General features: G+C 42.2%; 2 protein-coding genes across 3 annotated transcripts in view; both read left to right on the top strand.

Moving 5' to 3' along the window:
* Arglu1 (arginine and glutamate rich 1) overlaps nucleotides 1–17,705 on the top strand; it is a 23,241-nt gene extending 5,536 nt beyond the window's left edge. The window contains exons 2-4 of one of the 2 annotated variants that reach the window (XM_008821576.3): nucleotides 2,359–2,584; nucleotides 4,855–4,938; nucleotides 16,874–17,705. In XM_008821576.3, coding sequence (XP_008819798.1) covers nucleotides 2,359–2,584; nucleotides 4,855–4,938; nucleotides 16,874–17,038 — 475 coding nt within the window. In that variant the 3' untranslated portion in view covers nucleotides 17,039–17,705. Of the gene's footprint in view, nucleotides 1–2,358; nucleotides 2,585–4,370; nucleotides 4,479–4,854; nucleotides 4,939–16,873 lie in introns of those variants that run through there. The other variant, XM_029557895.1, reaches the window with a different exon arrangement.
* A 6,894-nt stretch (nucleotides 17,706–24,599) lies between these two features.
* On the top strand, nucleotides 24,600–70,135 carry Efnb2 (ephrin B2). Its single transcript, XM_008821575.3, has 5 exons — nucleotides 24,600–24,769; nucleotides 47,862–48,145; nucleotides 64,416–64,508; nucleotides 65,197–65,310; nucleotides 66,670–70,135. Exons 1-5 carry the CDS (start codon nucleotides 24,639–24,641, stop codon nucleotides 67,056–67,058), a joined length of 1,011 nt encoding a protein of 336 aa, XP_008819797.1. The 5' UTR covers nucleotides 24,600–24,638; the 3' UTR covers nucleotides 67,059–70,135.
* The last annotated feature ends 1,706 nt before the right edge of the window (nucleotides 70,136–71,841 follow it).

Below are 71,841 nucleotides of genomic sequence, written 5' to 3'. Positions count from 1 at the left end.
ATAGCTAGCTATTGACCTGTTGCTTAGGAATTACTTGACTTGCTGACAAGACCCTGCATACTTATCAAATCTGTCACTTTTACAAGATTCCCTCAATTGAGAGCTTTGCTACTTCCTGATGAGCAAGGCCTTAGCTTGTTTTCCTCCCTTTCCACTTTGAAGTTGTCATTGTGACTGCATTAACCCTCTTGAAGGTAGCACTGTGCTCCACCTGACAGCTCTCAAAAGTATGTGGGGGGTGTACATTTTAAAACTAATGTGAAAAGTTTGCATGTCCAAAAGTAAATTATATTATCTTTATCTACCATCCAGAGTCTAAAGTTGTTAGCTTCACTTGTTTCATCTTTTCTTTTTCTCTTCTGTGGAATCGAAAGGCATACATGATTCCCACTGCATTGATATTGCTGTCTAATTTATGTTCCTCATTCCCATGGGTATCTGCTGTTATTTCTAAGCCTGTATTTGATTGAAAGTTGAGAAAAGGAGTACACTAAATCTTGGGCTTTTTTTTAAATATTTTTTTTATATTTTATTTTTATTTTATGTGTATGTGTGTATTGCCTGCATGTAAGTAAGTGCACCTGTGCTGCGCAATGCCCGTGAAGGACAGAAGATGCTGTCAGATTCCCTGGAACTGGAGTTACAGACAGTTGTTAGCTGCCATGTGGGTGCTGGGATTTGAACCTGGGTCTTCTGCAAGAACAGTGTTCTTAACCACTGAGCTATCTTTGGCCCCCAAATATAAGGCATGCATATATATGCATATGTATATATGTATATATCCTTTTAAAATAAATTCCTTTCTAACTAGGAAGGAGATATTAAAGAAGCAAACAAGCCCTTATAACTGCTACAAATATCTAGAACTTGAGGGGAAAATAAACTTTCCCTCCTACTTACTGTATCCTAGGTAGAAAGAGTAGAGATAAATGTAGAAACAGAACGGGAGAATATTGAAGAAACCTTAATAGTAATGTGGTTTCATTGTGAACTGGATTGAGAATGAAGGCCCTTTGGTGGGAATTGAATTGGAATGGATTAGAGTGTTTAGAGGTCACACTAAGAAAATCTTTACTAAACATATCAATTGAATGACCATCTCATACATATGTATGTCAAATGAATCCTTAGAAGATAAAAGTTGTAAGTTTTATTAATTTGGTCATTTGGGAGAAAGTTGAATTATTAATAAATTGGCCTCATTAGGATTTAGATATACCATTAAGACCCTTTAAATTCATTGATTCAGCACAAATTATTGCTCACTGTGCTGCTCAATAGAGATATAATTGAGCAAAATGTGTATCTTATACTTTTCTAGTAACTACACTAAAAAGAAACCAGTGTAATAGTAATATGGTTTTGGTTTGTCCAAAATATTATTATTTAACATTAATCAAAGAAAAGTGGAAGGTCTTTTTAGGGTTTTCTTCTAACTTCACACTAAACTCATAGGATTGATGGCTATTGTTGCTATAGTTTTCAAGAGTTCCGTGATAATAAATAATAATAATAATAGATAAATGTTTGTGTTTTAGCACAAAATTTATTTCCAGTAAATAAGTTAATCATGTTAATGGAATTAAAATAATTAGAGCAGGTCTGGAGAGATTGCTCAGGAGTTAAGAGCACTTGCTAGTCTTCCAGAGGACCTGGGTTTGATTTCTAGCACTCAAATGGCGGCTCTGTTACCCTCTTCCTGCCTCTTCCTTCAAGGGCACTACACACACACCAGTAAACATACCTGTAATAAAAACACTTCTACAAATAAAAATAAATAATTCGTTAAAGATTAGAACAGTGCATGCTTCATTTAACTTTGATAATGGAATGTATTTTTACTTTTCTGCTTTTCCATCTCTGATAGAGAAAAGACTTGGAACTCAGATTGATCTAAATTTTCAGTAAAAGTCATAGTGCTGTTACTTTACTTCAGCACTCTGGGTCTCTTAAGTTGGTTCTGTCTTTGCTTAAGGAGCAAGGGAAAGTGGATTTAGCCTATGTGAGTGGCCTACTGCTTGACAGAATGCTGACCTTTCTGTAGCTCAGCCTTGGAAAGAGATGACTAGCAAGTGAACAAGTCCATCATCAGCTTGCTAACAGACATAGATTTCCTTTGAGATTTACACTTCTTAGAGGAAACTAAGGAGTTAGGGTCTCTACGTACTAGTCTTTTTGAATGTCATTAGTAAAAAACTAGATTTTGTATTCATTTGAATTTCTGCATTAGCATTGTGATTACTATTTCCTAAATGTGATGTGAAAATGAATTAAAATTAAATGATATGAGAAGTCAGTAGGTGTAAGATTTAATTCTTGTGTTCTTTAAAATACTAATTTCTCCACTTTGTTCGCTAGACGGCAGCAGGAAATCGAAGAAAAGCTCATTGAGGAAGAAACAGCGCGAAGAGTAGAAGAATTGGTTGCAAAAAGGGTAGAAGAAGAATTGGAGAAAAGAAAAGATGAAATTGAACGAGAAGTCCTCCGAAGGGTTGAGGAAGCCAAACGCATCATGGAAAAGCAGTTGCTCGAAGAACTCGAGCGACAGAGACAAGCTGAGCTTGCAGCACAAAAAGCTAGAGAGGTAACGCTCGGTCGTTTGGAAAGTAGAGACAGTCCATGGCAAAACTTTCAGTGTCGGGTGTGCCTCCTGCTCAGTTCAGAACGAGATGGAATACAGACTATCTAATTCCTTTCTCATCTAAACTTACATTGCTGTGAAAGATAATTTTTTTATCCTATCAGAAGTGCTGACTGGTACTTTAAAGTTACTCTCGTAAAACTTATTCAAGGAGACCTTTTGATTCAATGGAACTGACTTAAGATATTTGAGAAGTTTGAAACTTTTGCCATGGCTGCAGGACTTACATTCTTTATTGGGAGGGTGGGGGAGACAGGGAGTGGTGAAGGGCAAAGGTGAAAATCCTGTGGTTGTACTCTTCTCTTCTGTTCATCACTGTTTCCTAGACTGTGAGAGGCTGTTTGCCTTCAGTCAGATTACAAAGGGCAGGGCCTAACGTTGAGCGACAGCACCTGCTTTCCATAAATAGAATTTCTCACTCTTCCTTTTTTCTTCTGTTATCCCGCATTTCCTTCCTAAATCCTCTCTCAACACGGTGGACTAATTCTAGCATTCTGATCATAAGGCCCTCCATTTTTCTAATGTGTTTCAAGGAATCTTTTTAAGGAAAAACGTCCAGATTATTCATCCATATATATATTTTTAGTACCTACTAACAACTCCTTTTTTTCTCTAGAGAGTTATGAAGGAACAGGTTGTCCTTGTCTGGAGTCAAGCTAAACACATGATTTGTTTTATCAGCAGCTGGAGCAGAAGTTGAAAATGTCTTTCTGTGAGACAGTAATTTGCTACTGAAGCTTTATGGCTTGTTTGCACTGATTACTCCAGGATCCTAAAACTTGGCGAAAGTCACTGAAACACTTAAGGCCAGTTGCTTCACAGCACTGACTGTTCATCAGCATAGTGTGTGCAACAAACATGAATCCCATTGGTGTGACATAGAAAATCTGTAGTTACATTATCTTGAACGAAAATATTTCTAAAATATATGACTTACTGTCATTCTTTATCCTGGCGTTACTGTGGACAAGTTGACAGTTGTGTTAAATCTCTGCTTTCTAGTGAGCTCTGCTTGTAAAGTGCATTTCCCTTGTCCTGTCTTTTAACTACACGTATCTGTCTGCAGTTGATTGCACAGACCAAAATTCAGTGTGTAATATTTTTATTTATACCAGTGCCTTTAATGATATTTTTGGAGTAATTGTGCTATCTTGTAGCGAGTTATTAATCATAGCAAGATTTTTTTCCTCTTCATTTGCTTTTTGTTTCATATTAACATTTTTTTTAACACGGACACAACCCCCTGACAGTCTTTCCAAATACTAAAATCATTTGAGTATGTATGCTGTGATCTGAACACTGCCCAAACCATCAAGCAGTCTTCATATAGTTTGCATTATAAAATTTCATTAAATTCTACAATAAAAAATAAATTACAGAATTTTATTTCCTGACTATGCATCCCCTGGATTTCCTGAATTTCAGTTAGACTGTAGATGACAATATAAGCTGCCTTAGTGATTGTCAACATCTGAATGTTAAGTCCATTCCCCATGGAAGAAGCCCTTAGCTCCATGAAGTATGGATTACCATTTGTATTTTTCACTAACAGTAAATGTATTTTTCTTATTAATTGTTTGCCTTAGGAATGATGAATTACATTTTTTGTTCCTTCTTACCATAAACATCTGCATTCCTCAGCTCAGCCTTCCTTGTATGTTGTTTCTTTATAAATGGTTGAGCTGCTGATGCAGGTATTGCCACGCTAACAGTACAAATCATTTTAAAGAGGAAGCTGGCGCGTATGGCAGCCGAGGAGCACACTCTGCAGGACACTGGACAAGACAGTAAATACTCAACTTTTAATGCTGATTAAAGGAGTATAGGTAAAGAATACGTAGGTATCCATAATTGGTGAGACAAATATTCACTTTATTTATATTTTATATATATATTTTTTAATTTGGTAAATACTATCCAGTTTTGTAGTTGTCCTTGTTGATTTGTGTGATATTAAAGTATTAGTAATAATTGCCAGGAAACTATTAGGGAGGGTTTAGTCGGTTGCTGTTTGGACTGGGAGGGATGATTTAAATCTAGTGTTAGAAACAAATTTTTTAGTGGCTGCACAGTTTATCATTTGTCAGACAGAAAGTAGCTATAAAGCTACCCTGTAAGTCAGATCAAAAAAGTTGAGAGGAAGATTAGTAAATATTTACTAGTAAACATAAACATTTTATTTTTCTAACATCTTAACATGTCATCCCCTTTAGGAGGAAGAACGAGCAAAACGTGAGGAGCTGGAGCGGATACTAGAAGACAATAACCGAAAAATCGCAGAAGCACAAGCCAAGCTGGTAAGCAGGGCACTCACAGAGGAGCTTTTCCCGGGGCTTCTTTTTCTCCCAGACTTTAGGGATTTGTATTTAATAGTTTGACTTACTTTGAGGAGATTCTCAGGGCTACTTTAAAGATCTTGAGTTTAAGGCAAGAGTAAGAATTGACTATATTTTGTTCTTTCTTTGAGGGGGCGGGGATTCTAAATTTTGCAGTGGTTTAAAACATTTCTTGGGGGAGGTATGCTGCCCTGTCCCCAGTTTTTCCTCTCCTAACCTTATTCACATTTCCTATGCATTCCTCCCCGATAATCAGTCACTGGATGGAATGTTAGTGTATATTTTAGCTAGAGTACTCAGTTTTAATTGTGCTTTTTTTAATTTTATTTTTATTCTTATGTGTATGAGTGGTTTGTAGGCATGTATCTTAAGTGTTATGCAATGCTCTAGGCATCAGATCCCCTGGAACTGGAGTTAGGGATGGTTAGCTGGTATGTGATTGCTAGGATCTGAACTTGGGTCCTCTGCAAGAGCAGTTGATGCTCTAACTGCTGAGCCATCTCTCCAAGCCTTTTTATTTTTTGAGTCAGGGTCTCCTATCCTTGCCCGATATGAATTACTTCCAAAAATTTTTGAAAAACTTTTCTAATTTGGAAGTGGACATTTAACAGAGGGAGATTTCCTCTCAATTGACGCTAGGTTATGTTTTCTAGAAAGTATCACAGCTTATTTTCACCAAGCTTATCTAAACTGTTGATATGTCTGTGTGTTTCTTTAAGAGTTCATTACTGTTCTTTCACAGCTGCAGTTTTACTTCCAGGGCGGAGGGGGTCGGGCAGTGCTCACCTGTGTCCCTGGCACATGTCGGAGTGGTTTTCTACCTTTCCACCACTGCTGGTTACAAATGCTACTATTGCTTTTCCACTGTCCCAGGAGATTGCATTCCCTTTGGCCCTATTTTCATCTTCCTTTTGTCCAAGGCCCAGCTTAAAAGACATCTCTTCCGAGAAGGTTTTGCACACTACCCTAGCACAATTATGTCAGTTATATCATGTCACCCATATCACTAATAAACATTCCTGTATCGTTAAACTTTTCTTGAAATTAGCCTTGTTTTCACAATTCATTAAATTATCTACAAGAACGTAATGTCTTATGTACTTCTCCATCAACATTTTCTCAATGTAGATTTCAGTGCATGGTTATTCCTCTTCCTCCACTTTCTGTATACATGCTAGGATGTTTCCTATCCTTGTTCTCTGTAGCTTAGGAATAAGTACATTCATTATGGCATCCAGCATGTTACAGTGTTGGTTCAGCCAGGCAAACAACAGCATCACTGATACCCGGATATCTGAAGTCTCATGGAATCTACAACATCTACTGATAGTGCTTCAGTAGGAGCTGCAGTGCATTATATATCAATCTCCATATTCAAACTTGAGGGGAAGGAGAGGGAAAAGGACAACAAAATGAAATTGAAAAAATGTATATTTTATTATTTTTATTTTATGTGTATGAGTGTATTACCTGCATGTAAGTGCACCCGTGTCGTGCAGTGCTGCGGAGGTCAGAAGAGGGCTTCAGATGCCCCTGGAACTGGAATTAAGGATGGTTCGTAGCCGCCATGTGAGTGCTGAGAATCAAACCCGGATCCTCTGCAAGAGCAGTCAGTGCTCTTAACCTCAGCCATCTCTCCAGACCAAAATGAAACTTTCTAACACTCGACTTCCTACCAGCTTTCACGAAGAATTGACCTTTTGTTCCTTCATAATATATTCTACTTTCCCAGCTGGCTTAAGTACAAATAAAAATTGTCTCCAATACCAACAATTTCTTAAGCTGCCAGCTAAACTGCACACTTAACTGCAAATGAGCTAAATAGATCCAGAGTTTTTACCAAAATTTCTAAAATTCAAGTCTCTTACCTAAGGTATCTATTCAGAGTTTTACTGTCATTCTTAATCCAGATGATGTCACTCCTTACAGTCTTATCAGCTCACACCTAAAACTGCAAATTGCTGTCAATCCACAAACCATATTTTAGAAGGACTTAGAGCAATCTGACCCCATTCTCCAGTCTGTCAAATGGTGTTTTGCAAAGTAGAGGCATGAAATAAACTGAGACTAAAAACCAAGAAGTGTTGGACTAGAGAGCTGGCTCAGCAGTTGAGAGTACTGACTGCTCTTGCAGAGGACCCGGGTTCAATTCCCAGCACTCACATGGCTAGGAACCATCCTTAACTGCAGTTGCCTCTTCTGACCTCAGGCATTGCATGATGGGGTGCACTCACATACATGCAGGCAATACACTCATACACATAAAATAATAAAACATTTAACAAATAAATCTAAGAAGTGACCATTTACCACCACTTGAAATTTTCCTCTAGACTCTGGTCACCTGGTCATGATCATATGGTATGGTCATATGATCTTGTCCCAAAACAGTACACAGAAAATTTTATTTCTGTTTTTCAAGGAAAGTTGTAATGGAGAAGTCAGACTGTACCGTACCATGGTCAGAAGTGACTGGTTTGGGTTGGGCATGCCGAAATGTTTTTATTTGTAATCATATTTCCCTACTAAAATGCCCATTACTTTATAAGCCACACTTTACCCTTTAAAGTTCAATCTTAGGACTCAAAATAAGATTCGCATTTTCCTTCATTCTTCTTTTAGCGTGAGGCATACTCTTAACGCATGCTCTAAGACAGTTGCCCATTATTAACTTTCTGTGTTCTTTTGGGTAGTTACAAATTGTTATGTTGAAATTAAGGATTTTACAACTAACTTGCCCCTCTTGCTGTCCCCAAAAATACATGCCTCAACTGCAAGTCTGTCTTTTGTCCTATTACTGACAATGCATTCTAATTAGACCAGCTTTCTTGGGTCTTCTGGAATGTGTTTTCACTCCTAGGTAATTTGTACTCAAAGAAGTTAGGAGAACGATGCAGATTAGGTACTGTGGATTTTCTTTAGCTAGCCTCTGCTGATAGAGGAGAAGCACAACATAGAAAATAGCCAAAGACAAAACTGTTAGTGACTGTGTAAACATTTCACAAAAAACATAGTAACACATTTTAAGACAGAAAAATGTGCCAGTGTGCTAGTGATTGTCGACTTGAAGGTTTTTTTCCAGTTTATACATTTGATGAGTATTGAATTCTACCTTTATGGCCATGTAAAGATAATTAGCATGGAAAGTAAATTAAAGCCATCCTTTAGAGCAATGGGCCCTGTGACATCAGTTAAGTATAGAGTCCAGTTATGACTAATAAAGAATGTGTTAAATTTAATCACATAGGGGTCGGTCACTCATACGAAGTTACAGTTAACTGCTCTACTGGTGGTTTATGCGCCTCTCAGTTCCAAGTTGTGTATTGAGATACTTGGTTTGTTTCCTTATAAGACCCCCCCTCCAAAAAAAAAAAACAACTAACATAAGTACTTGATTGGTAAAATCAGATAACCCAAATGTAACCTAGTTTGACTTGACCTTTTTGGCAGGTCGACTCTTGGTTCCTGAGTTTGTAGTGTCAACAAAACTATCTTCAGATACTGAAGATTTATTAAAACAGAGTTATTCAGTGCACACGCCTGCATACAAGTGTGCTCAACCACGTATGCACATGTGGAGGCCAAAGGTTGACGGCCTTCCTCAGTTGTTTTCTTTTTTTTTTTTTTTTTTTTTTGTGATTGGTCTCACTGAACTTGGAGTTCCTGCTTCAGCTAGACTTGTGGGCCAGAGAGCTCTACCTGTCTCCACCTTCTCCCTCAGCCTCTCTGTCCACCTCTTTTCCCACAAATGTTGGGGTTACTGCTATTCAAATCCTACCAGGCCTGACTTGTATGTGGGCGCAGGAAATCTCAACCTGAGTGTTGGTGCTTGTGCAGCCACTTTCCACTGAGCTATGTGCTCGGCACTTTATCCAGCACTGAGCATTTCCCAGTCCAATTTACTTAAGTATCACTTAAGTTTTTTTGTCTTACCCAGTTTTTCTCTGACATGTCTAAGAAAATACCAAATATTCTGAAATAAGTGAATCTTACTCTTGAAAGGGGAAGCAGTTTTTTGGTTTGTTAATGCTTTTTTTGAGATAGGGTCTATAGCCCAATCTAGACTTGAACTCTTGGTGATCCTCTTACCTTAGCTTCCCATGTGCTGGGATTACAGGCATGTTGCCAGCACCAGAGGTACGTGTGGGTTTTTTTTTGGGTGGGGGGCTAAAAATACATTGTTTGGAGAATTTCACATAATGTATTTTGATTGTATTCAGACCCCCCTCCCCTGACTTCATGTCTTCTATTACTATTTGTCTTTTTTTTAAAGGCCTGTTGAGTCTAATGTTTTCCAAATGATCTTGGATGTAGGTCAACCTACCAGGCTTCACACCAGCATGGAAAACAGACTCTCCCGCTCTCAATACCTATCAATTTCCAATAGATCCTCAGCTAGGGCTGGGTCTTATTGCCCAACCAACCCATCCATGCTGGGTTTTTGGCTTGTGTTTGCACATGTCTTGTGCGTGCTGTCACAAAGTGCTGTGAGTCGAAATGTGCAACTATCCCTGGTGTCCCAACAGCACAGTTTCCTTGTATTCATTAGTATCTCTGGCTCTTAACAGATCTTTCTTCTGAAGTGATCTCTGAGCTTGAGCTTAGGAGGAAGGGATATCATAAAGGTGTCTCATTCCTCTTAATCTCTGCCTTTGACCTATTGTAGGTTTCTGTGTTAATTGCCATCTGGTGCAAGAAAAACCTCTAACCATTAGAATTTTTAAATAGGCAATAGATGTGGCCGTGGAGTAAAGCATTCTTATCAGAGTTGTCAGTGGGGAGCACACCCTCTGCCTTTGCCCTTCTTCAGGTGGTGGTGCTGGGCAAAATAACTCAAGTAATCTCTGGAGTCATGTGAACTAAGAGATCAGAAGGAGGACAGACTGATTCTGAGTAGGCAAGGTGTTCGGGTAAACCCTTGAGGGTTTGAAATAAACGCAAATTATTAGATTTTTTTATTACTGAAATAGTTTGTTCTTACTAAGTTCACTGATATTGTTCATGTTATACCTCCCTGGTTTGAGAGGCAAAAAAAGTAATGCCATGCTTGAAAGTTGAAAAATATGTATGTAACTTAAACATTAAACATGAGTGTTCACTTTGCAATTAAGTGATAGCTCTGAAAAGAGTTCTAAGAAAAATGTAAGGATTTTTAAAAATGTACTTTTGTGGTGGATTGAACCATTTATGCCCCCTCACGCTACCCCACCTTGTTCCTCTCATCTGAGGATGATATGGCTGGAAAAAGTGAGGGAAGCTATGATTGGGTTACCTTGAAAAGGGAGAGTTTATCAGTTACCTGGCAGGCCTTACGTGTCATCATTTTTCCTTTGCCTGAATAATTCTTTGTAATTTCTTTGGTCTTTTTGAGACAGGGTCTCCCTGTAGCCCCAGCTGTCCTGGAACTCACTGTGTAGACCAGGCTGGCCTGCCTCTGCCTCCTAAGTGCTGGGATTAAAGGCATGTACCACCATGCCTGGCCCATCACTTTGTCTTTTTAAGAGCGAGGTAGAAGGAAATTTTTCATAACCTCAGAACGTAGCAAGAGAAGCTTTGAAGTAAGGATGGAACAGATGTTTGAAAATGTTGAATTTAAAGACTGATGTGTTCAGAAGCCTAGGAGCTGCCAACATGCTGGTGCCAGGCTTCAAGAATCCAGAAAAAAATTTTATAGGTGTTGAAACTTACTTTTATTCTTAGGTATGTGAGTGTTTTGCTTGCATATAAATGTACCCATACCACACAGTACCCAAGAGGGCCAGAAGAGGAAGTCAGATTCCTTGGAACTAGATTTAAGGAGAGTTTGCCACTATGTGGGTGCTGGGAACTGAACCCGGTTCTCTCATAGAGAGTGGTTAGTGCTCTTAACCATATCTCCAGCCCCCAGAATAAATTTTTGCTGTGAGATCCCAGTGTGGACATGGATTTGAAATTGGGCAGAAACCAAAGGGTTTTTGAGGCATATGACAAAACATACATAGTTTTTTGTTGTTGTTTTTTTTTAACCTACAGAAATAGAAATAAAGGTGTGTCTGTCTAGGGCTCAGATGCAAATTAAAAACATGCTATTTGAAACTGAAGGACAGAAGGTCCTTGGACAGCTGAATTATGCCCTGCATTTGTGTGGAAGATCTGATTTATAGGGAGAATTCTAAATAAAGTGGTGAAGGTGAAGGTGTAGCTTGACTTCTTGCTGTTCAGAATGAAATAGAAAGAAAAAATTGAAGAATCAAGTAAGTTTAAAAGAAACCACCACGCTTGATCTGGGTAAATCTGTCTACCCAGCTTGAAAAGTTAGAGAACTGCTTTGGAAAGAAGGCTCAGCATCCAGGCAGCCTTTTGATGTTGCGCTGCAGTTCCGAACTGCCAACAAAGTAGCTAGAAATAGAGAATATTTAAAGGTCTGTGGGTATCTCTCTTGTGGCTTATGGAGACTGCTATTGTTTGAATATTTGTTTCCTCTAAAACACATTGTGAAGTTTAATTGCTAGGGAGTTGAGAGATAAGACCTATAATGCTGCACTTAGTTCCTGAGGGCTTTACCTTTGTGTTCGGTGCCTAAGGCTTGAGGCTGAGTCCATTTCTTACTCATTTCTTTTGCAAATATGCTCTTGCCACATAATCCTCTTTACTGTGTTAGGATATAGTCAATCAGAGAACCTTACTATATGCCAGTACCTTGAATACTGACTCCCCAACGTCTAGAACTGAGAATCAAAATACTTTCCTACATTTCTCCAATCTGCAGTAATTTCCAATCAATGGACTTAGAAGACTTGTAACTTTCTTGGGAGTGTTAAATTACCAGAAAGTCTGCCAAGTAGAACTGAAAGGTACAGAAAGGACGTAATGGAAGGCTATCAGATGCCCATAAAACTCCATATACATAGGGAAGTGGACAGGAGGATGAACCAAGAGAGTTGAAGATACTGGCTCTAAAGATTAGAACAATGTGTCCACAAGCGAAGTAACCTTAGCGGCCTCCAGGAAGTGGAAAAGAAACAAGATACTTCTCTGCTGCCTTTGACTAGAGTATGTTTCTGCCAGTCTGGATTTTGCTCCAATGATGGTGGTTTTAGGCCTACAACCTTCATGATACCTTTCTACTCTAAGCTGTGCAGTCTATACTTTTTGTTTACAATAGACACAGCAGATTAAATTAATGGGAAGAGGTGATTGGTCACCTTGCATCCATAAACTAGAAACTTTAGAGAGAACTAACTTCCTTGAGTGGCAGGGTATAAAGAGGGGCAAGAAGAGGAAGACCCTTTCTGTATAAATCATTCCTAGTGAAGTAACACCGGGAGTCTCAAGGCACAAAAGGGAGCATATAGAAGGGATGTGCAATACAGAAAAAGAGTCAGCGTTTTTAAAATGTGAAGTTTCAGAACATGAAATAAAATGAAAATCCTGAAGGCATTACTTTGGCAGTGTTACAGTGTTCCTCATACCCCATACCTAACCTTCATGTTGTCTTCACTGTAGGTGATAGAAATCTCCTGAGGTAGTTAAGATAGAAGTTTCAAAATGATTTAAGAGTTTATAAAGGAGAATTAAAATTAAGAAAAGATGGTAAAAAGTAATGGGTGGTATTAGCTCTCTTTAGAGGGTAGTAATGATATTCTATGAGGATGAATTTGGAATGGTTTGTATCCAGAGAATGTAAGTGGCAACGTAAATCCATTGCTATAGGGCCAAGGTATCCTTATGTCTTGCCCTTGTATGATTTATTTATTTATTGGTGACAAGGACTCTGTGGTACCCCAGGCTGGCCTTGAGCCTGCAGTCCTCTTGCCCCAGCTTCCTAAGTGCGGAGATTACAAGGATGTGTCACCACACCTAGCTGTTAGCTGTTTTTTTAACCACATGAACACTTAGAAAAATAATACTAATTAAAGCTTGACCAAGTATATCTATCTACCTTTAAAAGATTTTTTTGTTCTTGTTCATTTTGAGGCAGGGTACCACATATAGCCTAGGTTAATCTTGAACTGTGTAGCTGAGGATGATGACTTTGAATTCATGGTCCTCTGGTCTCTGCCCTTACATGCCTGGTACTAATTTTGTTCTAAACATTACCTTGTTTGTTGATTATCTAAAATGAGATTCATAGATGTACATATATATATATATGAGAGAGAAAATTGAATTAAGGTCTTAAATTCTCAGATGGCAGAGTGAGTCAAGCAAGGTTTGTGTCTTGGAGGGTTTTAAGTGCCAGAACGCCACATTTCTGAGTAGTGGTGTGATGCTTCCTTGTACAGTTTTTTTATCTTTTCCCATTGTTACATAAATCACTCCTAATAAAAATACTCCTTTGGGGTTTTTTACATTTTAGGTAGTCTAAGAAGGAGAATGTTAAAAATGATTCAGTAGGCTCTGGTTAAAGCAGACCCCACTTTGCTTTCCTTTCTTCCTCCTAGGGATGGGTGGCAGAGTCCTGGTGGGTATAATGGCCTTGATGACTCCTTAATTAATGACTAGTATTGTGGATATTACCTGTCTCAGTGGCATCTGAGGTGTCTGCCTTATAATCCTTGTGCATAAGCTTAGTGTTGACCTCTTCCCCATGCAAATACTACCTTCTCCTATACTTAAAACACAGGAGTCAGGGAGGAGAAGACGATACTGTCAGTTGGAATGGAGGAACTTAATTGGGGAGGTTTGGGTCAGGTACATAGCATTATGCTGGGCTCACAGGCTTAATGAACTTGAAACTGATTTTCTGTCACTGGAGAGTCCATATATTAAAAGAGAGATGACTTGAACTTTGAGGAATCTATTTGTTAAGGAGTATAAAGCATAATGGAATAAAATACAAATATTTGAATATACAGGCAGGATATTTACCTGCTTAGTTTATTTTTAAATCATTGGATTATTACATGAATAATTCTGAAATAATTATTAAATTATTTTAATTGTTTTTCTAGCACTGGAGATTAATCCTGTTGCTAGATGGTCCCAGAGAATTTACAGCCTTCTCTTTGTACCAGTTCATAATTAACATCTGTTGGTAGAACGAAATGAAACTGAAACTTCTTTTTTTACAGCACAAAGGTAATTTTACTGCAATATAATTTGCTAAAGCAAATTGAAATTTTTGCTGATTATTTTTTTAGTTGTGTACTGTGATCATATTTATTTTTTCTTAATGAAACCAAAGTCTTTATATCTTGCCCCTTCAACCTGTTTCCCAGCCCCATCTTCCAAAAAGATAAATTAGACAAATTCACATTAGTTTTATTTTTCCAGAGTTCTTGAAATACATCTTCAAGCAGGTGTAAATATGTTGTTTTATTCTCCCCACCACACAAAAGTAGGGCCATAATGCTGCTGACTGTTTGGCTTTAATATATTTAGGGAAATTTTCTGTCCTCTTTCCCTTTCTCTCTCTCTCTCTCTCTCTCTCTCTTCCTCCTCCCTCCCTCTCTCTCCCTCCCCCTCTCTCCCCTCTTCCCTTCCTTCCTATTTCTGACCATGTAGCCCCTTTTCTCCTTTCTCTGTATTTTTTTTCCTTGCTTTCTTTTTATGACCACGTGTGGGTATTTACATGTGGATGCTAGAGGTGGTGGGTATTGGATTTTTTCCCCCTAAGACAGGCTGTCACTGAATCACCCCTTTGGCCTAGCCTGGCTGGCTAGCAAGCCTCAAGGATCTGTCCACTGCACCACCCAGCTGTGTTAGTTTTTGAGTTGCGGTCTCTGGCTGAACCTGGAGTGCACCAGTTTTGGCAGGCTAGTCTAGCTAGGTCAGCTTGCTCCGATTACAAGCAGCTGCCACACCTGCCCCAGCACTGAACATCTGAACTCCAGTCCTCATCAAGTGCTTTATCCACTCAGCCAGCTCCAGGTGCATCATTCTTTCTGTGTTATAATTATCAGTGAAAATCCAAGGAAGTAGATTTCAGTGGTAGTCCTAAGACTTGAGAAGCATGGTAATTTTTGGAAATTTGGCTTATTTTCTTTCAACACAGAAAACATTGGCAATTTGAAGGCAAAGGAGCAGTGGGTCACAAAAGGAGTCTAGCAGTATTATGTACATTGGGAACCATCGCCATTTTAGATGTGTAAGAAATGTATAGCCCAAAACTGGTGGGTGACAGCAGAAATGAGAGTAAGTGTAAAGCCAGAGCTAGCAGAAAAGAAGGCGCAATATGGTTGTGAGCAGCTGTGTGGGCATGCCAGAGGCAGAAGAGGGCAGAACAAAGCTTTAGAAATTCAGCCTTAGGAGTTCATTATGGTGGCATGCACCTGTGATCCCAGCACTTGGGAGGCTGAGACAGATTACGGAGACTCTGAGGCCAGCTTGGGCTACAATGTGAGACCCTGTCTCAAAAACTAAAAAAAAAAAAAAGGAGTTGAGGGCAGCAGATGACTCAATAGAGTTGAATAATTTAAAGCTTAAATATTTGAGTTTTGGAGGGACAGTTTGATTTCTTGGTGGTTATCACCAGGCTGTATTTGAAAAGAGGGCAGGGTGGGAGGTAGCTGTCAGCACTCTGGGTTACCACCTGGTCCTCTGCCAGAGCTTATTCAGTTCATTTCATTCTGGTTTTGTTTTTGTTGGAGGAGCAGGTTGTATTTTTTTTTGTTGGTGGGGGTGGGTTTTTTTTTTTTTTTTTTTTTGAGACCAGGTCTCCACTATGTAGTACTGGCTGGCCTTGAACTCATAGATCTGCCTGCCTCTACCTCTCAGTGCTGGGGTTAAAAGTGTGCACCATATTTAAAAGGTATGCTTTTCTTTCATTTTGATAACTCATAAAATTTTAACATCCTGTTTTATATAACAGTTGTGGTCTGTTATCTCCCATCTTTAGCCAGAAGGCATTTAACACATTGTATTTTACTAGGCAAATTGGAGACCAGAAGAGTAATGATGAATTGAGAGTGTTATTTTTCGTATCAGAATATGTAGAAAGAGAGAACAATTAAAAGATTTAGAGGAGCAGAATACTTATTCAAATAAAAGGATATGTCACAGGATTTGTTGCTTGTTACGCTCTTAAATAGTTTCAAGTAGTGTAATGGAATAGAGGCAATGACTAGGAAAGCAGCTTAAAGGACAAAGTGAGTGTTTTAGATTAAAGTCAAATAGAGGACAGTGGGATAAACCTTTCAAGGGTTACAAGTTTTCTCATTAATGGCATTAACATTGAGGGTGAACCAGCTCTTCCTTGTGGAAGCCCATCTTCTGCACTATCCGTGAACTCCACTCTCTAGATGCATCCCCAGTTGTGAAATCCAGAATCATTGCCTACCTGATGCTTAATGTCCTTTAGCTGGAGGGAAATAAAGTTAAAACACTTGAGAATTGAGGAAGAAGTCTTTGTAGGACTAAAAGGAAAGTTCTGATAAAGGAGTTCATGAATGAGAACAGCCTGACTTTTCTTGGTAAAGAAGGGAAGTTTTCTGTAGAAAGGGAGTCAGTTGAAATTGAAGGCACACAGTAATTCTTAATTACACCATTGTTGATTTGAAAGTAGGTATCATTTTACCATCAGCTAGGTCAAAAAGTTTGCAAATTATTTTCTGTCCAAAAATATTACATCTATAGCATTTCTTAATTGCATATTGACTATACAATTTAAACACTGGGGTTTTTGTAGGTCTTGTATGTGCCTATCAAATCTATGACTTGGCTCATGACTGACTAAATATTGATAGTTGAACAGCATAGATAATAAATGGAGATAATGTAGGAGTAATTGATAAAGAATATTTTTCTTGTTTCTTTCATTCTTTTTCCTTTACCACTTAACTCCAAGACCTTAGGACAGCTTTGAATGTGTGATTGATTATATGATTATGTTGATTGTAAGTTGTCATCTGATAGCCAAATATTAATAGAAACATGGGCATGATAGAGGGTTCTCATTTTTACTTTTAACTTTCAGGCTGAAGAACAATTGAGAATTGTTGAAGAACAAAGAAAGATTCATGAGGAAAGGATGAAACTAGAGCAAGAACGACAGCGTCAGCAAAAAGAAGAGCAAAAAATGATCCTGGGCAAGGGGAAGTCCAGGCCCAAACTGTCCTTCTCATTGAAAACCCAGGATTAAACTGCAAACTCTGAACTTTTTAAAGAAAAATGAAAAACTTTGTATTGTAGCTTCATGTTGAAGTGTTTCTTTGTTTTGTTTTTGTTTTTTTTTTTTTTTTTAATTTGGAAAATCTGGAAAGTTAGCTTGTTCTAATAGGGGCTATGCTCTGCAATCCCTTTTATTTTCCCCTCTTAGCAACTCCATTAAGTCAAATCCTTATCAGATCATTGCTGTCCTAAAAGTGATATATTTTTACCTGTTTGGGTTCTGTGTTAGTGGTCTGAAGAAAAGCAGATCACTAACTAGCTGGTCTGGTAAGGTTTTTACTGACCCAGTGACTTCAGAGTTATACTCTGTCTACTATGTCATAATGCTGGTTTTGTTAACTTTTTGGTTTTTTATACATTTTTTTTTTTTTTTTAAGAAAAAGTTGGTAATTGCATTGCAAAATTCCCAGGGTATTACTGGACCTCTGTGGTATGTTAAGACCAGTGTCCTTATGATACTGTGGCTCTTGATGTTCCTGATACAGGTAAGGAAACAGTTGGTCAACTCTGGTACAGAAATATCTGCAGTTCAGTATTGTCTCTGTTCCATCTTTGTTCCTTTTCTTGACAAAATCAAACCAGCGTTCCCCATTGTGTAAATAAATGATTTTGCTGAATAAAGTAAAGTCTTAAATTCATATGTTTAAGCAATTTTTTTTAAGTTCTGTTAAGTCTTAAGGGCCGTCTACTTTCAGAAGCCTTAGAACTATGCTAGGTTTCCTCTTGTTTATACTTTAAACATTCGGTTCATATGTACATTAAATATACTTGTGAATTAGTAGTTAATGACTATTTTTACAAATACCTACTTTATGCTGATAGAACAGTTAAAACATCAAGTATTACCTTGGAAAAGGGCAAAACCTAGAAAGATTGAAATCCTTAAACCTATGCCTCTGTTTTAGGAAATAAGTATCATTGCCACAAATTATCTTAATAACACTAGAGAATGCGTTTTTAAAATTGGTGGAGTGTTAGATCACTGTGACAGAGGGCTGTTTGAAAGGACTTGGTTAAAGATGTCCTCATCCTTGCATGCTTAGTTTTGGGATAAACACATTTAAATTTGGTAAGGTTTTTTGGTTTGGGGATTTTTGCATGTGGAATTTTAAGATGACTCTTGGACTTTATGCACTAGAATATCTGCCTCATTTATCTTTTTATATGTTGGAGTTTACTGGTAATAAAGCACTTAAGAAAAGGGTGTAACAGTGCTGCCTGTAATGCATAGATGTGGCACAGTAGAGAACCCATTCCCCAGTGTCTTTGAAGACAGCTCATCCTTTTAACATTGGAAACAGGGATGATTAAATAGGTGTTTTTGTGTTTGCATGCTGTGGGAAATGCTATTGCTTTATTTTCAGGCTCTTCAGGGTGGTGAGGAGCAATGAAGTCATCTTACATATCTTTATAGCTAGGCCTGAGCCTAGGTCAGTAAGCATGGTTCCTGGTACTCTAAACATCCATTTCATTCCCCTCAATAGGCTGGGTGTGAATCTTTTTAATCTCTTTAACATAGTTTAGCACAAAGTATTTTTAATTCCTATACTTATTTTTTTAATGTAACTTTTTAAATGCAGATTTATTGTTCTTAAGTTGTATATTTATTTGGGAAATGTTTCAAGTTGTTTTTGCTATCTAGTGATCCAAACATTGTATCCAAAAGAGTGGCCTGGACTTAAAATATTTGAAGCCAGCTTTTGCATGCCTTTTAAGCCTTTCTTAAGTTTCTGCCACACATGTGAAATCAGTCAGTTGCTTAATGAGCTCTCCCAGTGTCTGCTGTTGGAGACTCACATAGATACTAAATTGTTCCTGTGCTCTCCCGTAGGCTACAGGAAAGGGGATGTCATTGTTAAAAATATACACTCAACTTTTTCTGTGCTACAACAATGTAGTGATTTGTTTTCTTCATTTGTTTCTATTGCCTTTGTGTACATACTATAAGAATTAAGCTTTCCTTCAAGTCTTTTAGCAGTTTAGATGTTCCCTAACTTATTAAATATGCCTTTAACTCATTTTTTCTTAGGTTATTCTTTATGCATTATAGAATTAACTAATGGCTGTTTATTTTTATTACAGTATTTAAAATATGTAGTTACTGCCATTTACATTGTGGAATTTGAAGAATTACCAATTGTATAAACTAAATCTTTAAATTAGTTTGGTGTGAGGACTCTTCAATGCTTCCAGTAGGGGAATGGGCTTTAATGGGCTTCTTCCTAGTTGAAGACTTTCAATTTCCCTTAAGATGGAGCAGATGGGGGTGTTGTCATTCTGAATAATGATTTGATCATTTATGCTTGTAGATGTCTATAGCTGCATGTGTGTGTACATGCATGTGTGTTGCCACCCTTCGATAGAGCAGTGTCATAATTACTAGTGGTTTGTGTGTCTAATTTTCATAAGTAAAATAAACATGGAGTCCTGGCTAGTTTTATTTGACTCCTACGTCTACTGCTTCATTTTGTACTAATGGTTCCCAGTTTGTCACTTAAACTGAAGGTTTTCAAACTGCTACTTTTAGCTTAAGCTTCCAGTTTTTAGTCATTTCCACCTTTTCCTTTATACCCAGTCATCCAGGTGCTTTGCCCTGAGAAATGCTGAAGATGGGGTATCAGGTTTTGGCTCACCACCTGCTGGAGGGGAGTCTTGTGAACACTCAAAGTAATATTAATCTTACTAAAGTAGGGAAAGGGCCTTAAAGTATGTAAGTGGTGAGGGGGAAAGGCAGAGTCCAACCCACAATGTCCAAGATGGTGTTGAGGAGTCCACTCCCTACTTTTGTGGGGGGTTTTGTTGACAGAGATACCCTGTAACCCCAGCTGCCTGGAACTCACTATGTAGACCAGGTTGACCTTGATCTCACTTGAGATCCTCCTGACTCTGCCTTTTAAGTGCTGGGATCAAAGGCATGCATCACTGTGCCATGCAGGCTTTCTACTTTTGTGGTGTTGAACTGCCATTTAACAGTAGTCTTGATGCCTTTGTCATGTGACCTGTGTGTGTAGTGTAGTGTAGTGTGTAGTGTAGGTGATTAGAATTTAATTGTCCTGGTGAGGAATGGCACAATGATGGTCCACTGTAGGTTTGTATTTGCTAATAGTACCATCCATCTTGTAGCCGGTCATTTGCCTGGGACGATTAGGTTGCTTTTCTGATCTTTGATGAATTGTGTAGCCGTTACTAGAGTGAGCTGGGAAACTGGAAAGACAGAATGCTGAGAATTCTGTTTTATGCAGATTAGGATGTGTATGAGCCAACTCCCTGTCCTGTCTATTCTTTTGGAACTTAGATATTGTAATATAAATCATACTGCTTATTTTTACATGCATTAGTGTGCCCTACAAATCAGAGATACGTCCTTTATACTGAACGTTTCATATCTGAAAAGAAAAGTGCTCTTTCCCCATCCTCTGATCCTTGATTGGAGAGTGTGGGCATGATTGATTATATTTTTTAAGTACGTTAACTCAATTTTTGTCTGAAACCAGTAAATTCACTAAAGTATCTTTATGATCCAGTTTCACACAGCCAAATTGTGTATGTTAAGTAGTGTCAGTTTAATAACTTGGTTACCAGACTGCAGATTGGGGTTAGAATAAAGAAAAATTTCCTCACTGTACAATGGGATATCTTTGTAACCTTCTAGGCTTTCATGTTGGATTAATCAACAGACTCAAAGGACTATGTTATTGTGGTTGATTCTCCAAGTGCTCTTGAACCCCTTTATAACATGGAATGGGGGGGTTAAGTGTTGGTTTTAGGGACCTAGAAGATCATTTATTACCTTTCAGCCTCAGTGGTATCCACTGTAGATAAACAACAGCATTTAATTCTTTCTGTTCTTATCCAGTCAGTTCAGAACGCAGGAACTTTAGAGGTTAAAGTGAGTGTTGGATATTTTTTTTCCCAGGGTGGGGCAGAGGTCATTTTGAGACCATCTCCTTGTAGCCCCAGATGACCTGGAACTCACTATCCCTTGATCTCATAGATGTGCTTGCCTCTGCCTCCGGAGTGCTGGGTTAAGTGCACACACCACTACACCCTGCCTAGATTTCTCAGTCACACCCACACATGACATACCCAGTTTGGAGTGATGGGTAGAGGTCACTGATTGTCTAGACTCTGTTCACAAATAGGTTTTCATGCCCTGTGCATAAGCTGATTGGAGCCATTTCTGTATTCTGTTATTTTTCTGAAGTTACATTTAGGTAAGCCGTTGTTTATGGGAGTCATAGAATTGAGAGAGCATTGTACTAGGAAAATATAAGGAGCAACCTAAAGTTCTAAAGACAAAACCTGTTTAGATTCCGAAAGGACAGAAATAGGATGAGTTTCCTTTGGCTAGGTTAATCACTTTCAACTAGTTTCTCAGCTTTATTTGCTGCCTCCCTGTTCATTTTTATAATTGACGATACTTTTTAATTTCCAAGTCATGATTGACTGTTAGGAACTTCCTTAGCTCTAGGAATCAGTTAAGTAACTTCTCTGCTGAAATAAAATCTTGTCTTTGGCATGGAGTTGTGAGAATTTGTAAAGCCAAGACCAGTGCAGAGGCATTCCACCATGATAGAGATGCGGCTGTGACTTTGAATTTGTCTTTGTGCACACTCCTGGGACATTTGTGCCTAGTATTGTAGCTCTAACGTTAGATACAAGTAGCATAAGGTTATGTTTTTAATTTCCAAAATGGGAAAGCAGCAGTGTTTCTAAAGTTCACTTAGTGTCCTACTGAAGTAAGGTGATATGCAGTCACTTAAAACGTTACATAGTACTAGTTTTTTTTTGTGTGGGGGGGGTATTGTTGAATATGCACTTTAAAAATAAAAGTGGTTTTTAAATATATATTTAAATTTTTTTCCCAAGGTGAAATCCTTTGGATGTCAGAATGTCTGATTTACTGAAAATGGTATTTTGGGCAGCTGGGGTTATTTTCAGACAATGCAAATTCCCTTTCCTCTAGTTTACTGGGAGAGAGGATGTAGGGAGCGTAGAGGTCATAACTTTCATGTTTGCTAAATCGGAAACATACTGAGATAGTCTATTAAAAGACCATGCATGTTAAAAGACCGCCCAACTTTCTATTAGAAAGTTAGAAGATTGTATTAGATTTCTTACGATTCCTTAAGTGATGATGTGTTTGCGCATATTTAAAAGTTGTTTTTTACTCCTGTGAAATACAGATAGCGTCTGCTGGTTTTTCAGTCTTACTTGGGAATCTTGTCAGGAAATTCAAATCATACAGCTGTTGAACGTTTTTAAAAAATTCATTTCCAAGGCTGAGGAGCAGGTAGTTCAAACAGCCCTTGCGTAACGTGTGAGGCCCCAGGGTTCAGTCTTCAGCACCGCCCCTCCCCTCAGCAAAATTGAAAGCTTGGGAGTAGGAAAAAAGATTTTCACCTTTAAGCTTTATTTGGAAGGATATGCGTGCATTGTGCACTTTCTATGCCTTTTTGGTTTTGGCCTTGAACTAGTCTTGACAAACTTAACTCTTAGTTACAGTACACGTTAACATGTTAGGGGTTTTTAAAAAGCACCAGAAGCAAGGGCTCCCTGGAAATTCCCAGAATTTTGCTATAAAGAATGGAAAAGCTAGTAACTAAAGATGTTATATAACTTCTCACTTATCCTAATGGGAAAAAAATGTTTAAAGAAATAGAACTGGTGTGAATACTGCCTGATTGCGTTTGAAGAAATTGTGTTGATGGACAGCGTGGTAAAACAAACGTGGGCTTGCGGCGTTAGTTTTTGCAATGTTCAAGCTTTGCTCGAGACACTTGAAAGGGTTCAGTTTTGAACTCAGGATTTTGGGGTATGGGGTGGGGGAGTTGAGACAGGATCTCCCTTTAGCCTTGGCTAGCCTGGAACCCTAGACCAGATCCACCTGCCTCTGCCTCCCAAGTGCCTGGAATAAACTCAGCCCGGATTTTGATTAGGTTTCTTAGGATACTGATCAGCTTTGTTAGGCCTGGTTTGCCGAAAAACCGGGAGGAGGAATTGAGCGCTAGTGGGCGCTGTGGATCCGTGGAAGTCATCGAACTGGTGCTGCTGCTCAAAGCCAATCTTGGTCGAGCACTTAGCCAAGAATCAAAGAATTCCTGCCACATCTCCAAGAGAACAGGCTTTGGCTTTTACTCTGACAGTTGTCTTCGTCACCCCTAACTTCCTGGTCACCGTGGGAGTGCGGGGCCTTCAGGAGCTGGTGAAGGAAAAGTCCTTGCACAGCGACGTTGGCACGGACAGCTTTGGGGGCGCTGCTATTCCAGGAGCCTGGGGGCGCCGCACGCGGGACTCATGAAGGAAGGGAAGGGTGGAGGGGAGGCGCGGGGCACAGGGTGGGGGGTAAGGTTCGGGGAGCTGGAACACGAGGACCAGGATGAGGGGCACAGGGAGGGAAAAGGGAACGCAAGAAACGATGAGGGGCTCAGTGCGCGGGCGGGCTTGGTACTGGAATCAAGCGAGAGATCCCTAGCTAAGAGACGTTGTGAGGAACGGCCAAGGCAGCCCCAGCGCCGCACGCGGGTGCGGGAGCTCTGCGTTAACTGGAACCTCAGCTCGACCGGAGTTCGGGAATCGGAGGCAGAAGTTAGGTCTCTCGCCCAGTCTTGGAGGCGCGCTCCGGGAGGCATCCAGGGGCGCGAACGCTGGCTCCGCACGCAGCCCCGGCCCCGGCCCAGTCTCCGTGGAAGCCCAGCCCGCTGCTCTCGCTCCCCGCGCGCGCCGGCCCACGCGGGCTCCCTCTGCGGCGCTCCCCGGGGGCGGGACTCACCTGTCAGCCGGAGCCCCGCCTCACGGTGCCCAATGCCGGGCGGGGGCAGAGGACGGATGGGAGAGCTTACCAATCAACGCTCACTGGCTGCGCGGCGGACCAATGGGTTGCGCGCAGCGGGGCGGGGCTCCGCGTTTATAGCGCTCTGACAGCGCGCTGGCCGCGCTGACTCTTCGGCATCTCGGCGGCACCTACTAGATCGCAGAGCTGCGCGTACAGCGGGTCCCGCCGCCCTCCCCGCACACAAAGGCCCGCGCGCGTCCGGCAACCCCGGGGTCCCAGCCGCCTCCAGCTGCCCGGCGGACCGGCAGCCGCGAGGACAGAGGAGGCGCCTCTCCGCTCCGCGTTCCGGGAATGGAACCGCGCCGACGCACTCCCGGGCCGCTGCCCGCTCCCCTGGATCTATAGTCAGGCCGCCCCGCTCGGGGCACAGCGCCCGCCGCCCCGCGCCCTCTGGTCTCTCTGCCCCGGGCCTTTGTCCGGCCCGGCGCCCTCGCTCCTTCCGCGGCTGCCCCGGCACCCTGGAGCCGCACTGGAACCGGCCGTCTGAGCTGCGTCCTGCGCGGCGCTCCGGAGCCCCGAGTCCGCCGAGCCGCCGCGCCCCGCGCGTGCCACCCCACCCCGCGCGCTGAGAGCCTCTCGGGGCGAACGCACCTGGGCTGGGCGACCGCTGGAGCGAAGCGCCGCGCCCCAGAGCTGCCTCGGCGCATCCGCGCGTCGGCCCCGGAGGATCGAGGGTCCCGAGCCGCGGCCCGTGCCCTCGCGTCCAGGAGTGCGCAGAGCTGGGAGCGGCTTGGCCATGGCCATGGCCCGGTCCCGGAGGGACTCCATGTGGAAGTACTGTTGGGGACTTTTGATGGTTTTATGCAGAACTGCGATCTCCAGATCGATAGTTTTAGAGCCTATCTATTGGAATTCCTCGAACTCCAAGTAAGTAACGTCCACCATCCCTCCCCCTTTCCCGGTCCCTGCGCGCCCTGGGGTTCGCCTCACCGTCTGGGCGGGAGGAGGCGTCGGGCCTCGAAGTCGCTTTCTAGAACCCGGGACTTCTGTCCCCCACCCCCACCGCACGACATTTCTAGGTGGGGATCGACTGGGTTTCCCAGCGGGAGCGCGGGCTCCAAGGGCGCAGTCCCGGCTTCCAACCCCACGCGCACCAGGGTGCCCCAGACCCCGGGCGACTCGGGTGGCACGTCCGGGACAGCGTCTGATGGCGATGCCCGGCTCTCCCTTCTTTTCGGGGACGGAGGACGTTGCCACCCGCGGGGCCACCGATGCTCAGTGACTAGAGGGCTCCGGAGGCGGGCGGAGCCGGTGGACAGGCCATGGAACCTGTGAGTCTGGGGGCAGTGGAGCGTACTTTTGCAGAGGGGGCACGGAGCCCGTGCGCCCCGCCGCCAGCCCCAGTGTGCGCGGCGAGGGGGGAGGGGGGGAACGACTCGCTGGCTCAGCCGGCGAACTTGGGCGGCGACCCGGGTCCAAGCCTGGAGGTGGGCCTCGGGCTGCTGGCACCTCGGCCTCTCCCTTCGCCTGGAAGCCGGGTCTCAGCGGGTCCCGCGGGGAAGGCGCAGTTTTCAGGGCGCCTGATGGCAAAGCCTAGGGCCTGCTCCGTCCACGCTGCAGCCTCTGCACTGGGGGACTTGGGTTAGGCACGGGATCCTTTGATCAGACTTGCTTTGCAAACCGCACAGCCGGGAGAAAGCCAGGCCCGGGGAGACTTTCAGGTTTGTGCTTAGAAAATACTAGCCATCCCTTCGGCATCCGCCTCCCCCAGTGCTGCCTGTTAGTTCATCCTCGATCTATATTTCCAGCCACACCAAAAAGTGCCGAGCAGAATCCCAGACTGAGCCGGGAGGGAACTGGAGTAAACGTTCAAGATCAGAAGCAAAATCAATGGGCTGATTGAAGTTGAGCAAGTGATGCACGGATTTAGAGTAGAGATGAGAGGAAATCGTATCTACTCTTAAAAGTAGTCGATTTCACATTTACCAGCGTAGTCACTAAACATGCGCCCATTAGAGAGGGCAAAAATGTCAGTTATAAATGAGCTTAAGCAGAAAATTTTCACTTGCTGCCAGGAGGTTGGTATTTTAAAGTTGCTATGGCCCCCTCCGGTGTAGTCTGATCTAGTAGAGAATTTTTTTTACTGTAAGGTGTGTTCGCTCTCCTGGCCGCGGCATCTTTGCAGGGACATGGATCCTAGAGGCACCAGGTGGTGCCGGAAGGCGCCTGCCTGCGACCTGAGCGCCGCGGCCGCCCGGAGCCGGCCCAGGCGGCGGCTGCTGCTGCGGCTGTGGAGCCTACAGAGGTCACCCTTCTCTGCTGAATGCTCGCGGCGGCGCGCCCCTCCCCCGACCGGCCTCCCTGAACTTCGCACTTTCACTCAGAGCCTCTCTTTGGAGGCTCAGGCCTTTATTTTTTTCCTATCCGGATTTAATTTATATTTATATCTAGTTTAAGGAAATTCCCAGGAACCTAGCCTTAAGTCCAGCATAAGTATCTTTTGTGTTCCTAGTAATTATTATGCGTGTGTACATAGGCATACGGACTTGTAAAGGAAAAAAAAAATAGAGCAATAATTATGCCCTCTTAGAATCTGAACTGTAATATCTACGTTTTGTGATGTTTTAGAGGAGACAGGTAGTGACTTACCCTTACTCAACGGTTTAGGAGCTGATAGTATATTTTTCTGAGCTCTGGCCGAAGACGGAGCGGAGACCTGGGGGGCTGCAATTTGGAGGACCTCTTTGCACTGCTCACGGTGTGATAGCTCTCTGACCTCCACCGTAAAAATGTTTTAGAATTTTTCTGACGATGACCTTAATCGAGTACTTAATACTCTTTTTGAGTATGTGGTTGAATTCTTTCTGTGAGATCAGAAAGAATGATACAAAAAAACTCCCCCACCCCGCCTTTTTTTTTTTTTTTTTTTTGAGTTTGAGTTTGAGTTTGAGTTTCAGAATGTATCCACTTGCCCTGATTGCCTTGTTCACTTTTCCAGGGAAAAGTTTCAGTCAGTAAATAGGATGTGGTGGGAATCAGATGCGTGGAAGTTTCACGTCATTTCTGTTAACTGTGGAACGATTCACTTGCAATGAAGCAGCCATCAGTAATTAGATTTGTTTCATTTGGAGGTCAGTCTTTTTAGCAGGTGGTCCACACAGGGAGCATGCAGCAGCTGTTTGCGTACAGGGTCTAGAAAATCCTTTGTAAACTGAAGTCTCCATAACTACTTTAATCACATTGCCTGTGCCTGCATCCCTGAGACTTTATGCAATAATCAAAAGAAATCCTGTGTACTCAAAGATTAGTGGTTGCCCTTCTAGATTATCTATCTACATTGCATCTGTAGATGCTGGTACTGTTTGGGACATTTTTCAACTATTTATTTTTTAATTCTGGAAAGAACAGCAAAGCCTAGCTATCTTTTCTAGTTAACATTTCAGTAGGACCCCCCCCCAAGCATGGTATTTTTGTCAAAAGAAAGTGTTATCTGCTCTTTTAAAAAATAATAATGGCTTCACTTTAGGTTGAACAATCTGTATTGGTATGGTATGGTATGGTATGGTATTCTAGAATAAATTACACATTTGAAAATTTCATCCAGTATTTATGTCTGGTATTTTTATTCCCTAAACATCACATGCTAGGTACTTAACAAAGCATTATGCTTTTCCTATGTAATTTTTTCCCTATATAACTAAATTTCTGAAATTGATTGACTTGATACAAAAGATTGGCTGGATAATATCCAGATAACCTATAATACACAGGCCTCTCCCCAGTCAGTCTCTGAATAAATACAGGCCTGTCAGATTGATAAAATAAACTACAATGGGTAGCACTGTTCAAACAGCCCATTCAATAACATATATATGCCAGCCTGCCTTCCATTGTGTCTGAAATTCTTATTTTTGTAGGTAAACAAATGCACATTCAGTCCTGATTGAATAGCCCCTTGAACTGTGCTCCACAGTTTGCGTTTGGGTTAATCTTGTAGGTTCTAATATAGAGAGAAAAAAGCACAAAGCACCAGGGGTGGAATTGTTGGCACTTTCACGTCCACATTCCTCACATTTTGTCAGGATGATAAACTATAGGTAGTGGATTGTCCATGTTCCGCAGGACAACTGAGCCAGGCAGAGGACAAAGACTGTGCTGTCGCACACACGCTTGGTAGCCGTCTGTTCAGAGTAATTTATTTGGGAGTCGGGTATCCTGGGACTGCACTTAACCTCAGCAATTACAGCTTCCAGCCTCAGGAAGGAGAGCTGGAGGTTAAGATGACTTGGTTGGCACTTGGGTCTAAATCTTTAACAAAGCGTAGCTGTTGACACTTGTCCCTTCAATGCAAAGAAATGCAAATGACCCTAACATTCCTGACTTGGTGGCCCCAGCTTGAAGACCGGTGAATTCGCCTCTCTGGGGAACTACCTGAAAACTACATGTTGGAATGGTTTCTTGGGAAATCTACTGGAGAGCTGGTGTGTTTAATTAATTGATTATCCTCGAACCTCTCCACACTTGCTAGGATGAATCCTCTGGTTGCTGGATCCACTCGATAACTGCCTTCAGACCAGCACTGCCATCAGAGCAACTAAATCCTTGCTGTTTCTGGTCGTTCCAAGCAGCTTAATGTCACACCTAACTTAGAGCAGCTTGCAGAGTACGTTCACCTAATGGGAGACTGTTCCCGATCCCAGCATGACTGCAGGGCTGCGTCATAGGAGTGGGAGTGGCAGGGAGCAGGAAGTACAGACTACAGACCCTGAGAAAAGGGTTGTTTTTAGGAACAATATGTCTTTGATGCATTTATGAAAACTTTATTCTTAAATTATTGAATTCCAAATTGGACATTAAGAAGTCCCCTTCTCCAAAAGATGATTACAATGGCCCTTGTGCCTGCCTGGTTGCTGCCTGCCTTTGCTGCTGGCATAAAGAACCTGTTTTTCAGGTCACTTCTTGCACATCTACATAGATTTGCTTATGAGGTCACCCTTTGTATAGCAGAGTAGTGCCTTAAAGAGAAGTATTCAACTGCTTAAAATATTTTGATTAAAATATGCAGAACCTATACAACTATAAGCTTCTAGTCAGGAATTAGATCTTTCAGGAAAGAGCCCCCCTCCCTTTTAAGGGGGGTGGATTAGAAGGGGGTTGGGGGAGGGATAAGAACAGCAAAGAAGGGAGGATGGTAAATGGGACATGTTCCGAACCGCTTGGAAAAACTCCTGTGGCTTCATTGTCTCTCTAAAGCCAAAGGATACAAAGACATAAGCAGTTGAGCCCTTCTCCCATGATGGGAGATGTAAACCGTTGACATGGCTCCCCTGTTTAACTTGTTTAATTCTCATTTTAAATTCAGCACTATACTAGCCGTGTGAACTCTGAAGATTTCTTTAGTAATCCATTTTGTAGTTCCGAATCAAAAACAAAGTGAAAGGGTCTGACACAATTTGCTTTTATTTTTAGGCAAATCAACCCTGGTCATAGTTAATAAGGGGATTACAACCCAGACTAGGTCTTTACAGATGTAATGTAAATCAAGGGCAGCATAAAGAAACTGATCCCTTTTGACTGAAGTATGCTAAAAAGGCATAGAGAAGCTAGCCGCAGTAATCTGATTGTATGGCAATAAAACCACCATTTTCTGTCTTTCAGATAAAAATAATGTGGTAAATCCATGCAGTTCATAAGATGTAAAGGCAGATAAAGGGGAAGCCATGGCAACATATAGATTAGCTTGATGTTAGAAATGACACGTCCCTGAAAAGGGTGTGGGGCGAAGGCCCTTGCTCCAGGCTGCTGGTATTATGTGAGAACCACACAGACTTGGAAACTGGGATTAAGAAGCATGAAAGCTCCACTTGTGGTCTGGGATGGCTGGAGCAGCGAAGAAAAGCTGCTCAGTTCTTGCTCATTGGTGGAGGATAATATGGCCAAGGTAGGTTTCATTGACGGCCTTTTTATAGATTGAGATGGAGGCTGATTAAAACTTGAGCTCGCTGCAGTCGTTAGGGCCTGGAAGCTTTTCCTCCTTAACTCTTGGCCTGACAGCAGCATCCATTCCGTAGGATTAACTGCCCTTTGCGGCTCTCTCCTTCATCTATTTGGGCTTCAGGCAGAGACCTGCTGGGCCTCAACAGAGACCAGAGGGGATAGGTAGAGCTGCAGTTATCTGAAAAGAAAACAGAGGCCTTTTGATTTCAGCAGTCCTCCAGGGCCCTTTGCTTCTCAGCAACGACTGTAGAAGAGGCACAGGAAAGCATGACATGCTGACCCTTCCACTGGCCTACCTAGCTCTTCTGTGAGGTTTGTCTTCCCCCCAAATTTAAAAAATAATGACAGGTGGACTAATTGAAAAAGAGGACATTGAGCTTCATTCAAAGTAATCCATCCAACATGTCCTAGACACTAGACTCCCTGTATTCCAGGGGATGCTTTCTTGGTTATTGTGAGTGGTAGTCTGCAGATTCGATGGGACGGTCTCCCTGGTGATAATTACAGGATTATAAAATGATAATGCTACCCAACATGAAGGGAAAAATAGAAACTCTGGGTTCTGTTGGCTCTTACTATGCTCTGTCCCCACAGCTTGTAAAGAACTGGACTTCTGTGTTTGCCCTCCATGCTTTCCATTTTAGTCATTAAACAAAAATGAGCCACTGACTGCATGGTTGGGTTACATACAGGGTGACACCTGCACTGGGTCAAGTTACCAGAAAGGAAATGTTTGTGTTATCACCTTCCTTCGGCATTACAGGAAAGTCTCAGCATTTCTTCAGGGACTTTTAAGATGCTAGAAATTCTAAAGGCTTCACAACCCCATGGAGCTTTCATGGTAGAATGGGTCTTTGGTGTGATTTACACAGGGAATCTCCAAGCTGTTTAACAGCAGTGTGAATCTTCTAGACTTCTGTTTCTGTGTGCAGCTGCTAAAGTTTGTCATTAAACCCTCAATAGTCTATTTACATCCATTTTGTTGACTTTCTTCCAAATTCTGAGGCTTGACCATTCATTTGGTCTGTAGATATGTTTTCCTTGCCACTAGGAAAATTATGATAGACATTATTAAGTAGCTTTTCTAGGCTAAAGCCATCTTGAAATTGTTGTGTACTACTTCCATGCCAACAGCCTCCCCTTTCTGTCTTAATTCACTAATCTATATCAAAAGATCCATTTCATTTATCAAGATTCACCAAAGACGAGGGACAGCCCCTAATTTACAAGCTGGTCACATCCTGGCACCTTTCATTCTCCATTTCACAATGATTGCTAATGGCCCATTCAACTAAAGTATTTGCTTGTTAACAGGGAACAGAGCATGATAAATGTCCAGCAAGCTTGCTGCCTCCTTTAGCTTTTCAGACACAGACTGGTGCATATTTATGGCAGGCAAATGACAAAGGAAGAGGGGGAATCGTCCTGGCCTCCAGGTTCCCAATGGGAACCGGGTTAAAGTGATTAAAAATGGTGCAGGAAAGTCCTGCCATGTGTTTACTAACAGGTCCAGCAGTGAGTTCTGTGTCTTGCCTCTGTGAAGGTATTTCAGAAGAATGCTTGGTAAGAACAGTAGACCCAGAAAACTAGTGAGGAGAGACAGGTCAGTTACCAGTGTTGTCCATGCATGCTGCAGCCCCAACAAACCTGCTTCTGGAGTAGCTCTCGGAATCAGCACTGTCTTTAAACTATTCAGATATTTTCACGTTCAAATTCAAATATGTAATTGGAGTCCAGAGCATTCTGGGCCTGTGATGTATACTTGCTGAGTTTAATTAAAAAAAAAAAAAAAAAAAAAAAAAAAAAAAAAAAAAAAACAGTAGGAGAAGGCTCGCAGAGAAAAACAAGTTGTTTCTGCCCAGAGTGATCCTCTAAACTGAGTAGAAAGAGCAAATGGGCACTAGTGAAGGAAGGGAGTTTATACTGTCCGTTCTCCACAGTGTGAGTGGGTAAAGTGTTCAAACCACCAGGGGAAACACATTCCGGTGAGCTGGTGATCTGCCCTACTCAGAAGCCAACCTTTTCTTCAGTATTATAAATGGATTCTATCTAGGAGGATTAAACACTCCAGTTTATTTTCTCTATTGACATTCAGTGGTATCTAGTGTTAATTACAGTATTTATAGCACTCTTCCAATACTTGCTACTGAAGTCCTGTTACCACCAAGGCATTCATTTGTACTTTCCACAGACACCCATCTTGGATCTCCCCAGAATATGAGAGTGCTGCCCAGGTTCTCCAATTCAGCAGGGTCAAAATATTTGTGTTGGAGGGGAGGGATTATGGCTGGACCTCAGGCTCCAGCCTGGCTGGCAAGTGTGCGAGTTGTTGGGCAGCTTGCTGCTGTCTCCCTGGGCTGTTCCCTGTAGAACAGCTCACCTATGTGTATTTCATGGAGTCTCTGTCCTTCAAAAGCAGGGGGGTCTTTTAAATGACTTTTTCCAGTGGCTCCTGGGAGAGCAGATGAACCTCACACCGTGTGGTTGGTCAAGCCACCTAACAAAACCCTCTGTAGTTCAGCCCTTGCCTTTCCACCACTTGAGCTGCCTTACTGTGGCCCAGAACATCCACCTTGAGTCAGAATTGCCTAGTGAGCAAATGGAGTGGGTAAATCAAGTTCATGTCTAGTTTAAAATGTATCTAACTGTAGAAGTTAGAAAGTTGTTTTCCACTGAGTATCACAGCTATGTTCTGGGTCCTTTTAGATTCAGACAAGCTCTTGTAAGCCTTGAATCCCCTCTTTCTGTGAGAAAATAGACCATCATGAAGGACTAAGGTTCCCATAGATGTGTCCTCTCTCCTTGTGGTGTAGATCACACTTAATCTGTCCATCCTTCCTCTGTGGTTCCATGGACTTGGTAGTTAAGTACTTCAGGTTTCTAAGAACTGCATGTATGGCATGGGTTGTAGCTCTGCTGTGCTCTTGGCTACTGCTCCACCCTGTAGCTCCAGCTGGCCTAGCACTCTCTATGTGGACTAGACTGGCCTAGATCTTGCCCTAGGTCTGCCTGCCTTTTGCCTTTGTTTCCTGCCTATGTTCTTAACTCATTATCTTGTTAGAGATCTGCCCTCCAGACCCAAAGCTCCAGAACTTTGGGGTACCAGAATTACATCAGGGATTGTGAAACCAGAGGTTCCTGGGTCTACACCAGAGCTCCTGATTCCTGAGGTCTGTGGTAGGACCCAGCTGCTTTTGGTGGCGATGATAGAAGAACTTACTGGGAGAACTGTTGTCTGGGATCAGTATTTGGGAGAATAGAAATTAGCAGAGTCATCCTACTTTCAAGGACCCCCCCAAAGAAATATGTGAGCTTTACCCTGACCCCATTCTTCTTTTTGGAGGTCATAAGGGTACCCTAGAACACTGGCAGTAGTAACTTGATCAGTTTATTCAACAAGCATTTATTAACAGCCAGGTCTGTCACTCTGGGAATGCAAGGCAGAACCATTTCTTTCCTGGAGATTTAAATGCCAAGTGGAAGCCGGCACAGTCCCTGCTAGGGAGCAGTTGAGGTGAGAAGAAACAGCAGCATCTCTAAGCAAAGTCATGGAAGATTGCTGAAATAAAGTAGTAAGCCAGAGCAGCCTTGGTTCTACTCAGGGTAATATCTATGACGTGTGCAGCTCTATTATTTTGTGCCTCTGGTGGCCGTAGCACAGAAGTCAGATCCCACAATTGGAACAAATAGATAGACCCTGTGAGACAGCAGCCACATTGATTCCAGCCACCTTTTTGATGTGAGGATTATCAGTACCATTGTTTTCAAGATGAGTGTCATCATGGGCAGGTTTGGCCAAGAACACAGGCTTTGTAGTTCACCTGTATGAGCCAATCCTAGATTAACCGTTTATTGGCAGTGCAATTTGGGGAGTAATAATCCCCCATGTTGCTCATTTGTCCCAGCTCTAAAATAGACACAATCACATAGTAGTGCCAAGAGAGAAACTAATAAAACTGTGGTTAGGATTAAATGTGTTTAAAGGGCCTAGCTCAGAGCTTGGCACAACAAACCAGTAAATGTCTGCTGCTGTTAATAAAAGTCCATTGAATGCCTACTGTGTCCACATACCAAGAACAAATGAAAACACTTTGTTAATAAAGACTAACACTAGTATTTTAAGATCTCTGATGTTACTTTATTTTGCTTGCTTGACATTTCTACTGATTCTCCAAGACTTTCAGTTCCATGTAGCAACTTTTAATTTCCCATCTACCAGGCTAAACACTCTTCCTCTGCATGCCTACTGCTTTCTTAGAACACATGTTCTCCACACTGTTGTTCAACTGTTCAGATGTGCACTGGAAGTAGGGTCTTAGTCTGAACCCATTCTATATTCTGATAAAGAGATTAGTCCTTGAGAGAATATATGACTCCAACCTCTGGGGTGGGCAGTGTAGCATTTTTGCATTAATCTTGCATGACAGTCGTTTAGAAACTTCTTCCTGGTGGACCCTGTATTATATAACAGCAGTTGTGTACAGTACTTATCACACACCAACTTCTGGACACATACTTATTAAACCTTCATCGCAGCCACTTACAGGAAGAACTCTTATCGTCTTACTACCAGTAAGGAAACTGAGGCAAGATTGGCTAAGTTACCTGAGGACACAGGCAGCTAACACGTAGATTTGAACCGAGGTGCTGGCTACTTAGTTGTTTTGTCTCTTTTTGTACTGTAGCAGGGGGGAGTTTGTTATTGGGTAAGTTAAGTGCGTATTTGCTCAAAGCAGTCCACACAAGGTAGAGGATAGGGAAGTGTTGAGTGTGAGTCCCCCTCTCCTGCTGGATACCTTCTAAAGGGACCCCTTGAATCTCCAATCTGAAAAGGTCATACGTGCTGGAAGCAGTCATCAGCCAGTCTGAAGGAGGACTAGGCAGTTTCTACAGAATATAATAATGTATCTATGGTGAATGACTCCTTTGACTGTTCACATTTTCTTTTTAAAAAATTAAATGATGGGGGCTGGAGAGATGATTCAGCAGTTAAGAGCACTGACTGCTCTTGCACTGGACCTGGGTTCAATTTTCTGCACCCACATGGCAACCAGCAATCATTCATAACTCTAGTTCCAGGGGAATTCGACACCCTCTTCTGACCTCCATGGGCATTGCATGACACGGGTGCACTTACATACATGCAGGCAATACACTCATCCATTAAAAAACAAATTTAATTGATTTTCGCTGGGAGAAAGAGGTCAGATTTTCAAGAGACTTGTCGCCAATTCGATGCTGAGTATGTGTCAGGCTAAGGAGGTAGTATGACATCTTTTTTAGAGTCTAGTCACAATTAAATGCCATTTTATTTTGGATTTTGGGATCTGTGCCAGCTTCCAGCTTGTCAGAACTGAGAAGGCTCAAATCAAGTCCAGGCCTATTTCTACAGCAAACGGGGAGTCTGGCTTCTTGCCTGTGGATTCATTCATTTCAGCCCATCTGGCTTTTGATGTTCTGCAAGTTTGGAGCAGTTTGTTTAAGGAAGCCAGGCGGTGAATATTGGTGGGCCTGGGGTTCTCTGGACTCCACAGTGGTGCCTCTGGGTTTGCATTTTCTCCGCTCTGCTTACCTGCAGAACAAGCAGCCAGCCAAGGGCCAGACAACAAGATCTCACCTCTCTTAAAATGATGCTATGGTGCCCTCTCATCTCCTTCCTGCCCATTTTTCTTTCTTTGGTGGCAGCCTGCTGGAGTAACTTTTGGTACCTGTCTTCTGAGTGTTCTGTATTTTGGTTAGGGCAATTCCATTCAGACTGCCCGAGGCCGCTGAAGAGAGTGACAGAACACCATTCACACACTGTCACACACAGCTCTGGGCTATCTGTTTCAGGTCTGTACCGGATCCCACTTTCCTCCATATGGTGGTAGCAGATTTGTGACCTATATGGTTTCTCTTCCATCTCTTCTTCCCCTTCTCCACTGGCTGTGTTGGTAGGAAGCTGTGTCCTACCACACCCATAAGAACTTGGGCCTGACCCCTCCTCTGGAGCCTGGGAAAGAGGAAGTGCTGGGAAGCAGCCATTCAGGGGCTTGTAAAACAATGCACACAGCCTTATAAAGTGCTGTTGCTAGGCTTACTGTGCTTGCCTGGCCAGGAGTCTCCCTTCTCAAACTGAGAGGACTGAGAGACGTTCATGGTCTCTTCTGTCTATCACAGATTTACTGCTTCCATTGCAGAAGCCCCTGTGGAGTGCTGCTGTGCCAGGAGGGCCAGTCCCTGTAGGAGGCAGGGACCTGTTTGCTGGGTATTCCCCAAAGGGAAAAGCTTCATCTTAGTAAGACATGGCTGAACTGCTCTTCATAGGTGAAACTTTTTGAAATGAAAAAGGAAATGTGTGATGGTGGGGATGAGAGGGACGGAGGGCTGAGGGCATGGTGCATGCACCTAGTGCTGCTCCTGAGTTCCCTGCCTCTGGGTGTTTAGAATGACAAGCCACTCACTCCCTGTCAAATGTGCATGTGGCTTTCATCCCTGTGACTTTCCCACTCAGGTACAGAAACAAATGGCCCTGAAACAACAGAACCAGCTGGAGAGGCCTTTCGGACGCTTTGTGAGAGGTATCTTTCTCTCTGGGGCCTCGCCTATAAATAATGTGGGTTCCACCTTCCTTTATAGACTCTTGCTGAAAGCACGGCTGGGAACATGACCGTACAGGTGCTAGCAAATTACAGTTGGGAAACAAGCCTGCAACACCTCCTGTCTCTGAGGTTATGAAATCCCAGTTTCAGTTGTGGAGCCGGCCTGGTCGCCTTGCCAGCGAGGCAGTCTGACTCGCGGTGACTCCCCTTGCTTGTTCACTGCACACCTCCAGCATCCCAGCTTCATGCTTTAAGCCCCAGATCTTGCCTTAGGTGGTGATAGAATTTATGAATTCTTTTTTTTTTTTTTGTGATAGAATTTATGAATTTTTTTTTTTTTTTTTTTTTGAGGAAATAGCATTGTCAAAGAATGTGCTCTGATCAATTATGTAAATGAAGACCTAGTTTTGTTTTTAGCTTCATAGCAGATTTAAATAGTGTCTCTTAGTTTGTGAAACGACAACAGTGGTTATCTGTGCACTACACAGTTAGTCTGACTTGGACATAATTAAGATACAAGTAGAAAATACATTTTCAACCTCAGCTTGCTACAGGCATACCCCTTTGTGAACTGGAGGTATTTAGGTAGTAGAAATCAGCATGGATAGAAATGTAATAAAATACTTGTATTATTTTTCTGGTAAAACCCTGTAAATTGTGAGACTATTATCTTTGTACATTTCAAAAATGGAAGTTACTTTAGTTACCAGTGGTTTTGATCATTATATCACAAATAAAAAAAGCAAGATTAGCATCAAAAGGCATCAGTTTTCCGTTGTGCAGCACTCTAAGCTGTGAAATCTAATATTATTTTGACTCATAGGTAATTGTAGAAGGACAGAGGGAAATTAATAAGTATAAAGGAAAGTATCCACCTCGCCACAGACTGGCAAATGCAAGTTGAAGTCATTGAACCAAGAAGCAGGCCCTCAACTTCTGTCTCTGCAAATTAGGATTTGGTAAATAGAACTTTCTTTAGGTTATAGTTTAATTCCTTCTTCTGAGTGCACAGGTCCATGTCCCCGTCCCCTGTCCCCTAGTCCCTCACTCGGAAGAGTTGCTGAACTGGTTTGTGTGCCTGTCTGTTCAGGCGCTTGAATTTCTGCACTTCTCCTCTTTCTCTTCTTGAAAAGGTTTTGCTTGTGGTTGGTGTGAAGTTTGAAATGTACCTCCCTCCTTGCTGTCTCGAATTTATAACACTTTAATGGTCCCCAATTGTACAGCCTGCTTTTAGGCCCCTTTTCTTATCCTTGAATAAATCAGGTTCAAATTGCAGGTGGTATTTGTTTTAGAAACCTGTGAAAGAAAGGGGCACCTGTGAAAACAGGCACTTGTTCCAACACACATACACATTCAAATTAAAGCAGAAAATGTCAGTTAAAGCCTCCAATTACTACGTTACTTCTTGGAGGTTTGAAGCCACTGAGAAGATAGTGGTGCACTTGCTGGAAGTTTCAAGGTAATTAGTTGTTACTCTAAGCAGTGGTATCTGGTAACCAAGTTCTATGTGAACCTGACACCCTAGAGCTAGCAACACCCCACGATTTCTCTGGTTTCAGAATAAGTCTGTGTCAAACATGTTCTGATGTTAAAGTGCCAAAGGGGGCAGTAAAGTGCTATCCACCAAAAAGGAAAAAAGAAAGGGTTCCCAAGCATTTCTTAGGGAAGATATTGCCGTGCTTTTCCTGGGTACTACTTACTCATTTTATAGTAACGCTTCTGTTGGGGGCATTTCTAGATTAGCTTATTAAGCTGCAGTGGCACTCTAGCAGTAAGTGGAAGTAATGCAAGGCTGAATATTCTGTTTACATCAAGTTCACACTCTTGGGATGTGAAACCATTCTTCTGGAGTATTTATGTTCCCAAGTGCAAGAGCACCCCAGAGGAATCTCTGTCTGCTGTGTGAATGCTGGTCTCTCTGGTCTCGCCCCTACAAAGGCACAGCAGAGTTCAGGGCCTGGACTGATGGTGAACAGCTGCAGTTACTCCTTTGTCAGGGGTAACCAGACTGACCAGCCACAGCCACACGGCACTGAGTTTACATGCAGATGGCAGGCAAATGAGGTTACACACTGGCTTTCCCCCTCCCAATGGCCTTCACTACTCACTTAAAATAATAATAAAAGCATTTTATGGATAAAAGTATGTTTTCCAAAATGTGGTAAACTTGAAGTATCATTGATCTAGAGTGCTGTCTTAGGAATATGAGTTTAGAATTGCTAATTCTAAGATAAGGCTGTTTGCAAAGTTAGAATGTGTGTTCCTTAACAATGTCAGCCAACTTTCTGATTTGTTCAGTGATAAGTCTAACGTATTTATCCCTTACTTTTCATTTCTTTGAGTACACATTTGTTCTACATTTGTAGATTTGGGGACTCTTTTTTTACATAGGCCACACTTTGGGACTTCCGTCAATATGTTTGTTTTCTAAGGAATTGCATCAGAAAGTTAGAAAGTCTACAAATGGTAAACATTTTAAAAATCAGTTATGAAAGTTAATCCTAAAAGATAGTACAGTTTCAAGGCTTTTTATCTGTTTTTGTTTGTTTTAATTTTTGTGGCAAGTACTCTTAACACTAAGCTGTATTCTCAGTTACCACTGTTAATTTTGAGACATGGTCACACTAAGTCACCTAGGCTGAACTTCAACTTACTCTGTAGCCCAGGCAGGCCTTGAACTTGTGATCTTACTGCCTCGGCCTTCTAAGTAGCTGAGATTACAGAACTGTATCATCAGACCCAGCAAATTTAGCTTTCAAAGCTACACATTAAAAAGTAATGTCTAGTCCACTCTCAAAATCATTCTTTACTGAAGAGAATTTTAAAACCCACAGAAAGCTAGAAATTATCATAGGCTCTCTCTAGTCCCTGATGGCTGCAGGTAACTCCGTGGTGCATACGTGTCTGTGCATTGGTCTCTGGTGAGCACAGTGTACAACACATTTTACAGATGTGTCTGTCTTCAGCCTGAGTAAGTCATCTATGTACTGTGATCATAGAGAGTACTGAGTTGCCTAACCATGGGAAATCTAGAAATGTGTCTTCAGGTGATCTGATCATCATGTGAACAGCATGGCAATGTACTCACCCAAACTACAATAGCTGTGATTTCACAAGGCAGTGTAAATCTTATGGGCCACCTAGTTATATGCAGTCAGTCGTTGGCAGAAATAGCATTACAAAGCATGTGACAGGATTATATGTAATTTTTAATGTATGGAAAGATATAGTTTTCAGTGCGGTGTACCGTATTTCCACGTGTGAGTCTTACTTTGTTTGGCAATGATCTGCAGATAGAAAAACTTACTGTGAGGGTCTCCCATCCCCTGCTTCTGTTTGCCTATGGCTGTGACCTACAGCATCCTGCTGCATAAACTCAGGTGCTGCACACCTCCCCTAATGATGCCAAAATAGGAAATGTTTACTGTCATCTCTGGTGGGGCTTTGCCTGGCTCCGTTTGGTAGATGAGGAAAGTGACCGTTCCTATCTGTACCTTTCTGTGCTGGTCTCTTTGTTCCGTATCAGCTTGATATTTTTGCACTTGGTAGTGCTGACTTGCCCCTGTTGGCATGGTGACTCTGGCATGCTCGTGGTCATTTATCTTCTCGTGTCCATCCCTTCTGGGAGACCCAGCAAGTTGACTCTCCTCCACCTGTGTGCTAACAGACTACATTAGCGTCAAGCAGCCATTTGGTGATTTGGAAACCTTCTGTGTTAATCTAAGTCTTTTGCCAACATGAAGAAACACGTAAGAAGTCATGAGCTATCTGTTCTGAGGCCCGTGATGTTATGGTTTCTCCCTCAGGGCAAACATAGGGTAAATAGGAAGAACGGGGTGGAGAGATGTGACTGTGTGGTTTGGGGTCCACACTCAGCTGCCTCTAAGCACTTCATCTCCTATGGCCCCAGGCGAAGTTCAAACATAGAGCTGGCAAATGCTGGCTCCATCTGACCCCAGACTCCTAGGGACACAGTACTGGCCAGCAGAGGATCCAGAGCTGATATCACGACAGAGTGATCTGCTGTGCCCACAGTAATACATGTTACAGCCTCCTGAACTTCAGCAGCTCTTATGCTACCTGTACATTATGCTAGTATCTATAACCAGCCTGGGTTCACATGCAGGTTAAGAACTGCTCTGTTCCTCATTAATTCTGCTATGTACTTGACTATGAACATTAAAGAATATTATGTCGCATAATGGTAATAGAAGTTTTTACAATTAGGAAAATGAAGTTGAGGATGTCTAATTTAAATTATTAGAGATCTAATTTAAATTACTAAACATTAATGTCTAATTTAGATCATTAGAGTTATCATCCAAAGCATCCCATGTAGAATTCCATAGAGTCTAGTTTGGGAAGAACTTCTTCAAACTTGAATTAAATAGACAGGTAAGCCACAGGTAAAAATAGATTCTAGTATCAAATCATTTTACTTAAGGCCTGCTGGCTTTGGAAGCCCTAGTTCAGTTTCCATTTTCCCCTGCATTCTATTGTCTCTGTATCTGATTCAAAGTCATGGAATCCATTGTTTGCTTGGAAATGATTCACTGGGGAAAACCAGGGGAGTGGCCTGTTTCTGCTTGGGACCCCCACCCCCACGATCTCCCCAGGGAAAGTGCACCAGAGCTTGGGAGCAGACTGAGGCTGGCCTGGGACTGTGTGTGCTCCTCCCAGGCAGACAGCAGTGTGCTGGTGCTGATGCTTAGTAGCCAGGCCCAGAGAGGGAAAGACCTATCTCTGTTCTCTCTCCTTGTTAGGTCAGAAACACTGTTGGTGTCCTGGCTTTTTCTTCGGGAATTGAAAATTAGCAGACTTTTTAGCAAAGTTTAACAAGAACAGCTTCTTCCACAAGTGGTCCAGGTTGTGACTGTTTTGACAGTTTCTACAGGCCAAAGCAAATCTGAATATGATGCCACCATAGATCATCAGAAGTAACTTAGCATTAGCCACTTGTCCTCATCATAACTTTTTTAACACTTTCAAAGCCAGCCCTTGATCAACATATTGGTGACTATCCCCAAATACCCAAGGTGCAGATGCATATGAGGTCTGATGGCTTAGCCTTTCTAAAAACCCTTGAAGAAGTGAAGTCCAAATCCATAGGTTCAGAAACAGAGTTCTCTTCATCTACTAGATTATCACATACAAATTTCATTGTGTTGTGTTTAAAAGGTGGTTACTTGAGAAACACCCCATTAGCCTTTGGTATACACTCTCCCTGCCTGAATTGTCTGGAATCCCTCTCTAACATTACATCTAAGACACAAATTCTGGGTGGTTGGCCATTTCTTCCTTGCCTTTTGGTTCTTGGCCTCCTGGGGCAAGGGACGCCAGGTGACCACCCCCTTGAACCCAGGGCTTAGGGGGCCCACCTCAGAGCACCCTGCTGAACAGGAAGCTCCACTACCAGCTCTTGCAGGATTCTCAGAGCCTGCCTGTATATTGACTTTTTCTCCATTTCCTTTAACTTCATGGCTTATCTATGAAAAGCTTGATTTAGAAAAACATGTGTTTCATGAAACCAGATTTGGACACTAATGAGATGCAGTGAGAACCGAGAAGGGCAGGGCCTTTTCCTGTTCCATTGAACCGGCTCCCGGGACTTCTGCGAGGTAGGCTTGCGTGTACAGTGCTCAAATGAAACCTTGGGGTGGGACCTCAAGGAGCAATACTCCAACCTGCTATAGTTTGTGATTAGTGGCCCTGGATGGCACCAGCTTCCTTGTGTTTTAAGCAAGGAGGGATTGCAGAAGGCTGTGGAAACTTACAGATGCTTCCAGAAATCCAGGGTCAGAAACTGCCCAAGGATGTTCAGTGGGATCCTCAACTCAGCTTAGCTCCTCTGCATCCCCCTGTCCCCCATGAAATGGCCTGTCTTCAGAGCTCTAGTGCAGCTTGTGACCTGACATCAGTTGCACATAGTTTGTCCACAATGTATGTAAATGTTAGCTTCTGTTTGCTCACTTGTGGTTTTCCACTGTTATTTATTGAGCATTACAGTGTGGCAGCCCATTGACTCCTTGGTGTGAAATCACTGCTTGCCTCAGGGAGCGGAGTTGTAAGCTCCTGATCTGATCATCATCTTTTAATGTCGTCACTCAGAGCATCTGGAGCAAAAATATGCAGTTTGCTGGGTGCTGTGGTGCATGTTTGGCCTGTAATACCAGCACCTGGGAGGTGGAGGCAGGAGGATCAAGTTTAAGGCCAGCTTCACCTACACAGTGAGTTCCAGGCCAGGTTGGGATACTTGAGACCCTGTGTTGTGGGAACTCTTTCTCTGGAGAGATGTAGACAATGTCCTTCCTTCTTATAGGACACCAAACCAAAGTACTATTCCACTGAAGTCCAGCTTGGGGAACCTGTGAGCTCACTGGGCTTATTTACAGAGAATGGAAGATTGTGTGTAGAATGGTGGGTGACCATAAAGCAGCATGGATGGAGTCCCCCTTTAGTCACCTTCCCTAGTCCATCTACTCCCAGTCCATGAATTAGCACCTCCTAAGACCCTGAGTCCATGTACAGCTAGGACAGGTGAGGGTGCAGTGACCCTTTGCACCCCTTCCCTCTGTAAGAGAGTGCCAGCAGTCAACAGGCCCTATCTCAAAGGATGCTCCCAAGTAGTCACAGCTGGGCCCTGATGAAAACAACAACCAACATGCTTGGAGGACAGCACTCTATAACACCCTGTCTCAAAGCAAAACCCCAGTTTGGGTTGTTAGGACTTTTGTTTGCAGTACCTGGCTTTGGGAAGGTGCCAGCTTCCCGGAGGTCTGCCTTCCATCTGTGATGGCTCTCCTCTGCTTAGCCACACTCCTACTTCTGAGAACACAGGCCTACCAAGTGAAGTGAAGGTGTGCCAACCTTCCAGATAGACTTCCAACACAAACTCTCCAGCACTGTAGTGCTGGGTTCTTTCCTATAAATTGCCAGGCAGAGGCTATTTTTTAAAAAGTGAGTTCTTGGAACAGTGGCTTTTTATAGGCAAAAGATCAAATTCCCATCTCGATTTTTACTGTAAGGTACCCTGAAAGGCAAATTGACCTTCGTTGAAGCTTTAGGAGCAGTAGGTTTGGGCAGAACCATATTGTATATGTGCACCTCACTCCTCCGCCATGCTTTCTGGTAAGCATTCACAGGTCACCATGCCGCTCCATCACTGAATGGCATACAGTGAATCAAACTAAACCTTGAGGAAGTATAGCTTATTTGCAAAATGAATTAAAAGACTCATTAAATTATTTTTGTGATTTGTGTCTACTGAAAATGTCCTCTAAAATACAGCAATTCTTGATGTTACCCTGGCTGGTGTTCCTGTGTCCTTGACCACAGTTCATCAGGACCTGTGAGAGCTAGGACTGGTGACCTGATGTTGAAAGGACCCCTGGGGACTTTCTGGGTAGAGGAAGCTACCTATGATGCCTTAGTTAAGCAGTGAAAAGCTGTCTTGGAGGGAACCAGAATCTGGGGAGAATTGTGAGTAAAGAGAGCTTAGTGAGCCACACATTAAAAGAGATGCTGTGAGGGTGGAGGGGGCTTCCTGAGACTGGCACAGATGCACTGTTTGGCTGGGTATCAGACACCCTCCTTAAGGAACTGAGAAAATGGATGGCCTGGGAAATGGACGGCCTAGGAAACACCCTGGGAAGACAGTGAAAGCAGAAAGTAGACTCACCTGAAGGACAGAGCTGGCTTCAAAAGGTTTCTCTTGTCATTTAGGAAACTGGTACCAATACTAGTTAGCACTTCCAGGATGTTCTTTTCTGCCAGCTCTCAGAGGAGCTGGTTTAGGCTACCAAATGTTCGAAGCCCCAGGTAGGAATTGGCCCTTGTGTTTGGCCTTTGGCTTGTGTGAGCATTGACGATTCCATTAAAAGGTCAGGAATAAGGGTAAGAGGATCAGGAAGGTGAGCAATTTAATGCCCCTGGAATTTAGTTTAGTAGCCATTGCCAGCCACTCTGTCCCTGTTTTAACACTTTAGAATCACCTCTGGGAGAGGGCGGAGAGGACTACAAACATTATTATTCAGTCTACATTGAAGCTCAGTTGAATTTTATTTAACAGGAAGACCCTACCCAGAGAGAAAGGGGTTGAGGAAGTACTCTGAGGACCCTTCAGGCCCCCCGGGGCTGGACTTTACAGTTTCCAGAGAGTTCCTCGCTAAACTGATGATCTTCAGTTGTTGAAAGTTTTAGAGAATTCTTCAACAGTGCACACATGAATGTTTTAAATTTGTCGCTGTTCTATAAATTCATTTTCAGTTCTGCTTCAAGAAAAATTTCATCTTAAATCCTGTCCATCACTTTAAAAAATTCATCTTCCTCTGTGTGGGCCTGTATGTACATACGTGGGTACACACATAGCAGTGTACTCCCGGAAATCAGAGGACAGCTTGCAGGAATTGATTCTCTCTCTTTCTACCAGGTGGGTCCCAGGAATTGAACTCAGGTCATCAGACTTGGTTGCAAGCACCTTTTCCTGCTGAGACATCTCTCCCAGCTCCACTTTTGTTTTTTAAATGAGTGAACAGTGACTATTGTATGTTCTTACTAAAGGGACTGATTTAATTAAAGAAACAACAGCAATTAAAAAACTAGTACCTGGCCAGGCATCGTAGAGCACATATTGTCTTTAATCTCAGCACTCTGAAGGTAGAGGAAGGCAGAGATCTCTGTGAGTTTGGTGCCATCCTGTTATACATAGAAGGTTTTAGGCAAGTCAGAGCTATTCTGTGAGACTCTGTCTTTGGTTGTTGTGCCCTGTTCTCCTAGCCAGCCCTCAGCCCCACTGGGCCACCTCTCCTTGCCCTCCCTTCACTTACACCCTGGCACCTGGGCTGCGTACTCATCATGCCCTCCGTATTTCATGTCCTTGCTCTTTTGTGAGGGGCGGGCCCAGCTCAGTGACCTGTGCTGCTCTGTATGGTGCCGTGTGTAAGAATAAACCCATTGGAATAAAAAAAATAAAATAAAATAAAAACGAATAAAATAAACTGGTGTCAGGGGACCACCCTCTCTTTGGGTGACATCCCTAAGAAAATAACAAGTGACCTTGAGCACATGCAATTTTTTCTTCCTTAAAAAGTAGCAGGGGGTGGTTTAAAATAGAAAGAGATGTTTTAAGAGCCAGGGAGGAGGTGTATGACCATAGCAAGTCCTACAGGCTCCTGGGACCCTTCTCATACAAACCTGTAGCAATAGTGTCAGCAAGCATAAAACTCATGCAAACTCAAACAGAAAAAAAAACAAGCATAGAACTGGAAATGAACAGTAGGTCCCAATCTTAGTCGAAGAGTTATTGGCAGCTGATTACTGCTGGGTGAGGAAGAACTGATCTTAAAGGGAGGGACTCTAGGCAGATTGACTAGATCTCAGTGGCTGAATTTGTACTGAGGGACGTCTGGGGACATTAATTTGACAGGATAGGCCTTAATACAAATGACAGAATGCATAAATTCCCTTGGGGCATGGGGGAGCTATGGAAGGGGGCCAATGGGGAAGGGGGTATAAAGATGATTTAAAAAGATGTTCTGTATGAAATATACAAAAATTCCATTAAAAATTTTTTAAAAGATGCTATCCTTACCTACATGCAGGCAATACACCCATACACATAAAATAAAAATAATAAATAAAATATTTTTAAAAAAGAACCATGGAAGAGGTGCACGACCATACGGAAATAGTCCTACAGGTCCCAGGGATCCATCTTGTACAAACCTACAGGAATGCACAAGACTCATGCAAACTTAAGCAGACAAAAACACAGAACTGTGAAAATGAACAGCAGGCACCAATCTTAGTTGAAGAATTATTGGCAGCTGATTACTGCTGGGTGAGGAAGAACTGATCTTAAAGGGAGGGACTCTAGGCAGATTGACTAGATCTCAGTGGCTGAATTTGTACTGAGGGACGTCTGGGGACATTAATTTGACAGGATAGGCCTTAATACAAATGACAGAATGCATAAATTCCCTTGGGGCATGGGGGAGCTATGGAAGGGGGCCAATGGGGAAGGGGGTATAAAGATGATTTAAAAAGATGTTCTGTATGAAATATACAAAAATTCCATTAAAAATTTTTTAAAAGATGCTATCTATCAAAAAATAAATAAATAAAATAGAGACACAAAGTTGGTTTGGGAGATATGTTGGAGGGGGGACGGTAGGAGCTGGAGGGAGGGAATAAGGGATGGACATATGTGTGAATTTTTTTTTTAATTTCATATCAGTTTTAAATGTGAATCTACAGTATAAGTTATATTTTGTGTTGCTTTGTAACCCACCCCATACACTGAAAGCCGGCACCTCTCATTATATAAATCATCCCCTCAGTGTGGATATCCTGTGTCTTCCCTGCTTCATCTGTTGCTGCCTTCTGGGCCCCATTCTGGCCCCATTGGTCATCTTGACTGGTACATCTCTGGTTAAATAATCCCGGAGCTGGGGCAGGCAGGACTGGGAGGTGAGGCTTTGTTCTCAGCTTTAATATTTTAATGAGACTGCCGGCTTGGCCCCTTCCTAGCCATGATTTCTGAGTGTGTTGTTAGTGTTAGCACTTACAGAAGGATGTTCATTAGGAAGCTCCTGTTTCAGTGTCTAAGAGAAACTCCCCATTAGTAAAGATCTTTCAGCAGCATGGCCAGCAAAAAAGGAAAGGGAGGAGGAAAGCTTTTAGCTGGAAGCAGTCACGGAATTTTGTATCCATAGACTTAATTTTAAAGATTTACTTCTAAGAATTAATTGGAGCAAATACATCTCAAGGGACGGGAAAGAGAAGAGTTGTAGCGCTAGGAGAGTGCCTGTCCTAGAAGAAGAGGACCCTGAGTCCTGCAGCAGAATCAATATACCACTAATTATTTCTGGTTATCTTTTATGGGTTTGTAAGACATTTCTTTTGTTCTGTGTAATAAAAAACCCATTGTTTGATCTGTGACTGACTAATTATGATAAGTAATTTGAAACATTCCTGATGAAACTTGTCTGTTAATTAACATCAACAGCAGATGAAACTGGTAGAGTAAGAAACTCTTAGGGCAGGCGCTGCTCCTGGAATTGATGAGATCTCTCTATGGCATGCCCAATAAACCAAGATGCCAATGGTTAAAAAATAACAACAGGTGGGAAGGTCTGACTCACCACCCAGGAAAGGTTGTTGTAAAGTTGGACAAAGGAATACTGGAATAGTCCAAGGGTAGAGATGGGAACTGAGTGTCAGCAGGCTACCTGACCTGATTGCTCAGAGGAAGGGGTTCATGTTTTTTGTTTTTTTGTCTTCTGAGCTTAATTCCTTAATCTGAAACAATACACCTTTGGTAACTCAACATGCAGCTCTGAGAAGATGTGGTTTGGGGTCATTGGCAGTGTTTGGTTCTTTGATAGCTATTATTAACACTTTTAACTTTCACCAACTCAGTGGCTTTTCTTTTATGCTTTTAGATTTCTACCTGGACAAGGCCTGGTACTATACCCACAGATAGGAGACAAATTGGATATTATTTGCCCCAAAGTGGACTCTAAAACTGTTGGCCAGTATGAATATTATAAAGTTTATATGGTTGATAAAGACCAAGCAGACAGATGCACTATTAAGAAGGAGAACACCCCTCTGCTCAACTGTGCCAAACCAGACCAAGATGTGAAATTCACCATCAAGTTTCAAGAATTCAGCCCTAACCTGTGGGGTCTAGAATTTCAGAAGAACAAAGATTACTACATTATATGTAAGTATAGTTATATTCCTTTATTTTATAAGAATTAGAATAAGCTATACTAGGTTTGTATTGAGTTGTTTCCTTAAAATTACCATGGTAAACAAACTGGTAAAAAGTTTTGCTGAATATTTGTCCTTTTTCCCCCCCAAAGAAATTTTAATTGATTGAATTGTACTAGCAATAGTAATTGAATATAAATATTCAGCAGGGGGGAAACCTGCTAGGATTCTTACAGTATTGAAATAAGTTTATTTTTATGAAGGTTCTCAACATCTCTACTAACGAAACCGTTTTTAAGGACCTTTGGTGGGGTCTGATAGGTAAATCTGTGCAATGCCTTTTCTCTTCATCCATCCATCCATCCACTCATTCATTTAGCATGTGTTCTGTTCCAAGGACTGTGCTTCACTGCTAGGACCTACCAGTGACATAGTGGTACACCTCACCCTGACGGTATCAGTCCACACAGGTGGAGCTCAGAAGTTGGAAGGGTGGGCTTACAGGTGGGGACATATGGCGTCACTTTGGGAGTAGGTGATGTGTATCCATTGGGGTTTTTTCTGAAGTAGCACTTGTAAGGCTGTTTCCATCTTGACACACACGTACTGTGCATACATTCCAACTGCCACCAGCCAGAATTCTCTTCAGTGTCATGGATCTTGGCATGGCAAAATCTGGCATACCAAGACATCTGCCCACATGATTCAAGCAGTAAGATTTTGGTTAATTGAGGGAAAGGGGGTTCAAGTTATACTGTTTGTGTTTTCTAAATTTTGCAGTGCTCAAGATGAAACTGTGGGTCTCGTGCATGCTAGGCAAATGATTGGCCTCTGAGCCCTCGACTTACAGTCCTTACTGGGTTTCCCTGGGATTCAGCTCCTCATAGTGCAGTTGACCTCTGGCTGGGCTCCCCTGCTACTTGGTGATCAGATAGGAGGTCTGGCCTTTTCCCGTTGTGACCTAACTCTTTACAACACAGAACCAGTAATTCACTATATATTTATCTTGTGCTCCATAATGTGTATTTTTTACATTAGTAATTAAAGCAAAGGTGGTCACAGGCAGGCAATTATCTTGTCTATTACTGAAAAATACCACAGAGACCAAGAACCTATTTTTGAAACTAATATGATACATAGGTTTCCAAAAATAACAAAGAAAAGGAAAAGTGGAAAGTTATGTGTTTAATGGAATAATTATTATAAAATGAAAATAAAACATTCTGAGCTGAAACAAGGCAGATGGGTGGTAAAATAATAGGATGATCCTAGAAGATACAAAGTCATTATAAGGTAAAAATAAATAGAAACTGAAGCTTGGGAAGCTTGACAGTAGTTTTTTAGTAATGAATCAACAATGAAACTGAGTTCCTTAAGAAGGTTACTGCACCAGATGGAAGGAGAAAGAACAGGGTGGGGTGTGCCTGAAGAGATCAGCCATTCCCACATACATGTCTGATCCCAAAGCTGAGTGATTCCAAAGCAGACCCCCAGGGCTCCCACATGGTGGGACCCACCAGACCTGCACTTTTCCCATTAGGACACCATAAGATGACTTTGTAAATCCCATCTTTCCATTGAGAACAAGTGGAAGCTCAGTAAATACTAAGGTTTAACCTTCTGTCTGAAATCATGTACAAAAAGTACAGGTAAATGAATGGTGTAGGGAGCATGTGTAACTACCCTTTATCAGTGCATAGGAGATTTGAACTTACACACATAGTTTAACCCATAATTACAATAGTTGTCTGCCCAATAATGGCATTTCTCTCTCTCTCTCTTTTTTTTTTTTGAGAACTCATTATGCACATTAACATGTTTATTGTAGGCTTCTTGCTACTTTGGCCCCTAGAGAATGATTCACAGTATAAAACCATGGGGTGGCCCAGTGGTCAAGGCATCTTAAAATCTTGTAATTCAGGAGGCTAAAGCAAGAGGAACTCAAGTTTAAGACTAACCTAAACTACATAGCAAGACTCTTATTTATTTATTAATTTATAAATAAATAAATAAATAAATAAATGAAAACAAAGCCGCGAGGGGCTGGAGAGATGGCTCAGTGGTTAGGAGCACTGAGTGCTCTTGCAGAAGACTTGGGTTTGGTTTCTAGCACCCACATGGTGGTTAACAACCATCTCTAACTCCAGTTCCAGGGGATCTGACACCTTCTTCTGACTTCTGTGGGCATTGTATAATATAAATGCATTTACATACATGTAGGCAATATGCTCATACACATAACATAAAAAATAAATAAAATATTTTTTTTTAAATAAAGCCTTGAGGCCAGATGTGGTGGCACAGGCCTTTAATCCCAACACTTGGGAAGCAGAGGCAGGCAGATCTCTGTGAGTTCAAGGCCAGTCTGATCTACATAGTGTGTTCCAGGACAGCTGGGGCTACAGGGAGACCCTGTCTCAAAAAGACCAAAATAATAATAATGATAATAAATAAAATAAATAAATAAATTAAATAAAATAAAGCTTTGGCTTTCAATTGAGCCTGTTGAGTAGCTCAGGACCTCTCCAGGAAGCCCAGTGTTCCTTTGATCAGAGTTGAATGGTTTCTCCTATGTCACAGGTAGAAGAGAGTATTTTAGATATCTGGGAACATATAGAAGCCAATTTCTTTTTTTTTTTTCAAATTTTTACTTATTATTTTTATTTTATGTGTATGAGTGTATTGCCTGCATGTGTGTGAGTGCACCCGTGTCATGCAAAGCTACGGAGGTCAGAAGAGAGCTTCGGATTCCCCTGGAACTGGTGTTACGGGCAGTTTGTAGCTGCCATGTGGGTGCTGGGAATCGAATCTGCTCCTCTGCAAGAGCAGTCAGTGCTGTTAACCACTGAGCCATCTCTCCAGCCCCAGAAGCCAATTTCTCACCTACTCCACCATTGTTCCATAAGTTCCCCCAGAAAGGAGGTGGAAAATGACAAGAAGAAGCTTTAAAGTAGTTGTAAAGGTTAATATTGACTTTGCATTGCTTTTTTAAGAATTCCAAGACACCAAAACACTTTGCAAAAGTCAGCTATTTCCCTCCTAACCCAATGTGTGCACACCTTCACAGTCACACTCTTCTTTCAGAAGAAAAGTGTGTCGAGACAGGGCCCACCAGCATGATTGGAAGTGCTCAGGTTTATAAGTGTATAATATTTCAAAGCATTGGTTTATTGTGCAACAGTGAATAAGGCTGGTGTGAGCTGCTGATTCCAAGTTAGCACCTTCAGCCCTGGAAAAATCAGAGTATCATGCAGCTATGACTTGGATGGGTGCTTGGTGTGCTCTAGTGGGGACAGTCCACATAGGCTCTGCTGGTGTTGGGCAGTCTCTCAGTTGAGCAGAGCTTGGGGAGAATTAGGCCAAGAGCCCAGAGTCTTAGGTCTTAATTCTGTTGCGTAGGTTTAAGTCCATTGTGTACCCAGCAAGCTCCCTTAGGAAGTGGCATGTCGTAGAGATATGCCTCCTTGTTAATTTTCCTCCCCAATGACTATTTGCTTTGACATGTGGCAAAATGGTGTATATGGAATTTCTTCATGTTTAGAATTGACTTTTTCAAGTGACCTATTTCAGTAATTAGCCTTGGGCTTAATTTGCATAATAAACTCTGCTAATCATGAAGTGATTCAAAGATGGGGCTGTTATGACCATGTGGTCTGAAAAGTCCCCTTTTTACATTTAGACTCTTAGTGGCCTTACAAACACAGTCATGGTTTTATATGACCTGTAGTTATTTTTTCATTATGTCCTTCATTTAATTACCTGTGAAATGACTATGTGTTCTGATAGTGCCCATTTTCAAGAGAAGTTCTCAACAGTTGGACATAGTATTATAAGTAGACCATCCAGTTTGTGTTAGAAAACATCCATTTTCTGTGTGCCTTCAGTTACCTGATTGTTCACTCATATATACACACTCCTGAAGAACTCACCACGCGCCTTCTTTGGAGTCAGCCCTCACTTTTCAGCTGACCTTGTAAGTCTAGAAGAGTTCCCATTTCTTAGGCCTGTTTAAGGAGTGTGTGCAAAACTGGAATTGAGCCACAGGCACCTTTACTAATTTGGGGGGCGGGGGGCATGCATTCTGCTTCAGAACAAAATCACAAAGTAAAATTTTTGCACAAATCAAACAAAATAATATTATTAAAGAGCCAAAAGAATAGATTGTGTTCCTTATTCTGGCTGAGCTTATGTGTGCATTTTTTCTGGGTTTTTTTTTTTTTTCTGATTTTGAGCTACTCAATCTGGATAATAGATGTGGCAAGCTGCACTAATGTACACTGTATTTCTATAGTGCTCCTCCTTAGAAAAGTAGTCAATCCCACAGGCCAGGCATTCTCGGGTACCCTTCACATAAAAATGGCTTTTAGAATGTGTAAGTACACAAAATATCCATAAAGTGATTATGCAGTTTATTCGATGAATTACTTGTGTATGATAAATGTAGCACCAGCCACACTTCCGTCATTACTGGCATCCAGCTTAGTGATGCTGCAACAGCAGCCTGTCACTCCTGTCCTCTGACTTAGGGCCGAGGATTTGTGTTTGATGCCTTCCTGTAGCTCCTGATTGCTGAGTTGAAGCATAAAGCACATTTCAGTTTTTCTCTACAACTATTCTTCTGGTAGAAGAATGCTCACCTGAGTCTTTCCAGAAACCATACAGTAAAAGACATACCCGGTTCAGAACCTGTTCACCCCACTAAGAGACACAGGTTGACCTCAGAGCTTTGAGTCTGGGTCTGGCTACCCTCTCTCTTGAGTACAATGGACAAGTAACTCAACCCCGTTATTCAGCCTAGGTCTTCTCATCTTTAAAACGGGTATCATGGTATCACATGCTCATGAGATAGATGTGAGTTCGTACAGGGAAAGATATGTCAGGTTAACTACAGGTTAACACTGGACAGGGAGGAAGTGAGAGGCTAGAGACTGAAGGCAAACCCAGGCTTTGCTCTGATAATGAGGTGGAGCACCATCCTTGATTTACAGTCTGTGCATAAAATGAAATTGCAGAAATTTACCCACCTCAGTCACTCTGGGCAATATCTAGTCGTTAGATCTTCCCTCTTTGTCTTCTTTGAGTGTCATTAAAGTCTGTTTGTCCTTGGGCTTCCTTTGACCAAAAAGCATGCAGAAGTGTGGTTTGCTCTGGAATCGCCTGAGCTTGCCAGAAGGCTCTTTATCAGATCCAGAGGACGCAGATGGGGGAGTCTTGACATACCTACAATCCTGTAATCTAGTTACCACTTTGCAGCTCACTAGCCCTGCAGGTGCTGTGGCTCTGGAGGACACAGAATCTTCTTTATCTTTATGATTTTTGAAGCAACTCAATGTAGTATTAAATACTCTTACAGAGAATGAGATGTCCGAGTTGCCTCATCGCCCAGTGTTTTTGGGAAGGGACAGTGTCTAGCACTGTGATCTTTCCAAGACTTGTTGTTATTGTGAGCACAAGGTGAGCTCCATCACTGTCTGTAGGAGAGCTCTCCCAGTATGGGTTGGGGGGGCTCCTTATTGACTTTATGAAGAAAGCACAGCTCTATTTCTGCTTATCTGGACACTGTGCTGAAAAGCTCAGGGTTCCCAGGTCCAGTGGAGTCATGATCACTAGGCTATTTGCCTGGATCATCCAGAGGGTAGCAGAGGATAAGGCTAGTATAGAGACTCTTCACAATTAATGGCATCTCCTAGGAAATGGGACAGTTTGTCCCATGTAAACTAGACAGATGTGGTCCTTCCATTACCATCCCCTGCCATGAAAATAACCCATGAGAAGATAAGATGATTGATTCCCAGGGTGATCAGTAAATTTTGAGGAGGAATAAAAATCATGTATGCAAATAAATAAAATGTATGATGAGAAAGGAAGGATATGATAGCATAAAAGCTAGTCAGGAATTGTTCAGAATAAAACTCCCCTATTATTTCATAAACACATCTTTATATCTCAACCCCTGTATTTATAGCTTGTTAAAGGTTCACATGGATTTATAAATAATTGAACAATACTGGAGACCTAGTGCAAGCATAAAAGAGGACATGTTTCTTTCTTAAATATTCATCATGAAGATAAAATTTTAAAACAAAATAAAATACCTTAAAAAAATAGCCGAGAGGCATAGATAGATATTTGAAAAAAGGAAAAGATTACTTTGAGAAAAACTGATTTATACAGAGGTTCTAAAATTTCAGTCTGGGTGTTTGTTCACTTAGGGAAGTCTTGTGGCCTTCACAGCCTCTTATCTCACTTTCAAATCTAGAGGCCCAGATGACAGAGCAGTTTTTACTGCTGTGAGAAAACTCAAACAGTGTTAGTAACTTAGTACAATTTACACAGCATGAAATGTCAGGTACAAAACAATCCAAGGCTGTTGAACCCTTAGACCACCATCCATCATAAGATGCAAAATGGTGTCTCCTGGGCCGTGTATGCACTGTAAAGAGTATTGTATAGATGCAGAGGTAGCCAAGAAAATATGCATATGTAACAGTAGTAATGGTAGTATACAAATATAGAAAACACATGCATACTTACAATGCATAGTGAAGAGTACATATATATATATGTATATGTATACATATGTAACATATATAAAGACAGTAGACAGGCACAGTGCATACACACTGCATATGGAGCAGTATTGAAGAAGCTCATGTAGTATAAATTGCAACCACTTGTACTAAACGTGTTGGTACTGTTGCTCTGGCATAAATTGTATAACGTGTTACTTACAACTGAACTAACTCAATATATGTCCCCAGAGTTGAACTAAAAAAAAAAAATACTTTAAGGACATGGGTTCAGGGTGCAGTGTAGGTGTAGAAGCTGGATTCTGTGGCGTGTGCTTTAATTCCAACTACTTGGGAGACTGAGGTGGGAAACTTGCTCAAGTCCAGGAGTTGAAGGCTGACCTGGGCAACATAGCACTGTCTGCATGATAGTAAGCAGGAGGAGGGGCCATCAAGGAAAGACCCTCCTCAATACTTTAAACTTTCCTCTTTGTGTTAGAGCTATGAATCAATTCCATTTTTTCAATAAGATTATACTAGTTTAGTTTTATATTACTAGCAAGTACTTTGAGCCCATCAACAAAAAGCTTCTGAACAGTAATTAAAATAAAATTAGTCCTGTGAGCAAATAGAGACATTAAGAGACATCAGGTTAGCTAAGTATAAGTGCTGCAGTGGTTTTGGATGGATGGGTGAATGGGTAGGTGGATGGATGGGTAGGTAGATGAATGGGTGGATGAATAGATTGATGCCTGGGTGGATAGGTGGATGGACAAATAGACCAAGGGATTGGCTCAGCCTTGGAAAAGAGCATAATTAATTTCATTGAGAGAAGCCAGGCTGTGTGTTGATAAAGAACATCTCTGCTTCAGAAGTGACTTTGCATTAGTGAAGTAACCCAGTTTTTGTGTCCCTGGTGTTAAACTGGGAGATGAAGGTCTAAGCATGTAGAAAATTGCCCTGGATTCTTTTATGGTGTAAGCATGTAGAAAATTGCCCTGGATTCTTCCAGTGAAGAACATGTCCCTCAAATAGAGTAAGCTCATATGTAGGGCAAAGTTAGACAAGAGTGCTTTATCAGAATTGCTGCTGGTCTCTCAGTGGTCAAAGCAAATAGTGTCATAGCCATTTAAACTGCTGTGTCACAAGAGCGACACTTTCCCATCTGCAGTGCCCCATCCTAAGCTGTCTGCAGACATCAGTTCAGCCACTGCAGAAGTCGCTCCCACCCAGCCATGAACTTTACTTGGGCTGGATGTTTTCCACTTCACTGCTGCTCTTTCTGTAATTACTAGGTCATTAATATCATTGCCTGCAATTAGTGACATTCAAGTTTGTGAGATGGGCTTACCCCCCCCACCGCCCATGAACTTTTTACTCTGACTCTTTCCTAGCTAGATAAGTCCATATTACCACAAAGATATTTTGATGATTAAGATTGATAAAAGCTAAGAGAGTGGAGAATATGCTAGAAATAATTCACCCAAACACATGTGGCTCATGATTCTAGGTATTTTCATCAGATGTTATCACGATCTTACCAGGAAGTTTGGTTTTTAAAAATCTGGGTGCTTAAGTAAAGTTGATAGACAATAGAGAATTATGTTTTATCTTTAGAAGTATTATATCTCCCTTTAAAAAAAATGTGACCTAAGTCATTACCATTGAAGTGGTCATCTGGCAACCTATTTTTAAAACACAATTCTTGGGGGCTGGAGATATGGCTCAGCAGTTAAGAGCACTGGTTGCTCTTGCAGAGGACCTGGGTTCGATTCCCAGCACCCACATGGTAGCTAATAACTGTCTGTCACTCTAGTTCCAGGGGATCTGACACCCTCTTCTGACCTCTACAGGCATTGTTTGGCACAGGTGCACTTACACACATGCAGGCAATACACTCATACACATAAAATAAAAAGTAGTAAATATTTAAAAAAAACAATTCTCTTTTTAATACTTTTGGCCAATGTCAATGGTGACTCTTCTATGTAAAGGTAATTATTATTTTACCGTTGGCTATGGCTAAAATTTTCACTTTAGTAACTTTTTCTGAGCCACTGTGGTGATAAGTAAACTCCCTAGAAGTATATAAACAGAGTTTTTATTATTATTATTATTATTATTATTATTAAATCATGTGAAATTTTTGTTACCTATTAAGTTCTGCCTCATAAATCATCACAGATTTAACAATAAAATCTTAGACCTAGAAAGCAATATTTCCCTCAACAGAATTCGTTAAAAATCAAGAGACTTAGTTGGTGCAAGCAGTATTTTGAGGAAAAACACACCGCTTGCGCTACATGGCTAACACTGTCCTTTCTCAGAACAGAATCACGGGGCTGAGTAAGCCCAGAAGGGCACAGATTGAGCACCACGAGTCTGAAAGTCTGGAATCTAAAGCCTGAAGCTTTGGTGTTGACATGTGCAGTTTCCAAAATCCAAAAGACTCCAGAATCTGAAAGCCTTCTGGCCCCGAACATTGCAGACAGGGCCTTCTTAGCTTTCTTTTCTTTTCTTTCTTTACCTTTCTTTCTTTCTTTCTTTCCCTTCCTTCCTTTCTTTTCCTTCCTTCCTTCCTTCCTCCCTCCCTCCCTCCCTCCCTCCCTCCTTCCCTCCCTTCCTCCTTCCCTCCCTTCCTCCCTCCTTCCTTTCTCTAGGTCTCATTAGGTAGCACCTGGCTGGTTTGGCATTCCCTATGTAAACCAGGGTGGCCTCAGACTCAACAGAGATCCAGCTGCTTCTCCCTCCCTAGTACTGGGATTAAGGGCCTGTGCCATAGTGCCCAGCCCTAGGCCTGTACTTCTTGAGTGTATTTCCATAGGTGCTTGCACGGGTGCACACACACACACACACACACACACACACATCTCCTGTAGACATGTGCACAGACATGCATGCATCCACTGTACTCTTCCACCTGTTTCACTATGAGTGCCAGTAACTCTGGGGACTGCCTATCAGCAGTAACCATGGTTCTTATGATGGTCACATACTTAATCTTCATATGATTTTTAAATTTTTTATTATTTTTATTTTATGTGTATGCGTGTATTGTCTGCATGTGTGTAAATGCACTCATGTTGTGCAATGGCTATAGAGGTCAGAAGAGGCAGGCATTGGATCCCCTAGAAATAAAGTTATGGACAGTTGTTAGCCACCATGTAGGTGCTGGGAATTGACCCTGGGCCCTCTACAGGAGCAGCCAGTGCTCTTAATCACTGAACCATCTCTCTAGCCCCTGTCTTCATATGGTTTTTAATGATTGAATGATTTTAGGAATAAGCCATGATAAACCTTGTGTTTTAGATGAAGTATCCATAACTAGATATTATGAACGTCTTCCCAGACCTTAACTGCTCTGCTGGCCCAGCGTACTCATCTATACAGTGTCTTTAGGATCTGAAAGTGGCCAAGTAGCTGACGCCATTAAAGCCTCCTCTGCACATCCAAGCAACACAGTTTGCCATATATATACTGTTTCTTTTCTTATCTTTTTTGATATATATATATATATATATATATATATATATATATATATATATGGCTTCAAAGTGGCTACATTTTTAAAGGCTTATATTTCTGAGCTGTCAACAAAGTATCCTTTCATAGCCGACAAAGAACATTTAAACTAAGAAAATAAAATTAGGCCTTTTTTTTTCTTTCAAAAACATCCATTTTGTGACTTTAATCATTTTCTAACACTAGGAAAGAGGACGTAAGTCTAATTTGTGACTCTGTTTTAGATTGGCTTTTCCCAAGTCACTCTGCCCAGAACAAAAGCTAATTAATCATGTTATATGGAAGTCTCTGAGGCTGAGCCAGTTATTACTTCTTTATGCATGAATGGCTGCTTAAAAATTTCAAAACACAACCCCAGTGATGCAGTTTAGTGCAAGCAATTCTTCCTGTGGAACTAGAGTGATGTTTCCTTGGGTGGGAACTCAAATGTCCCACGTTCCTGACAGTTTATTATGTTTTAGATGTGGATGGTTCCCTACCTGACTAGTAAGAGTTGAGCACATGGCAGTGGCAGCTACCCCAGCTGGGAGCCATGTTTGTGGTCTTGTTTTTTATTTGTTTTACATTTTGTTGAATGAATGTTCCTTTTAAAAAATATTGTGCTTTTTATTTTTCTTTCTTCATGTGAGACCATATTAGGGTATACGCCATAGCTCTTTGGCTCAAGGAGAAGAGGAGGCAGATTTGGTTCAGCATTATGGAATGAAATGCTCTGGTTTGAAGGAAAGCTGAACAGTTTTGACGTTTAGCCAGTTACAGTGACCCCCTTGGAAGTCAGGGTGGTACATTCCACTGGGAAGCCTCAGTGAAAACACCGAAAAAGGAAGAATTCAAATCATACCCCCAACCCAAGAACATTGAACCGATGTTTGAGATAGTTTGCTCATTACTCCTTTCAAAAACAGGCATTGGTTTGGGGCTTTTTGTGAACATTTAGGACTTTTCTTCTGAGTTAGTATCTTAAAGAATGGCCTTGCATGAGGCATGGGAACACATTAACTTGAGTTCTAGAGATCTGCCCCATACTCAACCTGCACTGTGTGTTTAGAGTTTGAATTGATGCCAGGCTAAGTATGTAGATCTCAGCTTCGTGCATTTTGATCAGCCTCCTTGTTTTTCAACTTACATACCTCACTTTGTCTTTTTGTTTTCTTTTGTTGACACTCAAAAGATGCAGCCCTGGTGAATGGAAACAGCAGTCTAATTCTGTGTGGGGGCTGACTTTAAAAGTCACATGTCCTAAGATTATCATTTTCAGTTTGCCAGTTAAGTAACTGCTGGTTCTTCAGATGTCTGTGCTGAGCTTAGGGGAAGGGGTTACGTGTAGGAAGTCTCACTCAAGAAACCCAAATTAGCATGGCCAGCATGTGCTGCATGGTAGGAGAGGACAGTACAGACAGAATTTGGTATTGGCAGATATTTTTTATAAAATGATGACTGATGATCAGAGGCATCCCACCAAGGTCAGTGCTATGTAAGGACAGTTTCTATCCTTACTATACTTACTCTATGGTTTTCCTGACCCTGTACAATTATTATCTGTCTCTTTGGACTGCTTACATTGATTGCTCACACTTTCAAGTGTCTGTCAAGCTACAAATCTCTCATGGCCACCAGTCATTAGGCTGCATCTTAAAATAGCTCAACACATGGTGTGACTAGGCCTCGTATACCATTCTTTACATAGGACCCTAAAATGTGTCCTTGTAGTGATGTTACTGTGGTAGAATGCTTTAGCTGCTCTCATTCTTAATCTCCTTGTGAATGAGGCCCATGTGTGAGCTGTTTCATCCTCTGTCTGATGAGTACAGCTTACCAATCCTTGGACTCAACACAGCCAATAGCTGCAACTTAGCCTCCTGGGAGCAGAGCAGATACACCCTCCTGAAGACCCCTTGAAGCACAGTGTTCTTTTTCTATGGGGATGGTCAAAAAATTGGGAATATTCTTGTCCTTGTGGTCTATTTTACTCCCCCTGGTGTTCTGTCTCTCTTTGTGCTCATAGCCAGTGTCACCATCCAATGAGTAACAGTTGCAGATAAGCAGACTCGGGCCTGGCTTGCTTTCCAGATGTGCTACATAGCATCAGGCCATGCACACTCTGAGAGGTCTCCCTGATTCCCAGGCCAGCCTCATGCTCTCAAGCCTTAGCCTTCCAAGTGCTAGACTTGCAGGCATGGGTACCACATGGCACAGGGTGCTTTTCTGTTGAGCAGTGATCTCTGCTCACTCTAGGAGTCAGGGGGAGACAGGACAGTGCAGTGATTCTGTATACTCACTCCCTGCAGTTAGACTCAAGAAGCAAAAGCTTTTGAAAGCTGGATTCAGAATGCCCAAGTGTCTTTATTAACCTACCTTCCCACTGCATAGAGAGACTTTTCTAGTAAGTTTTAATCTTATAAAATCTTTTTTTTTTTCTCCTTAGGCCAGAGGAGAAAAACCAGTGTCTAGAGGCTAAAAACTTAGGTATACAGTGATATTTTTCCTATTTGTCCATAATTAAATGCAATTTTATCCATTTAGAAATACAATGGTTGTGGCTACATTAGATAATGCTGGTGAAGGGATTTTTTTTTTTTAAGTGCAATGAGCTAGCATTTAATTTTACTCTTTAAGTTAAAAGTTCCTGGGATAGTCAAGTGAACAATATAAATATTTGCAGAATTGTCTCATGAAGTAGAAATGATTTTATTCTCAAGCACTAGCTATTTTCTTGTTATTTTTCAAAATCAGCACTAAGCCTTTTAAAGCTTCTGGTGCTAGGATGTAGGGAAAGAATTCAGGATACTAATCTTGTGATGTGTTTCAGAGGTCCATGGCCTGGAGGGGGCACAATCAGGACAGGACATTTAGGACATTGTTCAAGCAAGGGGAAGGTCCTCTAGAACTAGAGCCACTTTCTCTGGGGAGGACAAGGTGGAAAGAGGGAAGTTAGTTCTCAATGTAGAAAGTCATGTTTTTATGAGATGTAAGACAGTACCATTCAGGATCATGTCATATTCGTGAAAATTACTTTCTGAGGCACATCTGAGAACAGGCTTTTTTTCATGACAAGTTATTATTACACATCATTACTAATTCTATTAATTACATTTATCATTGCTGTGACCTGACAAAAACCACTTAGCAGAGGAAGGCTTTATTTTGGCTCACAGTTTGGGGATGTGGAGGTCCATGCTGGTGGAGGCATGAGGCTGCTTGCTCACTTCTTGGAGGACCAAGAGCAGGGAAAAGGGGGTGCTGGCACTCAGCTGGTTTTCTCATTGTTTCCCTTTTATTGAGTCAAGGACCCCAGCCCAGCCGTTGGATGTAGGGCTATCCAAATTCAAGACAGATTTTACTGCCTCAATCTTTTCTAGAAAGATCCTCACAGACACAGCCCAAAGATGAATCACTAAGGCCCTATGAGTTTCTTAATCCAATCAAGTTGACAACCAAAGTTAGACATCATACTAACTTATGACCCATACCTTTCAGGGTGGAACTTGGGACAGTATTTTATAGTTCAGCCCATTTTTCAATTCCCAGGTCTTAAGGATGCCATTTTAGTGTTAATAATGGGTTTTTCTCTGTAACTTCCACCAACTCACAAGTTACAAGTTGACTTAAAGAAAAAAGAAGCTGAGTTTTGTGTAGAAGAAAAACTGTCCTTATTCAGAATGAAGAGCTGCATCCAGTCTTTCCCACTCCTCCCTGCCACATGAAGTAGCATTCCCTCCCCACCTCTATTTTCTTTCTTCCTTTGCTTTTGTTGTTGTTGTTGTTGTTCTCCATTGAGAAAATTTTCCATTTCTTAGAGTACAAAGCAATTTCACTCTCACACACCAGGTTTTCTTCCTATAGTCCTATGGATGCTAAATCAGATTGCAGTTTAATTTGCATTCCTTCAGAGGTCTTTATATCTGGGAGTGGTTTGGACATCCTTTGGGGTCTGCCTGGGGAGCTCAGCACAAATTGATCACCATTGAGACTCAGAAGAGGCACTGGCCTACAGATTACAAGAAAAAAGCTCACTCAGAATGTGTACACCTCGTGTGCTTCCAGTCCTCCGCGGGGGTTTGGCTCAGCCTGGCTCTGCAGACGCAGAGGTGATGTGTGCATACTAGTGACTAGAGCCTTGTGCCTGTCTTCTTTTTAATATTTAGTCTTTTTCTTCTTTTCTCCCTGAATCTGATATTTCCCTTCAAGATGAACAAAAACAGATCTGTGTTCCTCCTGGTCACCTTTCAGATATTAGTCTGTCATTTATCAGCTTAGTGTTGAAACTTTTAACAAGAAAAAGTTGTTTATTTAACTTTGAATGAGGCGTGATTTAGCCAGGGGTGCCTTTATATATAAGTTCAAAAACTTTGAGATTCTCCTTGAATTAAGTAGACTAGATATTTGGCTGATGATTCAGCCAACTAAATCGTTTTTCTACTTTTTTCTATATAAGACATATCCTGATTTCTGGGAAATGAGTAAACTCTAAGCACTGCTCTAAAAGTCTCCAGAAATAGTGTTTACTCAGAGAAGCCCACACTGTGGGAAGCTTTTGGGAAGAGAGAGGCTCTGAAGTTGAGCCACTTATTTGCAGAAGGAAAAAGAGAAAGAGGATGAAAAAACTAGTAACAACAACAAAGGCCCTTTTTAGATTCGAAGAAACATAGCGTCTCTCTAGGTGTTTATTTTTACTTATCCACCAAGCATTTTCTCCACAGTCTGTAAGCGGATACTCTTTATGGCTTACACACACATACACACACACACACACACACACACACACACACACACACACACACACACACACCCCTGCCAACAAAGTTATTATAACAACTATTGCCTATTTTCCCAGGAAAAATTTAATGTCAGCAGCAGCAGAAGAGGGGGATGTGATTATGAGACTGAGGTTTAGCATGCTCCAGATAAGCAGCTAGATATTTCATGCAGAAGAGGCAGCCTTTGTTTTTAGGAAAATGAGAGTAGACGTTGATAATTCAAGAATACAACGGAAAGCAAACAAAGTGTCTGGTTTTTTACAATTACATAATTACCCAAGTAATGTATACTTCCTATGCGGCACATGGAGCCTGTGCTGACATACTGCTTGGAAAACTAAACAGCCAGGTTAAAAGAAAGTCTTAGAATTTATTTTTGCCGAACACCTGTCCCTTTTTCATTCTCCAAGTATAGTGTTGGTGGACGAGACTTTGATGGTCAAAGTAGAAGATGATTGAAGTTACAGAAGTGTATATGAAACACTTCTGTTCCTTGCCCCTTGAACTTGAGGCAGGCAGTGTCCAGCACATTCTACCTCTCCTCCCTGGTGAACTTGAACTGTAATTGAAAGCCTGCTCCTCATTACAGGGCCTCACAGCCCATCTCGCTGCAGCTTTGCTTACAAAGCCACTCAGAGAACTCACTGGCCTAAAGACAGACAGTAATGTGCGTAGATGGAATATAGTCTGCTTTATAAACAGAAGCTTGATATTGGTAGGACAGTCTTCCTGCTGACCCTCATTATTAAGGTAGAAAGAGAATCCAGTTTGCAAATATGAAACAGGTTAGTTGTCCTCACCTGCCACAGGGCACAGAGAAGAGGAGGAGTGTGCACTCACCTTCTGTCCAGCTGAAGAGCCTGATGGGGTTTATAATGCCACATGTGGTCTTTTGGGTTTACACAGTGATAGAGGGAAAGAGCCAACTCTGAAGACCTGAATTTTAGTATGCTTCATCAGTCAGCACATTTTAGGTTGGAGAAAGGGAAAAGGGGGTGTGGGAAGGCTCCTCTGCTAGTGTTTTCAGAACTTGGATGCTTGACAAGCAGAGCATCAAGCTAATTGTTCTTAAAGCAGGAAGTCTGCAGTGGAGGAAGCAGGTGTTGGGAGATGATTACAGCATTTTGAAATTACCGTGTTGGCTTTTTTGCTCTGTGGAGTTGTCACCAAAGCATCAGTGGGCATTTGGGAAGATGCTGGCCCTCCTACCTGTAGACCAATACTGAATCAGATGTATGTCCAGGAAAACATGCTTAAGCACATTTGGAACCAGGTAGCCTACATGCAGCAATGTTTCCAGGATCCATTTTCCTTTATTTCTTTTTCTTTCTTTTCGGCTTTTAGCATCCCACACTTTCAGAAAACTTGTGACAAAGAGTGAATTCTTATTTTTCAAATTGTTTTCAGACATTTCATGTTCATGTAATCTTGGCTTATTGATTTCCTGATTTTTTCTTTATTTTTTTGTTTTGTCCATTTTATTTTTAATCAGCTACATCAAATGGGTCTTTGGAGGGCCTGGATAACCAGGAGGGAGGGGTGTGCCAGACAAGAGCCATGAAGATCCTCATGAAAGTTGGACAAGGTAAAGACCACCTGCTGCTTTCTGAAGCCACTGTGATCTGGTGTAGCCCCAGCTAGCGTGGCACCCATGTTGATGCTCACCATCACCCCTCTTCTTAGTTTTCTGCACCTTGAGCCAGTGACAGTCCCCCAAGACAATGTAGTCAACTTCTCTTACTGGCGATCTCTCTAAAAGTTAAGGTCAGCCAGGCCGAATATCTATCTGTTGCCATAGATGTGTCTATTTCTTTTTATAAAGCAAAACACCTCTTTGATTCAAAAATCAAAATACCCAGAACGTAAACAATAGTTCTGCAGTTTTGCTCATTTTCAAATCTTGACGACCAAAGAGTCGTGTTTTCACGTAGAATAACCTATTGTGCAGAAAGAAAGAATTATTCCTCTAATTAGAAGCCGGTGTAGTAGTCGATCAACATGCTCAGTTAAATTGAAATGTCATCTGTGATGCTCTGCCTGCCAAGTGCAAGAATCCCTGTAGTTTCCACAGATGGCATCCCCATCTAAACCTCTGAAGTAACAGTATAACCGTTTTGTTTGAGAAGGAAGATTATATTCTTGTATTTCACAGTGCTTTGCATAAAGAGTCTTATGTTCATTGCTATTCGTGCCTCTTGAGATATCTATACAGATCCTGCAGCTAGCTATTGTCAGATGTCTGCGCTGTGATTAATCATTTGCTCTTCATATAGATGCGAGTTCTGCTGGATCAACCAGGAATAATGATCCAACAAGACGTCCAGAACTAGAAGCTGGTACAAATGGAAGAAGTTCAACAACAAGTCCCTTTGTAAAACCAAATCCAGGTACAGCAGCGTGGTAGGGGTGTCTTTGAGTCTGTGGGGTCCAGTCTTCTTTAGAACCTAGAGGGGCAGAATTGTGTCAAGGTGCTTCTACACCAATGGGATTTACTAGAAGCTACAGATATCAGGAATGTTTGCTCTCAGTGAGTTTGTATTAACTATGCCAATAAGACAGGCCAATTCATCCTGTGAAAATCTTACAATCACAAGAGCAGAGCCTGTCAGATGTGACAGTTGTCAGCGGTGTTCCTTCAGACTGCTTTTCATTGGCTGATGCTGTATCCTACTCACTGTCAGCCTGAAGCCGATGTTAATGTATATATAACTCGTGCTGTAATCCCTCGTCTAATCACATCTAATCTGCAAAGAGCCTCACTGATCCTTTTCTGAGATTTAGAAAATGCTGCCTAATGGTACATTTTCCAGGTGGCTATTCAGAATGTTTTTCACATTTTCTGTGTAAAATAAAATATTAAAGGGACCACTGACCAAAGCGTAGCATGCCGTATAAAATGGACTGTCAGTGAGCTCATTTTCTCAATGGTTCATTGTGCTGAGGTCTGTTTCGTGGAGTAACTGGAGTATACATCAACACTTTTGTATCAGGGAGTCTGTGTGCTTGTTGGCGATGGTGAGAATGCATCTGCAATGATATTCCATCTCTTTCCGAGAGTCAAGGAGGGAAGTTTTTTGTTGTTTTTTTTTCTAACTTTCAATGACAAGATGTGTCAGATTCTTGTGACAAATTGATAAATGGATGGGATGATGGTGCCAGGCAATTCTTTAGTGCTAACATTTGGGTTAGCAGACTGTTCAGACCCGAGCGTCTGCTACCTTCCAAATATATTTTTAAATGTAAATCAAATAATACAACTGAATTAGGAGTTAAACCTTTTCCTGGGCCCCATCACTCCTTCCTTTTGTGGTGTTCCTCTGCTCCTAGGCAGGGCTTTCTGTAGAAGGCAGGGATTTGAAGATGCAGATGACACAACCCTTTCTAGAGGGAAGGGAAGAGCAGGCCTGGGCAAGGCTAAGCCCTGCCCTGGAGTGGAAGCAGCTCCCGATTGTGCCTGGGTGAAGCCTAAGGGAGATGCAAAGCTGACTGTCGGGCCAGGCCTCCTGCAAATGGATGATGGTTCAGAAAAAGGAAGAGGAATGGTTGAGGGTGGTGGCTGAGCTTTGGACCAGCAGCACTCTAAGTCTCTCGTTGATCACCGACCGGTACATGGGTATTTAGATAATAAACAGGGCCCAGAAAGTCAGCCTGCCTGTTGAGTCCTTGGTTTGGCATTTTTGAAGGTCCCGGAGGCAGCCGGGCAGCCCTGGGGATGGCGATAACGGGTTCTACTTGCTTTTACCCAGGTTCCAGCACCGACGGCAACAGCGCCGGGCATTCCGGGAACAATCTTCTCGGTTCCGAAGTGGCCTTATTCGCAGGGATTGCGTCAGGATGCATCATCTTCATCGTCATCATCATCACGCTCGTGGTGCTGCTGCTCAAGTACCGCCGGAGGCATCGCAAGCACTCTCCACAGCACACCACCACGCTGTCACTCAGCACGCTGGCCACGCCCAAGCGCGGTGGCAACAACAATGGCTCGGAGCCTAGTGACGTTATCATACCGCTAAGGACTGCGGACAGCGTCTTCTGCCCGCACTACGAGAAGGTCAGCGGGGACTATGGGCACCCGGTGTACATCGTGCAGGAGATGCCACCGCAGAGTCCCGCCAACATTTACTACAAGGTCTGAGGCCCGGGACCTGCGCCTCCCGTGGGAACTCGTCCCCTGGTGCAGGGACTGCCTGAGCCCAGCCGGGGCCAGATGCTTCCTGAAGAGCCTCGAGCTGGACAGCTTTCTAGTCTGTAGCTTTTCGGCTGGCCGCGGGGACCACAGACCCTCCCCTGAAGCTGGAAGACTGCTAGGAGATCCCCGCACGGACCTCCAAGCCATGTACCCAGCCACTCAGGCCTCTGCAGAGCCCGGGGAGGACTCGGCGGGCAATGGACGGAGCCACAGCATCTTGGAAGTAGGCTGTGCGCCAGGCCAGCCTCTGCCTCCATGTCTCCCGCCATGAGCACTGGACTTGTCACTTGGACCTTGGGCTCAGTAAGGTTTTCAAAGATCTCTAGCATTTAGTCCTCACTCACTCCTTATGTTACCAGGGCTCTGACGCACCTCCCTAGACCTCTCACTCACATCCTGCATCTCTAAGGGACGCTCACCAGAGTCCCGGCTCCACCCTTTACACCACCGTCCAGTTAGATGGGTATCCCTGTGAGGCCTGGGAGCTGTGGAAGGGCGAGAAAGTGGAGGCATGGGGCGAGTCAAGGTTGCGCCCCTAGAGCAGAGTGTGGAAGGAAGAGGGAGCAATAGGTAGCGCAGTGCTTTCATTTGCTGAGAGGAAAGAAGCAGGTGGGAGACAACACAGGTGGCAGACTGCGGGTGGGTTTGCTGGGAGACACTCGTGGTTGTCACACTGCTAAGCTAAGTGCAGGGAAACAGAGTCCCTCTCCAGCAATGGAACAAAGAGGCCATTGTTGAGAAAGGACCAGCCAGGGCAGGGAGGGAGCAGGTAGGCCCCTGGTGATGTACTGGGGAGGACTGTGTGGTACTGGCAATAAGACATGCAGCTCTGGAGCTGCAGGAGAGTCGTCTGCTTTGGGTGATGTTTTAAGCAGACTCAGCTGCTATACTTACTACATTTTATTAAACACAGGGAAAGCATTTAGGAGAATAGCAGAGAGCCAAATCTGACCTAGAAGTTGTAAAGCCAAAGGTCAAACAGGCTGTAAGTCCATCACCACTGAGTTACTGGAGAATTCCCATTATGAAAGGTAGGTCAGAACCCTGTCCCCCCAAGTACCCCTCCCCCTCCCCAATGGAGCCTTACACTATGTTTTTTAGTTTATGGCTGTGCTGTCCTAGCTGCGAGGCTGCAGGGAGGTACTGAGGAGCCACGCCTGGGCTCGGTGTTAAAATAAAGCACACGTGGTCCACCTCTTAGACTCCTTAAGAAGAACAGTAAGTTATGACAAGGGGAGGAGGAAATAGGACATATTTATAATAAGTATATAGAACACAGGGGATATAAAATGAAAGATTTTTACTAATATATATTTTAAGATTGCACACAATACACACCAGAAGATGTGAAATTCATTTGTTATGGCAATTAAAGTGATCCCAATACTTAGTGCTTTAAAAAAAATTAAAATTGGACAACTACTTCTGGGAAAAACAATATCACTCCAAAGATATCAATAACGCAAGCAAATAACAAAAGTGACAAGGTCCTGCAGGCATCTCACAGAACTCTAGACTAGCAGATACAAGCCCCCAAGTACCAGGAGCTCAATGTGACTGCAGCAATGACAAGATGTGCGGGCGTTATTTTCTGTGTTGACTTTTCCCTTGCCTTATAGGCTGAAGTGTTCTCTAGAATCCAGCAGTTCACATGGAGGGGGATCCAGCTGAAAGTTTGACTGTGACTCCCTCCTCCTCTCCTTCCCCCGCTTCCCTGCCCTTCCAGAAACAAGAAGAGTAAACAGCAAACCTACTTTTTTTTATGTGCTATGCAAAATAGACATCTTTAACAGAGTCCTGTTACTATGGTAACACTTTGCTTTCTGAATTGGAAGGAAAAAATTGTAGCGACAGCATTTGAAGGTTCTCAGACCTCCAGTGAGTACCTGCAAAATTGAGTTGTCACAGAAATTATTATTCCCTGGTTCCTGAACCTGAAAATGATGTTGGTTCAATGTGTGTGTATGTGTGAGTGGGTGTGTGGTACACGTGTGTACATATATGTATAATATATATCTCCAATATATATTATATATATCTATATCATATTCTGTGGAGGGTTGCCATGGTGACCAGCCACAGTACATATGTAATTCTTTCCATCACCCCAACCCCTCCTTTCTGTGCATTTATACAAGATTTTCTTGTAAGCCATCAAAAGTTACTTGTAGGAAGGGGGAAAGGTGAGGCGGGAAGAAGTGGGACACCTTCTGATTTTAATGAAATCAAATGTCTGTATCATCAGTTGGCTACATTTTGGTTTTATGCTAAACTGTGAAAACGCAAATGAATTGATGAAGAGTTACCTGCAACCAATTGAGAAGTGTTCTGTGCGTCTGTTTTGTGTCTGGTGCAGAAAATGACAATCTACCAACTGTCCCCTTACTTGGAGTTGGTTCAGCTTTGGAAAGTTACTGTAAATGCCTTGCTTGTGTTCACATCCCTAGTCATCTGACTTTGGAACGCGCACCATCATGTATAAGTGAGGATGCTGTAAATAGGTTCAGATTCACTGTCTATGGATTCGGGGTGTTACAGTAGCCTTATTCGCCTTTTTAATAAAAATACACATGAAAACAAGACAGAAATGGCTTTTCTTACCCAGATTGTGTACATAGAGCAATGTTGGTTTTTTATAAAGTCTAAGCAAGATGTTTTGTATAAAATCTGAATTTTGCAATGTATTTAGCTACAGCTTGTTTAACGGCAGTGTCATTCCCCTTTGCACTGTAATGAGGAAAAAAAATGGTATAAAAGGTTGCCAAATTGCTGCATATTTGTGCCGTAATTATGTACCATGAATATTTATTTAAAATTTCGTTGTCCAATTTGTAAGTAACACAGTATTATGCTTGAGTTATAAATATTTTTTTTCTTTGTTTTATTTTAATAGCCTGTCATAGGTTTTAAATCTGCTTTAGTTCCACATGACAGTTAGCCCCAGAAAATGAGATCCGAGCAGTCACATTCCACGTCTGTTTCAAACTGAATTTGTTCTTAAAAAAATAAAATATTTTTTTCCTATGGAAAAAATGCCTTCAAAGTATTTTCCTTTCCTTTTTATTTTTTTTTCTTTTTCTTTCTTTTGTGTTCCATATTTTGATTTTTCCCCCTTTTATTCTCTCCAGCTCCAGAGTTACATAGAGTTCTGCTAATGGATACTTGTGTACCCACACCTCAAGTCAGGCCATGCATATAATTCGAATAGAATTTGGTAAAGCCCTGATCACCTCATGAAATAGTCACCCACACAGTGAACCGAAGAAAAGGGGGAATTTATTCTGCTACCTCATTGCAGGTGGATTTCATGTCCATGTCAGCAAAGCACTTCATAGGATTACCCCAAGAGAAAAGAGGTCAGTGTTCTTGGTAAAAAGTTTAAGGAAAACACGTCATGATAATGGATTAAGGCAAACCAGAAGCCAGCGGTGAGATTAGAAATGTGGGACTGGGGAGAGATGCCTTAGTTGCTATAGTGCCTGCCATGCAAGTATGAGATCCAAGCCCCAGCACCTATGGAAAAGTTGGGTATCTTGGTACACCTGGAACTGGGGGGCTGTCCAATCAGCGTGGAATGAATGAGCCTCGGGTCCAATGAGAGACCCTATCTCAAAAAATAAACATGGAGGCTGATCAACGATACAGATCTGTTGTCAACCTCTGGCCTCCATGCACACATTGGGCACATGTACCAGCAAGCAGGTGTCACACCCCTACACCAATAAGTATATATAACACACAAATTATTTTTTAAACGAGGCATATTTTTAATGTGCTCCTCTTGGGGCTGGTGACCGGGCTTCTGAATGTTAGAGTATTTTCTAGGCTTAGCATGGTTTACAGGTCTTAGGCTTCACTCCCTGGAGAACTTTTTAAGAGTGAGAGTTCAGTCCACAGGGGGTTAGTGCTATTGGTTGATAGCCACCTTATCTCAGCTAATCCTTATGCTAAAGAGTGAGGTATCTTAGGTTGGAAAAATACAAACGTCCCTGGCATCAGCAAACAAACTAGAGGATTTCTCAGCCATGAGTGCCTTGCATAGGATCATAGATAGCTCCAGCAGGTTGAGGAACCAACCCCCTCCCCACCACCTGGGTAGCAAAAGTTCCCCAGGAGAAAGGGCTGAAAACCTGTGTGGGAACAAGGGATCTGTGCAGCTTCAAGCTAGCTAGCACTGGCCGTCAGGAAACGTTTGATGAGTAAATGCACCTCACACACCAACAGCAAAACCCTTGAGACACATGGTCTTAGTAGATCCTAGGAGTTTTTTATCTCCAGTATTTTTCTGCAGCACTGAACTGCCCCTGGGCTGCAGATTTAAGTTTCATGATACGATTTACAGCCAAGTTACTAAACCAAACCCTCAATTCTGTGTACCAAAATTGTTTATATTTAGTGTGAGTGAAAGACAGAGATAACAGGTGCTACATTTCCAACTTTTGACTTTGGGGCCTGCATCCCCATGAAAAATTTCCAAATACACAATGTCATTGTTTCTACCTTTCCCTTGAGATCATATTTCCCATATGCGTTAGCCAGGATCAGTAAAGAGAGAACCTTATAAGCTGTGACCGAGTGTTTTTACTGGGGAGAAGGAATTGCAGTTTACAGAAGCTTCTTGTGGGATGACATCCAGGTGTTCTTGGTCCTATCTGAAAGTTAAGCTTGCTTTTGAACTACCCCGGCAGCCAGCTTCCAGATGCCCAGCTCTCACCATTGTCCGCTCCTT

Source organism: Nannospalax galili, unplaced genomic scaffold (assembly GCF_000622305.1).
Source record: "Nannospalax galili isolate Female #2095 unplaced genomic scaffold, S.galili_v1.0 scaffold1068, whole genome shotgun sequence".
NCBI lineage: Eukaryota > Metazoa > Chordata > Mammalia > Rodentia > Spalacidae > Nannospalax > Nannospalax galili.
The sequence above is the reverse complement of the archived record's forward strand: the minus strand, read 5'-3'. Positions and strand labels throughout refer to the sequence as shown.

Coding starts and splice junctions, on each gene's coding strand:
- Efnb2 (XM_008821575.3), top strand. CDS start 24,639: ATGGCCATGGCCCGGTCCCGGAGGGACTCCATGTGGAAGTACTGTTGG. Junction 64,509..65,196: donor CCTCATGAAAGTTGGACAAG/GTAAAGACCACC, acceptor CTCTTCATATAG/ATGCGAGTTCTGCTGGATCA. Junction 65,311..66,669: donor CTTTGTAAAACCAAATCCAG/GTACAGCAGCGT, acceptor GCTTTTACCCAG/GTTCCAGCACCGACGGCAAC.